The following is a 72,089-nucleotide window of genomic DNA, read 5'->3' as shown; positions in this document are numbered from 1 at the left end:
ATAGGTTCCAGGCTCTGAGCTGGCAGTCAGCACAGAGCCCGACGCGGGGCTCGAATCCACGAACTGCGAGATCATGACCCAAGCGAAAGTCGGACGCTTAACCGACTAAGCCACCCAGCCGCCCCCCCCACCCCGCCCCCAGCCACGTTTTCAAACTCACAATTCTCTCCACTATCTTTTCTTTCTCAGAAAATAAAAGTTTTTAAAATGTAGAGAGCTGTGTCATTTTTTTCTGCTCAGGAAGTTAATATGCATTTTCATTTCCCTAGACTTGGAAAGTTCTTCCCTCAAATATTCACATGACTCATTCTTCACTTCATTTATATAATTCTATCAAATTTGCCTCTCAATCACGCCATATAAAATAGAGGTCATACCATTTCACTATATCATTAGCTAACAAATCATCCACTTTAAAAAAAAATTTTTCCTTTATTGTACTTTTTATTATCTAGCTGACATTTTATTTTCAATCTGTTTATTCACGTGTGCTCTTCCTATGACATTTTCACACTGACTTGTACTTCATGTTTTGCTTTTCTTTGAATAGGAAGTGAACTCTTGGCATGCTTGGCCAATGTCTCATTTCTTTTGTAATTTCCCTTACATAGTTACCTTTATGTTGCCAAACTCCTCATAGGGCTGAATTTGTGTCCCTTGTTCTTTGATTAAATTTGAAAAGTTGTCCACTTAAACTTCCACTTAATACAGCTTCAGTAAATATTTCTTTAATTAGTTCATGGTTTACATCTCTAAGAACCAACAAATACTTGCTGAATTAAAGTGCATTGAATTTTCCCATTATTAATCATGCTATCAAGGCTTTTATTATATTGTATGGTATCAGAGAATAGTCCTATTTCTGATAGTCTTTTTACGTAAAGTTTCAAAATATTATGGGACATATATTCATGTTTATTAGTATAGCAACTATTTTCATTCTTTGTTGATGGCCTGAGAAAACAACTTGGAGAAATGAAGCACTTATACAATATAGAATACGGTAACCACTAGCCCAAGTGGCTGTTGAACACTTGAAATGTGTCTAGTCCTAAATGAGTGGTTCAGTAAGTGTAAAATAAACTAGATTTTGAAAGCTTAGTAAGAAGAAAATAATTTAAAATATCTCATTAATAATTTTATATTGATTCCATGTTAAAATTCCCATATCTTTAGATACATTTGTTTAAATAAAAAATGGTTATATTTTATCTGTTTCTCTTTACTTTTTTAAAATATGGCTACTAAAGATTAAAATTATTTATGAGACTCCCACTTGCAGTATATTTCTTTCAGATAGAATAGGACTAAATGGAGCTGAAACAGGAGGGCAAGTGGAGGATTGGTTAACCTTTTCATAGTGAAATTTGCTAGCATGCTAATTATTTTCACAGCATTTCAAACTCCCTATAATACATAAAAGACATATCTGCTAGTTGTATGGTTACTGGCTCTGTTATTTGGAACTTTCTGGCATATCCTTGGCTACCTGGAATAATTTTACATAGAAACTGTATTCTATCAAGAACTTTGGTAAGAAAATATATATACAGCATTAAAAGTCTCAGCTCGGTCTTTCAAAATGACCCATCAAATTGAATACAATATATTCAATATGGCAATTCAATAATATATATATGTTATATATATATATATATATATATATATATAACAAGAATGAAATATTGCCATTTCCAACAACATAGTTGGAACTAGAGTGCATTATGTTAAGTGAAATAAGTCAAAGAAAAACAAATATCATATAACTTCACTCACATGTCGAATTTAAGAAGCAAAACAGAGGAACATAAGGGAAGGGAAGGAAATAATAAGTTAAAAACAGAGAGGGAGCCAAACCATAAGAGACTCAAATACAGAGAACAAACTGAGGGTTGCTGGAGGAGAAATGGGTCGGGGAATAGGCTAAATGGTTATGGGCATTAAGGAGGGCATTTGTTGAGATGAGTGCTGAGTTTTATATGAAAGTGATGAATAACTAAATTCTACTCCTGAAACCTATGTTACACTATATGTTAACTATCTTGAATTTAAATTTAAAGAAAAAATGACCTATCAACAAACAGTTAAATGTGGATTGTCCAATGCTGAAACTAAAACATTGAATTGGTAGGGTAGATAATTATTGAGTATATTGAGGCTTCTCTCCTCTGTTCAAATCAGTAGACTGGTGTGGTGGATGGTGTTGCAGGAAGAGGAATTATACGTGAGATGAAAAACTTAATAGTTGATTAGATGATGAGTAGAGACATGATATACACATTACAATCAGAGATTATACCATATAAAGAACTTTTAAATGGAACTGTGTACCTAAATTTACATTCAGTGTGCTGCTGCTTTTCTAATAACATCTTACAAAGAGGGAGATATGCTGTAGTTACAGGTTCCAAGGAAAGGCTTTGGAGGCCATGGCTGTCTGATGTGGATGTCACCATGTTATTGCATAAGGACTACGAGTAATGTATAATCTCTCTCTGTGCATGCAGCTCAAAGGATTTATGATAGGATCAATGCTAAACTTAGCTTATGGAATATAAAAGCTTCCCCACTTCTGAATTTCATGGCTATATATAGGAATAATCAACACGATATGGTATAAAAGGTGTTTACAAAGGCTAGATATTCTAGGACTTGTCACCTGTAATATCCTATTAATTCTAGGAATCTTAATTGATGGTTCTGGAAAGATCTTGGTTAGCTTTAATTCTTTGCTCTTAGGGAGGTCAAACTTTTGCTAATTATGTCCTTAGCATATGTGGTATGCTGGCCTTTGGTAAAACTGGACCTTTCTCCTAGAAGCTTGAGAAGAGGGGTTAAACTAACTTGCCTAAGATCCATTTACCCCTTTTGCCTGTAGAACACCATCCCCCAAAGGGGGAAACAGGAAGACAAATTATCTGATTTATTTTCCTCATGGTCTGGAACTTGGTATTAATAACCTAATCATATTTTTCTAGGAGAAAGATATTTATCTCTAAAATGTTCTCAATAGGATGTTCCTGGCCAAGGATAATAGTAAATAGAATCCCACATGGCTTGGATGTTTGAAGAATGTCACATAAGTTATATAGTTCATTGGTATATTGAATGGAGATGCTTCACACTATACATGCTCATATTCTGTGAAAAAACACACGAATATAACTTTAAGACTTAATCTATTCTGGACTAGTAGGTGTATGTCCAGTATGCAATAGTAAGCTCCCTCAATCCAAGGTCTTCATTCTACTTCATCTGAATGTTCTGACTGACTGTATTTTTTAATTAATTTTGTAAAATTTGATACTGGGTAATATGCTTTATTCATGTGAGTCTGATTTTACAACAAAATCCTACATGTTAAGGAAAATTCTTAGAAACTTACTTAGCTAAGATTGATAATAAAGACGGCAAATACTTTTGCAAACTCTTTTTGGTAAGGGAAAAACAAAAATTCATATGCATACCATACCAAACTGTATCAAGTCGGAATTCTATGAGAACCGTATTATGTCATGGCTGAATAATTATGTATTGTACAAGCTTACTGTTAACTTTCCCAAGTGAACGTAGGCACACATCAACTATCTAAAAAAAACTTTTTAAAAATGAACATAGTTCCATGACAGCATAAAGTTTACTGGAAGGAAATATGGTGGACAGCAGTATTTGTAATAGATAATACATAAAAATTTATGAATATTAATATTTAAAATGTCAAGTTCTACTCAAATCTATACTTTCTACTTTGGGCTTTTTTTTTTTTTAAACAAGATGAATACGTATCTTATAGGCTGTTAATAAGCCTTTGGTCATTAATGTTTCAGTTATTGGTTTATGGCTAGTCTTGGCTTCCACTTCTAGTATGTATTTTGGGCTATCAAAGAAAGCAAGTTTTCTGTTTGGACTACTACAATTCAATCTGCTCCCTTTAGTCATTCTACAATACATTGAATTTTGGTGCCATGGAGTATTTGAGATTTCTAAGTGATCAGGCCATATTTCCTTCAAGGACATCACAAGTTGGGCAGCTTTGTCAAGATCAGCTACAATTCAGCTATGAATAGAGGGCCAATAAGCACTTCTGAATTATATGGTTCTAAATATCTTAGCAATGGCTTTTACGTAAGTCTCTTCAATTAAATTTGTAGGTATTATCACATTTAAAAATTGTGGTTTTCAGTATGTGAGTCTGAGGAAAATTGAGACAGAATGATTGGTATGGTATTATACTTACAACTATAATTGTGAGTTTACAGGCTTCAATGGAAAAACATTATAAAGTTGCAGGACTTAGGGTTTAGACAGTAGCATTAAGTCAGAGGGTATTTATATTTATGTCCTCTCATGGCCAATTGTTAATTCTCTTGTGCTGGGCATAAGGTAAAACGGGAAGATGTGAGGACCCCTATAATTCCTCAAAGTACTATCATTGTATTCTATTTGCCGCATTTTTTCATTGAAATACTTTGATTGGGATGGATGTTGTTTTTGTCTACTAATATCCTTCCTTTTTGCATTATTTATAGCCATATTTTTCAATCTCTTGGCTTTACGACAAAGGAAGGGTTGGGCTCTTGTAATTTGGCTCTTTGAACATGGGCAGTTGTTTGATTTTAAGGTGAGGAAATTCTTTTGGGTTTTGGTTTGTCTATGGATTGTATCTGCTTAGATTAAAAGGGCTGCTAAGTCAAATCACCATTTTCATGTTTAACCAATGTCTGATAGAGTTGAGACTCCCTCATTTCTACAACTGGGTTGAAATCCAAATATTCCTTAAAGCTTTAATGTAGGCTGGTTTTGAAATTATCTCATAATTTCATTCATAATTTCTTATCATGCTGTTTATAGTTTTGAATTTTTGTTCAATATCTCATTAAGGATTGATGGCCCTGAATAGAGTCCTCTTCTACCTTATGGCTATTATAAAATCTTTTTATGCATTATGCATCTTAGGCTATTCATGACTTTTAAGTTACATCCTTTGTCTCTATCTGATTATTTCAACAAATAGATCAATTATCAGAATTCTGGCATACCTGGGACATTGGCATCTAATATAATTCTAAACTCTTGCTTCATTTTTTTCTATCTTCTTTGATTTTCAGAAGTTCTTAAATGTAGCTCGGCAACAAACCAGAAGTTAGATTTTATTGTAAATTAAGCAACTCTACCTCCAGGAACTCAAACAATGTTTATTGAATTAAGGACACTATTACAATCATAAAGAAATGATGATTCATTCAGTACATTTTTCTCAGTATGATCTTTGGATGAGCTCTTATATTAAAAAATAAAAGTTTGGGGTTTTTTTTGAGATGAACAAACAAATGTATATACACGAGATCATAAAAGAAGGGAGGAGACCTTTTTTTTTTTTAAGCTTATTTATTTTGAGAGAGAGAGTACAAGCAGTGGAAGGGCAGAGAGAGAGAAGAGACAAAAAGAATTCCAAGCAGGCTCAGCACTGTCAGTGCAGAGCTCAACATAGGGCTTGATCTCATGAACCATGCAATCATGGCCTGAGCCAGTCAAGAGTCGGATGCTTAACTGACTAAACCACCCAGGTGCCCTGAGGACACCTTTAATGAGGATTAATCAAGGATTTAGGGAAACCTTTCAATTACCTAAACAAAATTTATATTAAAGACCTGTTTGCATAGAATATAGCTAATGATTTACAGGTCCCATATCTGCTTGTTCTAGGTTATACGTGGAAAGAAATTTAAAGCATTTGATCAAAGTCCATTCCCTATGAACAAAACACAAAGACTATAGAACAGCTGGTGGTAAAAGACAAGTAGAAAATATGGGAAGTATCACAGAGCAATTTTTTGGTTTAAAAAGAGTCTGGTCTTAAAATTTATTTTGAGTGTGCCTCTGTGACATAATATGAGTATATGTAAAATGAGAAGATGGAGACTGAAAAATATAAAAGAGTAATCTAAGATCATTGAAGTAGTTTATTAGAAACTGAATATATTAGCTGGCTAGGTGAGAGAGCCACCACATCACACAAGAGAAAGTGTAATGAACTCTCTGGGTAAAGAATGAAAGGACAAGATCTAAGTTTATGATGACAAATCCTCAAATACTTCCTTGAGGACTGGTAATTATTCTGCTGTGAAGCCATTGACCAATAACATCTGGAATGAGCTGCATAGTTTTTTGATCATTGTATCTATTTGTCTATCATCTGTATATGTATCAGCCTATGTATGTATACATCTCTGTGTCATGTATCTGTATACCTATGTACTGATTATATATATGTCCAAGTATCTATGTTTGTATGTATCCATCTAACTATGTATCTGACTGTCTCACTTTCCTTAATATTAGCAACAATAAGTATGTAGTGAGAAAGTTCATATGCACATCCCTACGCTCAGAAAAAAAATACATCTATCAAATTCTGATGCCAATATATATTTTCTATCAACAGATACTGCTCATTCAGCACTTAGTTTTGGATGTCTACTATGTATAAGTTGTATTTTCGATACCAAAATTATTAAAAGCTTTTGTGGTCTCCAAAATCATTCCTCTAAGTTGTGAGGTATGTATAAAACACATCATACTGTAAGTGCTTATAATAATTATTCCCCCTATTTGGGTGGGGTATAAGAAAAATCCAGACATCTCTTTTATGTGTTGCTAAAACTCCTTTTAAATTTGAGACCCTGTTTCATATGGAGATGGACCCACTTGGATCCGCTGGAAAATAAGCAGAGGTTCACATAGATTTCAAATTGCTTTCAGGGTCACTTAAGGAGCTTTTGCAATAATTGAATGGGGGCTGGATTTATGCATTTGGAGTCTGTCTGGTATACACATTACATCTCCACTTGAAGTCAGAATCCCACATAGAGTGTTGCAGCTGTATTGGCAGTTAAGCAAAGTGCATATTTCTGTTGAGCAGCATCATTGTGAATCACGGTAAAGGGAAACATTTATCTCTTATAAAACTTCCCACAGATGCACATCTCCCTGAGCTTTGTGAGTCTGTTTCTAACTCACATGCCAGAGACAGAGCTTATTATTGCTTACTGTAATATTGCTTTCAACATAAGAACTCAATTTCCCATACAAGCTGCCAGAGTATTTATTACGTTTATTATATTTGAGCAAAGTACAAATAAAATGATTCTGGGGGGAAATGGAACACGCCCTTGAAATAAACTGACCCATGTTCGCTAAGAAACTTATAATACATGTGATATCTAATGGAGGTATAACAAAGTAGGTTGCCAGTTTTGAAGGGGCAGAGGAAAAGTTTGCAACAGAACTTGAATTAAATTTATCCCTGAAGCTTAGCCTGCTGCTATAATCTTTTCCATTTTATTTCCTAAATCAGTGGAAAGCTTTTTTGAATGTTGTGCAAAAATATACAGATGTATATAACATTACACTGCCGAGACCAAATGGTGATTATATGAAAGCTTTGGTCATCTTCTGAGAGAAGGCACACACACTTGGTTTTGGTCCTGTTCCTTACACTCAGTTAGAATGTGTGAAAAATTAACAAAGCCTAGAAACTGCTGAACATGCTCTTTAGCATTACTTACAAGAATCGAGTGATCTTTATGTAAGGGAATAAGTACTTTGATTCTACAGACTATCCATCTAGTAATATCACATTTAAATATGAGAAAGATAAAGAGTTGCAGGTGTCTTCTGCTGCCCCAGTGAACAGAGATTACTGTAATCTCTCACTACTTTCTTCTAGAGTATCCCAGAGGAGAGAAACACTGCTTCATAAAAAGCAATATGATCATGGTAAAAAATAAAAATGACACAACAGCACTATCATCTCCTCATGTCTATTCCATGGGGGACTAAAAATCATGTTTACAAAACAGTATAAGTTGTTTTCCATGGATTTACAATAGGAACCATGATATTATGCTGTCCAATTCAACATGATTTCTATGTTTGCATACTCAAATAATCATAATTCAATTTTCAGCCAGAAACAACTTTGTTTTTCTGATTATTCCTGACATCCCTTTTCCCCTTTCCCATTAGTGCTATCGCACTTACTTTTGTGTGTCACACTTGCCTATTTGGTTCCTATCACACATAATAAGTCACTTTATTTTCATTTTATTCCAACTGTATCTCAAAGCAAATGTCCACTAATTTGTTTTGAGGATTTCCATGCCCCATTCCCTGAAATGGTGCTCTGACCAAAGAAAAAAGAAGGAGGAAAAGAAACTCAACAAAACAAAATATCCTGAGCATAAAAGCCACAAATGGTGCTGTGTCATTTGAATATATGTATCTGAAAGAATTAGTGCTTGTTAGTATGACCTTTAGCCTACTATTCCCATGCTATCTTTGATTGCCAAACTTTCTGTGCATTAAATAAACATGAAATGGCAACATGCTTGTAGAATTTAAATTCCTGTTCAGTTTCAATGCAAAGTTGCTGTTACTCTTGGCTTCATCCCAGATATGATATAGTAAGCAAAGAAATGTGACGAGACCACCAGCAATCCCTGCCTGTGCTGCAGACCCAAATAAGGTTGAAAATAGAAGGGCAAGAGGGTAATTGACCTTTTGATTGACTCCAGAAAATAAAATATACATGGAATCATTGGCTTAACTTAAGGTTTTCAAGTAGTGATGGAAATGAACCTAGAGAACCTTTAAAGTAAAAAGAGGAAGACGCTTTATTTTTCAGAGTTTCCTGAAAATATTTATTACAGTATTAAAAAAAAAAAAGAAAAACACTTTGTGAGCATACACAGCCTCTGCATGCCCGTGGCACAGAGGTATTCTCAAGTCAGAGTTGCCCTTTTCTTCTGGAAATAATTACCTCTACAGACTACCTCTCCTCGCCCTTCATCCTTTACTGACTTGCTCCCCACTTCCTCCTAAGGTCAGGAGAGATTAATGGGTCTGGTTTACTTTTTTTTAATGTTTATTCCTGATAGAAAGAAATAGAGTCAAAGATGGTGGGGGAGGGGAAGAAGGAGAGAGAAACACTGAATATGAACCAGGCTCCAGGCTCTGAGCTGTAGACACAGAGCCTGATGCGGGTCTCAAACTCAAAAACCAGGAGATGATGACCTGAGCCAAAGGTGGACGCTTAACCGGCCAAGCCACCCAGGCACTCCTGGGTTACTTTTAACCAGCTCTCTGCAGCTTTGCCTGGAAAACTGGAAGTATCTCTCAAAATAGAGCTATTTTGGCTTGTTTCTCAAGCTCAGAATCTGGCAGTAATTTACACTGTAGCTGCTTGCCATCACAAAATTGCTTCCTTTTTATTTGGTCTGAATTTGTTTATAACACTATGTCTCTGAGTACCACCTTTGGAGTGTGTGTGTGTGCTTAAATTACCATTTGATTTACTTTGCTTAGGAATTGACACAGGTTTTAAAAATAGGGAAGAAAAACTGGGAAATAAGGACTGAGAGCTGGAGAGCAGAGGGAGCATGTGGGCATGGGGCTGTGGCTAGGTCCTCAGGACACAGCAACCTTGCCTTACAGCACGGTATGCAAGATGACTACTAATATTTAGGTGCCTGAATGAAAATTTCATAAAAGCATTTCTGTTTTCCTTGTTTATGTGACTCAATTTTCTTAGGAAAATAAAACATTTTATTGGAAACAGTAGTCCATCTAGCCCACACAATAATAAAAATATTTTAGGCTTCTAATAGGCACGTATGGTTTACATCGAACACACACACACACACACACACACACACACATATATATGTATATACTTACACACGCATATATACATATATACCCTCTTCAGTTAGTGATTTAAAGAAGTCTTACAAAAGAAAAAGAATCAAGGTATTTTAGGCCCCCAAGCCTATATTCCTATAAATACCATATAACTAACTGTGTAAATGATAATGGGGTGAAGTCACCATGATAGCTATGAAGAAAACAGCAATACCTATAAACTATGCCAATATAAAAAAAAATTGATAGTGTTAACTGTTTCCTTAGTGTTCATAATCTCTTACACAAAAGTATACTCAAAAGAATATCTGTGTGAGAAATATGTGTGGTCAAGATATTGCTCACAACTGTTCCCAGCCCCAATTTTAAACATAACTGAAATGTAAAAACGATACATATATATGTAAACATATATATACATGTTTATATACATGTATATACATGTTTATATACATATATATGTAACATATACATAAACATATATAGCATAAACATAATATGCTATATTGTTTGCAAACTGATTCCTTATAAATTTGATATTGACTTGAAAGGAATTCATATTATGACTATGTTTTAAAAAAGAGAACAAGTTATAAATAAAAGCAAATTTTTTTTAAAAAAATAGGGAAGAAAAAGACCAAAAAATCATAGCATCTAATTCCAAGCAAATTCCACTTAACGTGGCAGGCACTGCTACCTAACCACACCTAAGTTATCCATAACTTAGGATAATTATGTGGACATAATGAATGCATATAATTTGATGAGTTTGGAGATATTCATACATCTCTGAAAATACCATGACAATCAAGGTAATAAACGTACCCATCACCTCCAAAAGTTTCCCTCTGCGCCTCACTTTGTGTATGTGTTAAGAATACTTAATGTGAGATCAACCCTCTTAATAATTTTAAGTGCTATATAATACTGAATCATTCACCATAAGCATGATGTTGTGAAACAGATCTCTAGAACACATTAAGCTATAAGTAAAACTTTGTACCTATTGAGCAACTACTGATTTCTCCATCTCCCCTACATGTAAATCTAATACATTCTAAATTAACGGTGAAGGGCCTATCTTGGGCCACTGGAGACTTTTCCATATCTCTGTCAGGAAGAGGAGTGAGATTAAAATTGGAAGCAAGAACTGAAACAGCTTTTAGGATACTCACTGTCCAGGTATGCAGTTTTAAACTCCTCTGTATCATCAGAAACTCAGGAGCTATCCAGGGAGCTATTGAGCTAGGACTGACTTGGGATGCTGATGAGTATTTCTGGAGGGGGATGCCGTAAGGTCAATGAGCACTGGAAGGCACTATGAAGTGCTACCTGGGCAGACAAGGAAAGAATTAAGGGACTCTTAACTTTCAATTCAATCATGTAAATTCTCTGAGCCTCAACTCCCTCCTTACACAACATGCTGCTTCTCCTCTTATGAAGACTCAAAGAGAAAATGCATGCAAATGTAGCTAGATCAGAAATCTAGTTAGAGTCACAGAGGCAGAGAAAGTGAAATGGCTAAGATTCTTATCAATCACTTAGAAACTGGCTATTTTATTATTGTATCTACCATTTTTATTGCATTATCTGTGTTAATCACAGTGCTAGACATCTTATATTCACCGTCATGTTCACATATCAACTGACAAAGTGATTGCCTAATGTCCTCATTTTATATAAGAGGACACTAAACTCAAGGAAAGGTAAATGGCTAGTAGAAGTCTCAGGACGCTGGTTTGTGGCATTGAAGTGATTCACCCTCAGGTTTTTGCAACTCTGGACTTTGTTCTCTTACTTCCTTCATGATGCATTAATTTAGAGTCCATCTCTGACAACCAAATGAATGGGGAAAGCAAGCAAGGTAGATGTGAGACATCTGTTACAAGGAAGGAGTCCCTGTATCTGATATGTGGTCTGACTTTTGTGTTATGGATCAATTCCAGATTAGCAGTTCAACTTGAACAAATATGTGAGTGAAGTTTATGTGTAGAGTCGATTATTAGCTGCTATTAGTCAGCATATCATTTTTTTGTACCAATTAAGAGCTTCAGTTTTGGTGATGAGAGCCCATTCTCTTCCACTTACTAGTTATCTGACCCTGGATAATTTAATTTTTCAAGAGCAATAAAAATTATAAAATTAAGACAATGATATTACCTACTTTATAGGATATTTGGAAAATCTGATAATAAAACATATATTAAATACTTATCATTGTGCTTGATACAGTATAGTAAAATGTTAATGGATGCTAAGTGTTATATTAATGTCATTTTCCTCATGCCACAAATAACTTTTTTTAAAAATAGGTTTACCCAGGTATTATTGTTATACAAAAACACTGGACATATTTAATATATATAATTTGACGAGTTTGGAGATATGCATACATCTCTGAAAACACTGTGACAATCAAGGTAATAAATGTACCCATCACCTACCTCTGAAAGGTTTCCTCTGCCCCTCACTTTGTGTATGTGTTAAGAACACTTACAGTGAGATCAACCCTCTTAATAATTTTAAGTGCTATATAATACTGAATCATTCACCATAAGCATGATGTTGTAAAACAGATCTCTAGGACACACTCTTCTATAAGTAAAACTTTGTTACCAGTTGAACAGCTACTGATTTCTCCATCTCGCCTAGCCACTGGCAACCATCATTCTACTCTATTTCTATGAGTCTGACTACTTCGAAAGCCCATGTAAGTAGAATCCTGCAGTACTTGTTCTTCTGTGACTGGTTTATTTCACTTAGCATAATAATCTCTAGGTGTATCCATGTTGTTGCATTCATCATGGCAAAGGTGCTTGAATAGACGTTTCTCCAAAGAAGACATGCAATTAAAATGTACGTGACAAACAGATGCATGAAAAAGTGCTCAGCATCAATAATCATCTGGGAATCAGAATCAAAATCAAGTGAGATATCACCTCACAGCTGTTAGAATGTCTATCATCAAAAGAAAAAAAAAGATAATAAGTGTTGCAAGTATGTGGAGAAATTGGAAACCTATACACTCTAAGTGGAAATGTAAAATGGTACAGCCACCATGGAAAGCAAGGAAGTATATAGCTTCGCAAAATACTAACTAACCATATGATCCAGCAACCCCACCCTAATTGAAATCAGGATCTCTAAGAGATGTTTATACTCTTAAACTCATTGCAGCATTGTTCACATCAGCCAAGGTACGGAAACATCCTAAATGTCATCTACAGATGAATGGATTTTTAAAAAATGTGGTATATACATACAATGGAATATATCCAGTCCTTATAAAGAAGGAAATCCAAATGACTGTTATTGTGTGGTATGGGAAGGGAATTGGAAGAGGTTTCCATCTCTGCCCTGGATTGTTAAGATCGTATGTTGATTCTGTGTAATTCTTCTTTGGTAACTTTTACCCTCAACATGTGCCTGAATATTCTTGTCTTATATTTCATTTGGGAATTCTGAGTAGGTCAAACTTGGAAACAGGTCAACAATGAGTTGAATAGGGTTTCAGGATGAGTAAGTGGTCTCTCTGACTTTATTTCTATCCTGGGTTCTCACTGCTTTTTTATTTCCCTTGATTCAAGATATACAACCCTCTTTTGATAGGGGTTGGAGTGGAAAGAAAGAAGAAATCTAGATCACTATTCCTTCAAATCTAATCACTATTATCACAGGTTCTGAGCCTCTTGAAACTTTAAAGAATCGTCTACAAATAAGATTGAGAAAGAGGAACCTGGTCAAACACTCTTATTTAGTTCACATTTTAAAAGTTGCTTTGGAATCAATAAAAAAAACTGATCATAGTTTCATCCTGAAGAGAGAAGGAGAGGGGGTGAGGTAGGGAGGAAGGGGGATGGGAAGAGAATTATGTGAAGGAAATATTTTTGACTTAATTCCCCAAATGGGAACGGGTGGTGAAGTTATCTGGGAAGAGAGAGGTTAAAATATGATAAGCATTACAAGAATAAAAAAATCAACATTTAAGATTATATTACACAATTTATTTTTTATTCACTAGCACTTGAAATCTTTAGCATATTGTATAGGATTAAAATGATTGAAGCTATACTCACTGAAAAATCTATATCCCTTTTTTCTTTGTTTCTATATTAATCTCCAAAGTAGCAGTGATATTTAAATCAATGATAATAGGTTTTTATTTTAATATTTGGGTCCAGTGAAGTCAATTTCTTTTTAAAAGAATCTTAAATTGTAAGTTCAAATAAGAAAACTTTTGGCTGTTTAGTACCAGTAGAATACATTTTATAATCACATCTGAATTTTGGGAATGACCAGCTAACTCAGAAATTCTTACATTATGTATCCTCCATTGTTTCCTGAAACATGAAGAAATAGGGAACATAGCTTTCTTGCTGCATATTTTTCTTCAAAGTGGCAAAAGGCTTTTTTGCTGCATTATTCTTCTTCAAAGATCAGTGGGAATTGGTGCTGCTCACACACATACATGCATATACGTTCTCAGATAATAAGCCCGTACGTAAAACATCACCGAATCAAAAGAAGCGAAATGAAGTGACATTTAGGCTGTGAAGTCTTAATTTAGACACCACAATGATTAGAGTGTTTTAATATCATAATAACTGATAAATAGACTATGTGTCAAACATTTCATTCCTTTTTAATCAAAACTCCTAGTCTGCTAAATTAATAACCCCCTTGGGGTGCAGCAGCAGATTTCTAATTTAGTTATAGAACATTAATAATGAAAAGTTCTGGGGGCACATTCCTTTATTTATGTTCCTCTTTTTATTTAATTATCAAGGAGGTTTAAAAAGACAAAGCAAGAAGGAGGGTGTTACCTTGACAGTTGCAAGCAATACAGATAAATGCAGAATGATTCAAATTACAGACTTTAAACATTGAAAGAACACTGTGAACTCAGGCATTTAAATCTGTCCACCCACCCCCAAATTAGAAAGCCTTTCAGTAATGTTTCTGTTGTATGCTCAGCCAAGGTCTGCCTGGGTACTTCCAATTCAATTCCATGAACATTTACTATCCATCTGTTTTTCACTGAGTACTGGAGAAGAACGGAAAGGCACAAACACATGAGTAGAAGATCTAGGTGGGAGAGGTATATATAAAAATTAATTACAAAAAACATATAAAAATAATAAATTGAGAATTTATCATTTACCTGAAAACAAATGAGAACAGACAAAAAGTCTTTTTAAAGGAAAAAACATAAATACCAAAAGCAAGAAAAATGTTTTCAAAGGCCCAGAAATTATGGAAAACTCTGAAAGAGTAATTGGTGGGGATTGAGAAGGGCCAGATAACCGAAAACCTGTGTAGAACAGCTCTGTGTTCCAAGCCAGCAGGTGGTGGAGAGAAGACCAGGAAAAGTACCTGTGGCCAATATAAAGGAGGTATCATAAGGAAGTCATTTGGGGTAACTGAGTGGACTGCCCCCACAACTATGCTGCCCGTTGAAGCACATTAGGTAGTGTAACACATTAGGTAGGGAGTCCCTCCCTCTCTCTTACCCTTCAAGATGGAAAATGCATCCTCAATTAGGCATATGGCAAAGGTACATACAATTTCTAACATAAAATCACAAATCACCAGGTCTTTAGGGAAAGCAATCAAAATGAACAAGCAATCAAAATGTAACCAACACCAAATTCTCCATGAGAAATCCAGTCTGGTGGGAACAAGGAAGCAATAATACTAGTAGAGAGAGAATTTAAAACAGGTATAATTGATAGTCTCATAAGGATGACAAAGATGCTGCATCTATGATCCCCAAACAGACTTCTATTTAAAAAGAAAAGCAATTATGAGTTCTTAGAAAATAAATAAATAATAAAAGTGTGTTTTTAATGGCAGAATGGAAAAAGTAAAAGAAAAGAGAGAGGACCCAAATAGATAAAATCACAAATGAAAATGGATTTATTATAATCAATCCCTCTGAAATACAGCAATTATCAAGGAATCCAATGAAAAATTATATGGTAACAAACTGGACAACCTAGAAGAAATGGACAAATCCCTAAACACCCACATACTACCAAAACTCAAATGGAAAGAAATAGAAAATTTGAACAGACCCCTAATTAGTGAAGAAATTGTATCAGTTATCAAAAATCTCCCCACAAATAAGAGTCCTGGACCAGATGGCTTCCCTGGGGAATTCTACCAGACATTTAAAGCAGAGTTAATACCTATCCTTCTCAAGCTGTTCCAAAAAATAGAAATAGATGGTAAACTTCCAGACTTAGCCTATGAAGCCAGCATTCCTGTGATTCCCAAACCAGAGACACCAAGCAAAAAATAGAACTACAGGCCAATATCCCAGAGTGACTTTTTCAAACTAGAATTCTGATTCTTCCTCAATGTGATACAAGGAAAGTAATAGGACATAACATATAAGAGAATCAGGTCTAGAAGAGCTACATAAACTTTATTCAAATATAATTATATATAATGTTTATAATAAAATAAATTAATATAGTTATATTTGCCTCTACACATTTGGAAGCTGGTCAGTCCAGTGAAACTCTATATAAATCTGCTTTTTCTATGATGCTGTTGATTATAGTCAGTGGAGCAAACAGTTGTTAAGAAAAGAAAGATGCTAACTGTGAGAAAAATGATATTAATTAGAACCTGGAAGAACAAGCTGGACCCTATAAAGTTGGATTAGAACCCACATTGGTCACTTACTGCCTTTCAGTGTCTAATTTCTGTGCGTTATTTGAAGGAGACAAGGGCACCTTTCATTCCAGAGACAAACGTTGACCTGGCCCCTGATTTGGAGTAGTGGCAGAAGAGATCTGGAAGGAGTAGGAGAAGTTCTAGGCCTGGCTGCTGTTCCACAGAAAGCCAATAGTGTGTATGCCTGGTGGTAGGTAATGGCTTTCAAGGCATGCAAATCACATAGCTCTTATCTCTCTTAATCCTCTCAGGTCAAATGCCTCATCTGGCCACACTTACCTGAGACTACACAGGGAAGGGAAGAGGTCCACCAATTTGAGAATTAAGTGGGTACAACTGACCTGTAAGAGCATTGTCACTTGGACAGAGAGCAGAGCAAACTTAGGATGCTGATGTATTCAGCTATTCTATTTATTTGAAATCACTCTGTCTCTTTCACGTAAATTGTTTAATCAGTGTCACAATCCTGTTTTACATGACTCAAATTGTATCGAAATTATTCTTATTGTCACTGTTTTTGTCATTGTTGTTAGCATATACCAGAATTCCACACTAGCTGTTTGTTCCAATATTGAATCTTTAAACCCACACCAGCTTTTATTAAAGACTTTTAAATGCTTTGCTCAAGTTATTCAACAAATTGAACAAATTATTTGTTAGAATTCTGTGATTGATTTATATTTTGAATCTTTTACATCCTAAGTCTGATGAGGGAGTGCATTTAGAAATAGTTCGTGGATCCTTTAATTCAGAATATTTGTATGTATGCAGTCCAATCTAGTTTCTTGTTCATTGTGTAGTATGATAATTTTTGTAACATGTTTTTGTATAAAAGCATAAAATATAATATATATGTATTTATACACATTCTTCCAATCTAACAGTATAGCTGTAGCCTACTTATTCACATTGAACCCATGCCAGCCTAAAATGTCAGCTGTTTCTTTTCGTAAGTGAATTCAAACTCATCAATAACCTTTGGTTTAAAAAAAGAACATTTATCAACATATCCTCTACTGATTTATATTTTCTGAAACTCATCTTTGTCCCCTGTTGCAATTGTTTGTTTCTTTATTTTTATCTAAAGATGTCTTCCATCTTCTGACCTGGTCTCCTTTTTCCTTTCTCTATGTGTACATATGATTATTTTAGGCCTGGAGACAAAAATCATTTAGAAGAATGAGTATTGCCTGTTTCTCTCAAAACATAATTACAAACTATAGCCCTAATAAACTGGTTTTATTATTGAATCACAGACATTAAGTCTAAAAGTAACTGAGAATTAAAGGGCACAAAAACTTAAACAGGTTTATTTAATAAACCAGTTCAAAGATATTGTTAAAAAATATCTTCAATTTGATAATCCTGCAACATAAAGTACAATCAAGGAAGACATTTTATATGGATTTCTACATGTCAGAAAGAAGTAATAATGCAAATTGTAGCATGTCAATTAAAATATTACAGACTATGATATTGTTGAGATCATGTTCCTGACCACAATTTCCAGTATGTGTTCGCTCTGTGACTTAGAACAGTGTATGACTTTTCCAATTCTTGATTTCTCCCATCTGTAAGAAGATAACAGAATTTCCATATAACATATAGATTATATTAGAAGTAGTGTAAGATAATAATTAGATAATAACTTTAAAATATAGCATAATATTTTTTCCTTTTTTAAATGTTATTAATTTTTTTATTTCAATTTCAGTGTAGTTAACATAAAGTGTTATGGGGCACCTGGGTGGCTCAGTCGTTTGAGGGACCGCCTTTGGCTTACGTTGTGATCTTTCGGTTCATGGGTTCAAACCCCGCGTCGGACTCTGTGCTGACAGCTAGCTCAGGGCCTGGAGACTATTTCAGATTTGGCATCTCTCTCTCCCAGACACGCCCTTGCTCACACTGTCTGTCTGTCTCTCTCTCAGAAATAAATAAAACATTAAAATTTTTTTTTAAAAAACCCATAGACTGTTATATTAGTTTCAGATGTACAATATAGTGATTCAACAATTATATACATAGTGCTCATAATGATAAGTATACTCATTAAGGGTATTTTTTTTTTAGTTTAGTTTATTTTCAGAGAGAGAAGAGAGAGGGAGAGGGCATGGACAGGGGAGGGGCAGAGAGCGGGAGAGAGAGAAACCCAAGCAGGCTCCATGATAACAGCACAGAGCCCAATGTGGGGCTTGATTTCACCAAGCGTGAGATCATGACCTGAGCTGAAATCAAGAGTTGGACATTTAACCAACTAAGCCACCCAGACGCCCCACTCTCTAAGTTTTAATTGCTGCAATACTGTCACAGTCAACAAAATGGCTTTGCTTTTGTTTATTTCTGCTTAGACTTGCCTTTCCTCTTCCTATTAATAGTATCAAGTACTCTTAATAACTGAGAATGGGTTGAATTCCTGTAGTAGATGAATCATAATATGCTAAAGCAATTTAATAAGTTATTAATTAAATTATTATTTAATCTTTCCACATGTATCCTTTGACTTGAGCCCTCCACTCCAGGAACTTAAGCACTTAAAATCAAAATTAAATCTTTATTTAATGTACAAAACAAAAATTTTAATAAAATAAGATGCATTAATTCCTAATATCCTATTTTCTGTATTTTCCCCATTGCTAGCAAAGGGTATCCTTATAGTCTTAAAATTCTCCCATTCAAGATGCACATGACTAAAGGTAGATGCCATGTAAGCAGCTGTTTTTGATTTTATTCACTGCTCTGGGTCTCTGACACATTTACCATTAATAGTGTGTACCAGGTAGGCTGTATTCTGCTTCTAGTAGGAAAAATATGGCTAATGTTGGCCTGGTTGTATCACTTCAGACTGGTGATGGTTGTACAATAGTTCAAAAGCAACAGGGTACTAAATTGTCTTGTCTTTCCATTCAGGAACGCAAGGGGACTACAGCAGCTTTTAACAAGATGTCCTCACAAGGTGAAGGTATCTTTTTACTTATTTTTATCAGTGAGAAAAACCTTGTCAAGAAACACCAAACATGTTGGCCACAGGGACAATTTGGATTTCAGGGTAATCTTTTCAGAGAGGTGTGTCATCCTCAGTAGTCTCAGTCTTAGTCCTTGGATTAAGCCACAGCCCTTTTATTGTGATTCTTCTGCTTCTTCATCTCTAACAGAACAAGAATTGTTACTTCTGGCCCACCTCTTTTATGGTTGTTTCAACAAAAAATCATTGGTTGCATAATAACTGGCTCATTTAGTCCTAAACCCATTCAAAGGAGCAGAGGACTTTGTAATTGCCAGTTAGCTTTATCTTGTATTAAATAACAAGGATTTAGAATGCTCATGAATTAAAAGTTTACGTGGTGAAGTATTACAGAAAAATAAAAGTTTTAACTCAAATTTATGTATATTCTGTAACAAAATATTCTAAATATCAAAACTAGAATATTTATTATAGTTTTCTTCTAAGGAAAAGAAACCATAACCATAATTTTGTAAACATTCATGGCATTCCAATTCATGATTACCTTCATCCCTCATTTCTTAAAAACCTGGATATCTGTTAATATGTGCTCATAAGTATTAGGATCACCAATTAAGATCAACAGCAGAATGAATTTTTCTTAGTCTCCCTGTGATAGATTATTATGGACGCTTTTGCTAATGTATTAGGAAAAGAAGCAACAATAGCATTTTTTGTATTGTATGACTACATGCCCATAAAATAAAAAATAAACATAAAATGATAAACTGCTAAAACTAATAAAATATGTTTTGGCTGAATACCTATATACAAAGGGATAGATAAATATCAAAACAGCTTTTGATAATGAAAAATATTTATTTGCAAAGGCAGCGATCAACAACTAAAAACTCCTACAAAATAGTTTTGTAAGGTATGAACAGGATCTCATTCTGAAAGACTATAAAGTATTTATTGAGTAACAAAGAAAAATTTTTCTTTAAAAGAAGCAGTAAGTAAACTGAATACTTTGGAAGATTCAATATTGCAATTATATTATTTCATTCTAAAAAAAAACACTTCCAATAAAATTTTCATAACTTTTTATTTTGATTTAATTTCAAACTTTAGAAAAGTTGTGACACAACTACACTTTTATAAGTCCCTTTTTACAGATTCAACCATTATTAACATTTTGCTCCATTTGATTTATTCTGTTTATTTTTTTAAAATATTTTATTTATTTTTGAGAGACGGATAGAGACAGCATGAGCAGGGAGGGCCAGAGAGAGAGGGAGACACAGAATCGGAAGACAGGCTCCAGGCTCTGAGCTGTTAGCACAGAGCCCAACACGGGGCTCAAACCCACGAACTGCGAGATCATGACCTGAGCCGAAGTCAGATGCTTAACAGACTGAGCCACCCAGGAGCCCCTGAACTTTCAATGCATAATATAAGGAGGTACATAATGTTAGTTTGTCCTATTATCAATCATGTTGTTGATCACTGGTTTAATTTGGTGCCTTTAGTGTTCTCTATTTTATAAAGTTACTACTTTCTTCTTTGCAATTAGTGAGTAATTGGTGGAGACTATGTAAACAACATATTCTTCATCGAAGTTTACTTATTTTAGTATCTCAATGATTCCTGTCTGAATCAATTGCAACTCTGATGGTTGCAAAATGGTAATTAATTAACTCTATCTTGGTTTAATTCATTGGAAGTCTATAAAGAAATATTTTTTCCTCTTCCACTATTAACATGTATTTATTTTATTATGCACTAATAGAATCTTATTCTATAACTTTCAATGTATTACTGTCATTATTTACTCTGTGTTCAAACTGATTTGGTCAGTGGAAGCTCCTTTGATACATTACTGTAAGTCCTTCAACAATTATTATTGCCCTGTCTCTGGAATCATTTTTCCACAGAGCCCTGGTTTTTGTTTTTGTTTTGTTTTATTTTATTTTTTTTAGTGGAGGGTGTTATTTAAATAAAAACATCTAGGCACAAGAGATGGTCATTCCTATAGGGATGTCATTGTTTCTATATCCTTTCAGAGAGGGGGGGAAAACTAAGAAAATGTGGTGTGTGTGTGTGTACCTATTTCTATATCTACTTTCGAGTTTAAACTGATACATTCAATTCCAATCTAATACCATAAGGTTTATTCTAGACCTCCTCCTTTTATTTGTAACAACTCCTATTATATTATCTTTAATATATTTACTTATTTCATCATTCCTGGAATACATAGAATACAGACTCAGAATCCCTAATTCAACCCATTTCAGATAATAGTCTGCTAACCCTAGTAACTAAAGTTTCATAAGTTGTTTTAATCATTAGTTTGAAAGTATGTTATAAAAATCCCATGCTTAAAAGTTACTGAATTCATTTTTTAAATGTTTGTTTGTTTAGAGAGAGCATACTAGTCCACATAAGCCAGGGAGGGACAGAGAGAGAGAGAGAGAGACAGGAAGAGAGAATCCCAAGCAGGCTCTGTGCTGTCTCACAGGGAGCTCAATCTCACCAACTGTGAAATAATGACCTGAGCCCAAATCAAGAGACAGATGCTCAACTGACTGAGCTACCCAGGTGTATTAGTTTTCTTTTAAACTACTTCCCTCCTCCTCTTCTTCCTCCTTCTCGTTCTTTTCCTCCTTCTTATTTAGTATGGTTATATTATGCATTTGAAGTAGTTTCAGGTTCTTTTTTCTCTGTCTTCCATTTTAAGTTTTCCATACTCTCGGTTTCTGCTACCTTCCTAGTACAAGTTATGATTCCATTTCCTCTGGATTAATGCAGTAATTCCTGATTGATCTTCATTCTTCAATAAGGCAGTCAAAGTAATCTTCTTTTAGTATCCTTGACTACATCATTCCCTGGCTCTAAACACTCCAAATGGTTTCCTGTATAACTTAGACTAATACAAAGAGTTGACAATCACCTACAAGTTTCTTTTTTTTTTTTTTTTAATATTTTTATTTATTTCTAAGAGAGAGAGAGAGAGACAGCGTGAGCAGGGGAGGGTCAGAGAGAGAAGGAGTCACAGACTGAAACAGGCTCCAGGCTCTGAGCTGACAGTCAGCACAGAGCCCGACGCGGGCCTCGAACCCACAAACCTCGAGATCATGACCTAAGCGAAAGTCGGTCGCTTAACCGACTAAGCCACCCAGGAGCCCCCCACCTACAAGTTTCTATATGAGCTGCCTTCTCTTCTGAAGTCTCCTTTAACTCTATTTGCATACCTACACTGATTCACTGATATTCTTCAAGTATCCCAGGCACTCTCCTGCTTATTTCCCTTGTTTTACCCTGTGTTTAAAATGCTCTTTCCCTAAACCAGAGAGTTAGTTGTTTCCTTATTTTCTTCAAGACTGTTCTTAATGACTTCTTAGTGAGATTTTTTTTAAAAAAATCAACTACCACTTTATTCTTCTCTATAGTTCTTACTGCAAACATGTTACATAGTTTTCTTATTTATTCTCCCTATTTCTGAATCAGAGTGTAAATTTCAGTATGCAGAAGTGTTTGTGCTTTGCTTATTCTGTATCTCAATGCTGGTACTGTGCATGGTACAGTAAATTTTTAATAAATAATGACTGGATGAATTTAATTAATTAGCTGATCTTATCATAGCCTCTCCTAGGACATAAGAAAGGAGACAACATAAACTTGCTTAAAATATTTAATGGAATTGGGGTTTTATCTTGCAAGTTTTCAAAGTATTTTTCCTGAATAAGTTACTTTCTATGGGGCATACACATATGTTGTATTGGGTTAAGGATACTGGAGTTTAATTGTATAAGTCTGGCTATCTATAGGGTAAAAAAAATCTTGCTTACTTCAGGAGGCTATGTAATTTTTCATTTTCCCAAATCTACCAAGAAATCTTTTTGAAAATCTCACTTTCTCTGATATGCTGCAAGTTTTGACTCTGCTCTGGACTTTCCATTCTCTGGAGTTGCATAATATTTTAGAGAAAATAGCACGCAGTGATTGCAAAGAAGCGTTTGTATTCTCTTTGCTCTGGGTGGGCAGGGATTTTTCATTTCATACATCATTACAGCTTTCTCCAATGATTGGGCACCAATTTCATCTCACTCCATTACAACAAGCTACCTGCTCACAAACTCCGCATCCAGGCCAAGCTGAAACAATCTCCACACCACATTGTCTGCAAAACCTTGTAATTTCAATTGTTCATGCTAAAATGTTATGTTATGCATTTCAGTGCAATCTCATCATACTAGCACGTAGGAATAGGCTAATGAACTGTAACAAAACTCAGTTTCAGAAATGTCAAACATAATGAAAAAAGGAAAAAAAAAAATAGAAATACATAGATCCTCAATTGGATTTATACGTTCTTTGTGTTAAGACTTATGTAAGTTTTATACACTCTATTACTGTTTTACTTCAAATACCTAAGTATTTTCGCATTATTCAACTAGTCTATCTGCATTAATACACTGAACCAGCATCAAAAGCTCCTGACTCAATATTCATTCTCAAGTTTGCCACTGTCAATTAGGTTACATTTTCTCCATATACTTGGCCACTAAATTTGAGAGGAATCTCAGATAACTATCTTTATTCATTCATTTTTGTTGTTGCTTTCTGGTATTATGTTTGAGCATTTACTGTATGTAAGTTTCCAAAAACACCATGGTGAATTTAGCAGAAATGATGTCCATCCTCACAGAACATACAACCTAGTGGAGGAAACAGAAATTAATAAACAGTTCTTCAGATTTATAAAGCTAACATATGGGCTATGAAAGCAGAGTTTAGAGACCTGTATAGTATTGCAAACCAAGGTTCCAAGGGGTCAGAAAATTTCCTATATATTATTTCTTTTCTGAGAAAATTAATTGACCCAACTGTGGGGAATAGATGAGGGGGAGTAGACATGAATATGTATTTTAGGGGAGAGCTTCTTATGTGCACACCTCTAGAGGAAGGGGGAAATACTGTGAGTTTAATCAACTACAAGAGAGCAACATGACCCTGATATCAGGAAAAAATGGGAAATGGCAAAACAAGGCTGGAGATGTTGGCACAACCACATTGTGCTGGATTTGGGACTTTATTTTAAGAATCAAATGACTCTACTGAGGAATTTCTAAAATTGGAATAAATTTGTCAGATATTCATTTTAGTATGTTCCTTTTAGCAATAGTGAAGAAAATGGCTTTGCAAAGACCAAAGATAGAAACTACAAAGAGCAGGAGATGCAGCCAATTGAGATGAGGGTGTCTTGATACCAGTAGAAATGGAGAGATGCATATAGACTAAAGAGATGTTCCTAAAGGGAGAATAAACAAGATGTAATAACTGAACATAAAAAGTGAAGGGAATAGATGTGTCAGGAATGATACCTTGATTACTTAAATATTTAATCAATAAACATTGCTTTAGTCCCTATTAAATCTAAGAGATATTCAAAGGCTAGAGCTACAGCAGTGAAAACAAAACAAATGTTTGCCTTCATGTAATTTACATCCTAGGTGTGAGAGATGGGCAATCAAATAATTACTAAGAAAAATATACAGTTGTGCAATGGTGAGAAATGGAGAAAAATAAACTCTGGAAAACTTATGAGGAAGATGAATTTAAAGGTAAGAGGATAGAATTATAATTTTAAGGAAATGAATCAAAGAAAACCACACTGACAAGGTGAAATTTGAGCAAAGATTTAAAAAGACATCAATCTAAAGAATACCAAGAAAGTGACATTTATGCATATATTTGAAAGGGATGAAGAAAGCAAACTTGAAGATAGTTGGAATAATGCAGCACCTGGGTGGCTCAGTTGGTTAAGTGTCTGACTTTTGATTTTGGCTCAGATCATGATCTCATAGGTTGTGAGATGAAGCCCCACATCAGGCTCTGTGCTGACAAAATGGAGCCTGCTTGGGATTCCCTCTCTCCTTCTCTGCCCCTCCCCTGCTTGCACTCTTTCTCAAAATAAATAAATAAACATAAAAAAAAAAAGATAGTTGGAACAAGAGTAGTCACGTCAGATTTATTTTGTTGATTTTTTTCCTTTGTAGAATTTTAAAAATTCATTTTAAGGTCTTTTTCAGCTATCATCTACAATATTGCTGTCTCCTCACACATCTTCGCCTCAGCCTATTCTCCTTATTCTTCTCTTTCTTTTTTGCAAGCACTTATTACCTTCTAATAAACTACATAGTCTCTCAATTAGAAGAGAGTCCTGTAATAAGTTTTTGTCTGTTTTGCCTAGAACATTGCCTAGCATAGAGCATATGTTCTATACATATGTGTTAAGAAGAATAAATGAATGTCCATCTTCAGAAGTATCTCACTTGTATGCATAAACTAGATAAGTTCAATTTTCAAATTACGGTTCAGTGCCAAGGAGTTCAGCATGCTAAATCAATTTTCTGTCTCTTATTTCTTCTTCCGCACAATTGAAGACTGAAAAATTCTTAGATCCTGGATAAGCTCTTCAGTAATCTTGTTTTACAGTATGAATATATGTGTCAATAATGTGTGTACACATTTTTGGACATTTCCTCTTAATTTTCTCCATATAATCAAAGGTTTAGGTGAATTTATACCTCACATACTATAGAAAAATGTGAGTAGATAGCTTTATGGTAATTATTTTGCTTCATCTCTCAACATTATAGCAAAGCAAGAAAGAAAGCAGATGTTGCTTTTGAGCTGAAATGTGCTAGGTGAATAAATTAGCTAAAAATGCCAAAGGATTGAAATATGTTGAAAGATACTTAGTCTGTCTTGCTAAAGGGAAAGATAATAAATGACTGTGGCTTTTTCTTCTATATTTTTATAACACTTTCTGTAAAACAAATAATGCATTGCTGATACAGCTATTGCCAAAATGGTATTAAAGTAGTGCCATTTTTGCCAATTTTTCTTTCTAACTAATGAAATCTTATTTTCTACAACTCATTTATAAAACCCATTAAGTGATTTAAAATCTTTTTTATTGAATAGAGTTTTTTTTGGACTTAAATATATGCCCTTGGTACTGTGTTTGTGTTCGGACATTAAAAAATATTGCAGAACTAAAGAGTGGCAATATGAACTATATATATATATATATATATATATATATATGTATATGTATATATAATATATGTATATATAATATATGTATAATATATATAATATATATAATGTGTATATATATTATATATACACACATATATAAAATATATACTGATATATGTGTGATATATACACACATATGTATAAATATATATACATATATATGTATATATCAATAATAATGTAATGATAGTATAGAGATGTCCTACTCTCAACTTGATTTTATTATAGGACTCATGTTCACCAAACTGTCTCATCATGCTTTATCATGAGCAAAATTAACATAAATTAATACTAAAATGTATGCCTTTAGTGCTCTTAGAAGGCCTGTGACATTAATAGGCATCACTATGACATGTTTATAACAAATCCACCTCTCTGATAGAGGTCAGGGAATGTAGTGCATGTTGGAAAAAAATGTGTTGATGTCATTTGCTTAGAGCAGAAACTTGACAGGATTTTGCTCTTTAACATGTAAACCTTTCTGTATTTGTGTGTGCCCTTTTACACCTACCAACTACTTTGCTGACTAGGTCAATTATTTTAATATTTGTCTGTAGCATAAATGAAAAAAAGAACTTAAAAAATTCAGCACCTACTATTTTCTTGAAAAGTATATTCTAACTTTAAGCTTGAACGGTGAATATTCCAGTATACTAAACATATGATTTAGAAGAAGATGTATTAAATAACACCACACAGATATAAAGCCAAACTTTAACAAACTTTATTTGTATATACTTAAAATATTTTAATTAGTACCATTTTAGTTCAAAGAGAAATCTAACTTAATGGCCGTTATGATTCTTGACATTTAAAATATTCTGGTCTATTTTTCTGGTTATATTTTACAAAAGACTTTCTGCAGATGTTTCAGTATATTTTTTATTATAAGCCAATTTGGTTGATAGGTCAAAATAGAGAAAGTTAAAAATTAGCAGTTGAAGTTAATTTCCTTTATTTGAATACTCTTGTGCTTCAGTTCTATGACTGTTTTCTTTTTTAGAGAGCAAAAGACAGACTACGCTGGTGTGTGTAGGGGTGGAGGGGCAGAAGCGCAAAGATTGTGTGTGTGTGTGCATGTGCACACGTGTTGGGGGGTGAGAAAGAGACATACCAAAGCTGGCCCTGTGCTCAGTGGGGAACCCACTCTGAGGCTTGATCTCATGACTGTAAAATCATGACCTGAGCCAAAATCAAGAGTTGGCCACCTAAAAAACTGAGCTACCCAGGTGCCCCCACTTTATTTTTCATTATTTAAATATTTTTATGATGGAATCTCTATGCTTATTAAATTCATTTCTTGTTTTGACATTTTACTCAACATTCTACAAATTTTCTTTATCTTCAATGTCTTCTATTAAATTTTTCATTTTCCATGCGTTTATCATTTTAAAAATGTCTTTCTAGTTCTTTCATTTCAGTTTTTCTTTTTGATTTATTGAAGCAGTATTTTGTTAATGTTTATTTATTTTCCAGAGAGACAGAGAGAGACAGAGACAGAGACAGAGAGAGACAGTGAGAGAGAATGAGTGGGGGAAGGGGAGAGAGAGACGGAGACCCAGAACACAAAGCAGGCTCCAGGCTCTGGGCTGTCAGCACAGAACCCAACATGGGGGCTCAAACTTACAAACTGTCAAATCATGACCTGAGCCAAAGTCCAGTGCTTAATTGACTGAGCCACCTAGGCACTCTGAAGCAATGTTTTTATATTGTCCAACATTGCTGGTTACTTTTAAATGTCCTTATGTTCCATGAATTATCTCTTTCCTCTGGTATAGTCATTTTTTTAGTGTAATGTTTCCCTTCTGTGCAATTGTTTTTTTTTTAAATATGTATTTACCACTAGTTTTCTCTTTTTTAAATATTTGTGAATAGTTTGATGTCTGTAAGGATTTACTTTTTTATACTTGTTTTCTCAAACTGATTATAAGCTTTAAAGTATTAGCATATCTACTGACACTTTTTATTTTAGAATTAGTGGTCAAAATATTGGCATGCAAACTGAACTTCTTATCACATATGACAGTAAATGAAGAGTTTTTATTTGGTGCATCAACCCCGACATTTAAACTTTAGTTACTCACTGGCAACTTTCTTCTGGACTCAGTGGATTTACTCTCATTTTAAGTATAATAGTAAATGTCTCCAATGACAAGTTTTCTCTAGCTGAGGATTATGAGTAGACTGAATAACCATTGATGATCATTAAATTAAAAACCTAGAGTAAGGGAGCCTGGGTGTCTCAGTTGGTTAGGGGCACAGCTTCAGTTCCGGTCATGATCTTTCAGTTCATGGGTTTGAGACACTCTTCTGGCTCTGCGTTAATATTTCAGAGCCTGGAGTCTGCTTCGGATTCTTTCTCCCGATCTCTCTGCCACCTCCCCCCCCCCCACTCTCTCTGTCTCAAAAATAAACAAACATTAAAAGTTTTTAAAAAGAGCTAGAGAAGTGTGTGTGTGTGTGTGTGTGTGTGTGTGTGTGTGTGTGTGTGTGTTCCACTCTTGCTTTTTATAGAGTTTGGAATGCCTGCAGAGTTCCATCTGGTAGAAAACTCCAAATTTCATTATATCTTTGCCTTGAACTGTACGTATTTTGCTTATATCTTTCTCTACATCACCAATCTCTTGTACTCCATATGTTCTCTGTATTCCAAAATTTTGTCAAAAATTTTAATGGGTACACTCCTTGTTTTTTATTGAGTTAACTTTATTTAGCACATATATTTACATTTAAATAGGAAGATAGGGGAGGTTAATCTGTCCACTGAATCTACAATCTTGTTTCAGAAACTATACACTTTCCCCTTCTTATTTTTTATTTTGCTATTAATTTCCTACGTCTTTTCATAATTTAAACAAATACTTGGCTTCCCATAGTTAGCTCTCTCCTGTCTTAAGAGATTTTTTTACTAATGTCACAAAATAAATCAGATTTCTTTATCATATATAGTTTGGTTCTGTGTAAGAGTGTGGACAGTGAAATAGAACTGGCTAAATTCCTATCATAACTGTAGCAGTCCTAACTGTGTTACCTTAAGCAGCTTAGTTAACCTTTTTGTGCATCAGTTATTTAAACTATAATATGGATAAAATATGTGCCCTCTCATTAGAAAGTATGGTACTGAGAAGGTTAAATGAGCTAATAATATATGTAAAGCCCTTAGTGTAGCTCCAGGTACTAAGAACCCAAGAATGTTATACTGCCATTATTAAAATTTATCTTTCATATCAGAGCTCCCCTTACCTGCATCTAAATCCTTACTTTGCTTTCACTTTATATGTCTTATTTCTCCCTTAATTCTATTCAGCAACAAAATTCTATTCAGTCTTGGTTAAGAATAGACAAAAAAATCAGAAAACCAATTTAAAAAAAATGGCAAACAGACTGCAATATTACTTATTTCTTATAAATCCTGTACTCTTTTTTAATTAAAATTACTTTCATAGAATAGCTAAATGCTATAGATTTAGTAAATCTAACAACTTTTCATCTGTCTCAAACTCATTAAAGAGACTGCCATTGTTTATTCTAGGAGAGTTAAAAATATTCAAGAAAATTGAGCTCTTTCAAATATTTACAGAGAAAGGTTTTGTAATTATATAATACTTGGGAATGAGGAAACTTGTGAATAAAAATTAAGATTTAAAAAAAAGAGATTTGATTGCAGATTTTACATGAATAAAGGACAGTAAAATAAAACTGGTGACCAATAGATTACTTGCATTGACTTTGATTTTGATTTAACAAAATGTATCTTGAGCTTTTGAAAGGAGAATTTGTTTTGGAACATTTTGAGTCTTAGGTAAACCGATGATACAGGTTAGAGGCTCATGTATATACAGGTAGCTTTTTTAAAAATTGTGTTTTACAAAAAGAATATATGTGTTAAAAGTGGCATTGCCCTTTATGGTGGAAACAAATTTGTAAATAACCAGTATGTTAAATGAATGAATGAATGAATGAGAGAGAGAGAGAAAGAGAAATTTTACCACTTATTTAAGGAAATCAAAGTGCTTATAGGAGTTGCATCATAAAATAAATTTCAACTGTAATCTTTAAATAGTACTTGTCATAAGGTAAATGTCTTCCATGCAGTAAATTAAAAAAATGGCTTTCTTTAGCCATTTATCTCTATCAACTTTCCATCAAAAATAATAATTGTGGTTTTCAAAATTCTAAGCCCAGTAGCTATAAGATGATAAGAAATTCATACTGATCTTCATGATACTATCTAGTAGAATGGACAGGAAAAGAGAAAATTACTCATATTACGTGAAAAATAAAAGATAGCAAATAAATATATCTTAATAAGTACAGTGAGAAGAGACTCAAAATCAAAGTTAAAGGAAATAAGATTTCACCTTTTCTATACATCTTCTATTTCAAATATTTGAGTAACATAGATAATTCTGAAAATTAAACATATCCTGAAAAGCATCTTTCAAATTAAAGAGAACAATATAAAAATGCTGGGTACATTTACAGTAATATAATAGAAACCATTCTTTTTAGACTCTGAATGCTTTATCACACTTAATTATACATATGATAAAAGTAAATTATATACCATAGGATGGACAATGCTAGAGAATGATATAAGTCTGATAATATAGATATGATCTCCCCTGAATTTCCTTGTTATATCAACTCTGTTCCAATGGAGTAAATGGATTAATCAAACATAACACATTATTTGTAATTATTTGTAATGACCTTTGGGTCATTTAACAAATTATCAAGTTGTAATTTTTATATTTTCTTTTAATTTATTTTAAATAGGAAAAAATATTTCAGTGACCACTGAAATATTATTTCTCAAACTTCATTCAAACATACCAAAAAAGAAAGAAATTAAACTTTGTATATTTGAAAAATGACCAAACATTCCTAAGAGAGCATTGTAAGAATAATATAACAACCAAAGAATAAGATGTGAAGATGTGAAACAAATTTTCTGTAAAATCTAAAACATTCATACAAAAAGTCCTTGTTAAACAGGTAATTTTGAAACACAAAATACTGTTTTACACTACAAGAGGGCATATATCTGGAAATTAGAGTTCACTTAAACTAATTGCCTTGGAGTTAAGTTTTAAAGAATACTGACATAATAGCAACTCAAACTAATGACATTCTAATCTCAAAGACAAAAATCCCACTTTGTGAAATTACAGATAGCTGATGAACTTAAAGGTATTATATGAAGAAAATTGTGATGAGCCCTGGGTGTTGTATGTAAGTAATGGATCACTGAATTCTACTCCTGAAACCAATATTGCACTGTATGTTAACCAAAAAAGATTCAAATTTTAAAAAAGATATTATGTGAAGAGAATTTTATATGATTATGTACAGAATGGATAAAACAATACAAATAAGTAATTTGTAATCTCAGTCACTCCAACAAATAGAGTTGTTTTGTCCACATTTAATTGAGTGAGAGGATTGGAGGATAAGAAAAAGGTGTGGCTGTGCTCATTTCCTCTTCTTTGAGTCTGGTCCTTTTAACAGAGGCACTTTAAAAAATTATGTTTGGATATAATACAGGAAAATAGTGTCAAAAAATGAAGCCAAATCTCAATAATCTGTTTTTTTATGATCACTCTGGTTTAGGTTTAAATTGTTTGAATACCAACAAACTCATAAGAACACTTTACCAATTATAAATGGGTATTATGATTGTTCACATTTGTCCTGAAATATATTAATTTGTGTCATAGGCCTCTTTTAGTTCAGGCAGCAGATTAAACAAACAAAAACAATACAACTCAATCTGGCAAAGACGTTTTTGGATGAATTTGCCAATTATGTCTGGAAATGTTCTATTATTTTCTATTTTAAATAGGCAAAAAGTCCAGAAACCACAAAAGAACATGTTAACAGAAAATAGTTATTTGCTCCTTAGAAGAGGAAAAGTTTTGTGACTGGTTCTTGAATACATATTTTTATTAAAGTAATAGGTCAAATAATTATTAATTTTTTTGTGATATAAACTGTTGATTTATTTCTTCCATGGTTATATCAATAGGGCAATAAAATATTTAATTCAGTTAGAACTCATAGTATGATATTTTATCCTTTTTTACTCAAATTGGGGGTTTTGGGGCTAATTTTTTATCATAGTTTGACATTAAAGGTCATTAAGCATGTGTATTATAATACACCACATTGTCAATGACAAACCATTTGGGGTAAAAAAAACTTTTGAGTGAGATATGTATATTATTATATTTGATTATATATTAATATTTCAACAAAATAAGAGATTCAATCCTTATTCCTTTTAACAATTAGTGTAATTCCTTTTATATACCCTATTCACCTTTGCTTTCCATACTTCAGGCATCATTAGGTCAAGTCTCATTTCTTTTAAATTAATGGAGAAACTGATAAATTAAAAGCCTGGCAATTTAGGGATGCCGGGGTGGCTCAGTCAGTTGAGCATCTGATTCTTGATGTTGACTCAAGTCATGATCTCGCAGTCATGGGATCAGGCCCTGCTCCACGCTCAGGGATTCTCTCTCTCTCTCTCTCTCTCAACAAATAAATAAACTAAAAAAAGAAAAGAAAAGAAACAGAAAAAAGAGAATCTAAAATTTAATGCAATCTCCCCACCTCAAAGGCCAAATAAATACCTATGTCAACCCTTATGTGAAACTTAATTTCAATGTTCAATAGTCACATCATGTTCTGTGCTATTAGAATTGTCCACTTTTTTGTGGCAGAAGAACTATTTTCATTTATCAAGGAAGTTAGTTCTGTTAAGAACAAAATAGTGATTTTAAATCTTAAGGTAAAATTTTAAGTGACTTCTTTTGGAAATATCTATTCATTTATAATCTCTAGTTTTTATTACTATTTTAATTTTTAGGGATGCGAGACTCCTGAGTTACATGGGAATATTTCCTGTATTACCTCTTCCTCTTTTTTCCATTAGTGCTAGATAATCCTTTTCATTGCTTCATATCCCTCAGTTTGTCGTGCATGTCTTTCTTTCTAAACTATAAATTCCTCAGGGGTAGACTTGAATATTAGTCATTACACTATTTACTATAGTTAAGAAAGTTTTATTGTAACTGTTTTTATATATTGCAATAGTCTAAATATCTTCCTTCCTTCCTTCCTTCCTTCCTTCCTTCCTTCCTTCCTTCCTTCCTTCCTTCCTTTCTTTCTTTCTTTCTTTCTTTCTTTCTTTCTTTCTTTCTTTTTTTCTTTCTTTCTTTCTTTCTTTCTTTCAATATTTTTACTTATTTCTAGGAGAGAGAGAGAGAGACAGCGTGAGCAGGGGAGGGTCAGAGAGAGAGGGAGATACAGACTCTGAAACAGGCTCCAGGCTCTGAGCTGGCAGTCAGCATAGAGCCCGACGCGAGGCTCGAACCCACGAATCGCGACATCATGACCTAAGGGAAAGTCGGACGCTTAGCCGACTAAGCCACCCACGCACCCCTAAATATCTTTCTTTAATGAAAGTATATAAATCCTGTTGTTAATTCCCGACTACATTGAAAGTAAAGTAGAATTATTTTGCTAGTTTTAAGGGTGTAATTTTTAGCAGTGGTATATTTAATGCATGGTTTTTTTTTCTTTCTGCGTATGTGTTTATATATGTGTTTCAGTCTAGAAAGAAAAAAAATTTTTTTAAATAATTTTGTGGCTTGGTTGTGTCTAACGCATTTTATTGAAGTCTTTTGGAAAATGTATACGAAGGGTCGCCTGGGTGGTTCAGTTGGTTGAGAGTCCGAGTTCGGCTCAGGTCATGATCTCACAGTTCGCGGGTTCGAGCCCCGCGTTGAGCTCTGTGCTGACAGCTCAGAGCCTGGAGCCTGCTTCAGATTCTGTGTCTTCCTCTCTCTCTGATCCCCCACCGCCACCCCGCTAATGCTGTCCCTCTCTCTCTCTCTCTCTCTCAGAAATAAATAAAACTTAAAAAAAATTTAAATGTATACGAATTATAGAAATTCTGATTCATTAAATATTTGGCTGGTCTCCAAAGCAAAGTAATATTAGGATAAATCCACTGGATTTAAATAAATGTCAATATCTTTTGAAATTCTATTTAGTCAAGTAAAGTTTCTGGTTATCATGTGACCTTCCAAGGGGAATATATTCTAATGCCTTGTCATTCTAATGACTAGGATTTATTTATTTGAGGAGTATCATGAAAATATCATTGAACTTCTCCTAGTTGATTACTTTAAAATCCATGAAAAATTGATAACAACATGTACACACGATATTTACTTGCACATACCTAGATTTAAAAATCTTATATTTCTCTCTTTGAAAGTGAAAGTTTGATTTAATATATAAATCTCATATGTGGACCTAAAGTTTCCATCAGACATCATAGGGTCCCTGGTAAACAATTTGAATATAGATTGCATGCAATCTAAATGGTTTTCAGATGAAGAATATCAGAAATACAACAAGTTATAGTATCTTGATGACATATTTTTCATAAACTTATCAATTAGAATATAAACCTTTTGTATTTAAATGATTAGTAAATAATTATTAGAATGCAAATCATTTAGTATATACTTACTATCCCATCCACAGACTGTTTTTATAGTTTATTGTCAAGTTGTTTTCCACATAACACCCAGTGCTCATCCAAACAAGTGCCCTCCATGCCCAACACTCCCTTTCCCCCTCACCCCCACCCCCATCAAACCTCAGTTCTCAATATTTAAGAGTCTCTTATGATTTTCCTCCCTCCCTCTCCTTAACTATTTTTTCCCCATCCCCTCACCTATGGTTCTCTGTTAAGTTTCTCCTGTTCCACATATGAGTGAAAACATATGATATCTGTTCTTCTTGCCTGACTTATTTTGCTTGACATATCACCCTGAATTCCATCCATGTTGCTACAAATGGCCAGATTTCATTCTTTTTCATTGTTATGTAGTATTCCATTGTATAGATAAACCACATCTTCTTGATCCATTCATCAGTTGATGGACATTTAGACTCTTTCCATATTTTGCCTATTGTTGAAAGTGCTGCCATCAACATTGGGGTACATGTGCTCTAATGCATCAGGACTCCTGAATCCCTTGGGTAAATTCCTAGCAGTGCTATTGCTGGGTCATAGGGGAGTTCTATTGTTAATATTTGGAGGAACTTCAACACTATTTTCCAGAGGGGCTGCACCAGTTTACATTCCCACCAACAGTGTAGGGGGGTGCCTGTTTCTCCACACCCTCTTCAGCATCTGGAGTCTCCTGATTTATTCATTTTAGCCACTCTGACCAGCATGAGGTGATATCTCAGTGTGGTTTCGATTTGTATTTCCCTGATGATGAGTGACACTGAGCATCGTTTCATGTGTCTGTTGGCCATCTGGATGTCCTCTGGGGAAGTGTCTGTTCATGTCTTCTGCCCATTTCTTCACTGGATTATTTGTTTTTCAGGTTGGAGTTTGGTGAGTTTCTTATAGATTTTGAATACTAGCCCGTTATCTGATATGTCATTTGCAACTATCTTTTCCCATTTCCTCGGTTGCCTATTAGTTTTATTGATTGTTTCCTTTGCCATGCAGAAGCTTTTTATCTTGATGAGGTCCCAATTCCCTTGCCTTTGGAGAGGGCAGTTTCTTTTGAGTAAGAAATTGCTGCGGTTGAGGTCAATGAGGTTGCTTCCTGCTTTCTCCTCTAGGGTTTTGATGTTTTCCTGTCTCACGTTCAGGTCGTTTATCCATTTTGAGTTTGTTTTTGTGTATGGTGTGAGAAAATGATCTAATTTCATTCTCCTGCATATTGCTGTCCAGTTCTCCCAGCACCATCTGTTAAAGAGGTTGTCTTTTTTCCATTGGACATCCTTTCCTGTTTTGTCAAAGATTAATTGGCCATAATTTGTGAGTCCAATTCTGAGTTCTTTATTCTATTCCATTGGTCTATGTGTCTGTTTTTGTGCCAATACCATACTGTCTTGATGATGACAGCTTTGTGGTAGAGGCTAAAGTCTGCAATAGTGATGCCTCCCATTTTGGTTTTCTTCTTCAATATTACTTTGGCTATTTGGGGACTTTTTTGGTTCCATACAAATTTTAGGATAGTTTGTTCTAGCTTTGAGAAGAATGCTGGTGCAATTTGGTTGAGATTGCATTGAATGTATAGATTGCTTTGGGTAGTAATGACATTTTAACAATATTTATTCTTCTGATCCATGAGCATGGAATGTTTTTCCATCTCTTTATATCTTCTTCTATTTCCTTCATAAGTTTTCTATAGTTTTCATCATACAGATCTCCTATATCTTTGGTTAGTTTTATTCCTAGGTATTTTATGGTGTTTGGTGCCATTTTGAATGGGATTAGTTTCTTGATTTTCTGTTGCTTCATTAATAGTGTATAAAAATGCAACTGATTTCAATATGCTCATTTTGTACCTTGCGACTTTGCTGAATTCATGGATCAGTTCTAGTAGGCTTCTGGTGGAGTCTGTCAGTTTTTCCTTATAGAGTATCATCATGTCATCTGTGAATAGTGAAAATTTGATTTCATCTTTGCCAATTCGGATGCCTTTTTTTTTCCTTTTGTTGTCTGTTTGCTGATGCTAGGACTTCAAGCACTATGTTAAACAACAGTGGTGAGAGTGGACATCCCTGTCGTGTTTCTGATCTCAGGGGGAAAGCTCTCAGTTTTTCCCCATTGAGGATGATGTTAGCTGAGAGCTTCTCATAGATGGCTTTTATGATGTTTAAGTAAGTTCCTTCTATCCCGACTTTCTAGAGGGTCTTTATTAAGAAGAGATGTTGTATTTTGTCAAATGCTTTTTCTGCATCTATCAACAGGATCATATGGTTTTTATCTCTTCTTTTGTTAATGTGATGTGTCACACTGATTGATTTGCAAATATTGAACCTGCCCTGTAACCCAGAAATGAATCCTACTTGATCATGGTGGATAATTCTTTTTATGTGCTGTTGCATTTGATTTCCTAGTATCTTGTTGAGGATTTCTCATCCGTATTCATCAAGGATATTGGCCTGTAGTTTTTTTTTTTTTTTTTTTTTTTTTTTTTTTTTTTTTTTTTTTTTTTTTTTTTTTTTTTTTTTTTTGTTTTTTTCTTTTTTTTTTTTTTTTTTTTTTTTTTTTTTTTTTTTTGCTGGGTCTCTGTTGGCTTGGGAAAGTGATGCTGACTTTGTAGAATGAGTCCGGAAGTTTTCCTTCGATTTCTGTTTTTTGGAATAGCTTGAGAAGAATGGGTATTAACTCTGACCTAAATGTCTGGTAGAATTCTCCAGGGAAGCCATCTGGCCCAGGGCTCTTATTTCTGGGAGATTTTTGATAACTGATTCAATTTCTTCACTAGTTATGGGTCTATTTAGATTTTCTGTTTCTTCCAATTTAAATTTTGATAGTGTGTGTGATTTTAGGAATTTGTCCATTTCTTCTACGTTGTCCAGTTTGTTGGTATATAATTTTTCATAGTATTCCCTGATAATTGCTTGTATTACTGTGGGATTAGTTGTAATTAATCCATTTTCATTCATGATTTTGTCTATTTGAGTGCTCTATCTTTTCTTTTTGAAAAGCCTGGCTACAGTTTTATCAATTTGTTTATTTTTTCAAAAAAACAACTCTTGGTTTCATTGATCTGTTCAACTGTTTTTTTTTTGGATTCTATGTTGTTTATTTCTGCCCTGATCTTTATTATTTTTCTTCTCCTACTGAGTTTGGGGTGCTTGTGCTCTCCTTCTAGTTCCTTTAGGTGCATTGTTAGATTTTGTACTTGCACTTTTTCAAATTTCTTGAAATACAAGAAATTGCCTGGAGTGCAATGTGCTTTCCTCTTAGGACTGCCTTTGCCGATTCCCATAGAGTTTGAATTGTTGTATTTTCATTTTTTTTTTTTTGTTTCCATATATTTTTTAATTTCTTCTCTAATTGTCAGATTGGCCCATTCATTCTTTAGTAGGGTGTTCTTTAACCTCCATGTTTTTGGAGTTTTTCCAGACTTCTTCCTGTGGTTTATTTCAAGTTCCATAGCATTGTGATCTGAAAGTGTGCATGGTATGATCTCGATTTTTTTTTTTTATATTATCAAGGGCTACTTTATGACCCAGTATGTGATTTATCTTGGAGAATGTGCCATGTGCACATGAGAAGAAAGTGAATTCCATAGCCTTAGGATATAGAGTTCTAAATATGTCTGTCAAATCCATCTGGTCCAATGTGTCGTTCAGGTCCATTTTTTTTTAGTGATTTACTGTCTAGTTGATCTGTCTACTGATACAAGTTTAATATTAACACCCCCTGCAACTAGCACATTGTTATCAATAAGATCGTTCTGTTTGTGATTAATTGTTTTAATTACTTGGGTGCTGCCAAATTCGGTCCATAGACATTTATATTTGTTAGCTCTTCCTGATGAATGGACCCTGTAATTATATAATGCCCTTCTTCATCTCTTGTAACTGCCTTAACTTTAAGTCCAGTTTGTCCAAAATAAGTACAGCTACTCCAGCTTTCCTTTGACTTCCAATAGTATGATAGATCCCCATCCTGTGACTTTCAATCTGAAGGTGTCCTTACATCTAAAATGAGTCTCTTGTAGACAGCAAATAGATGGGTCTTATTATTTTTTTTATCCATTCTGATACCTATGTCTTTTGATTGGAGCATTTAGTCCATTTACATTTAGTGTTATTATTGAAAAATATGGATTTTGAGTAGTATCTGTAGATTTCATGCTTGTAGTGTTGTCTCTGGTAATTTGTGTTCCTTGCAACTTTTCCCTCACAGAGTCCCTCTTAGGATTTATTGTAGGTCTGGTTTAGTGGTGATGGATTCTGTCAATTTATGTTTGTTTGGGAAAACCTTTATATCGACTTCTATTCTGAATGACAGGCTTGCTGGATAGAGGATTCTTGGCTGTATATTTTTTCTATTCATCACATTGAAGATTTCCTGCCATTCCTTTCTGGCCTGCCAAGTTTCAGTAGATAGGTCTGCAACTACCCTGATATGTCTCCCTTTGTATGTTAGGGCCCTTTTATCCCTAGCTGCTTTCAGAATTCTCTATATTTTGCCAGCTTCACTATGATGTGTCATGCAGAAGATCAATTCAATATGTCTTGGGGAGTTCTCTGTGCCTCTTGGATTTCAATATCTGTTTCCTTCTGCAAATTGTGGACGTTCTCAGCTGTAATTTGTTCAAGTAACCCCTTCAGCCTGTTTCTCTCTCTTCTTCTTATAGAATTTCTATGATACAGATATTATGTCATTTGATTGAATCACTCAGCTCTTGAATTCTCCTTTCATGCTCCTGGATCAAATTATCTGTCTTTTTCTAGGCTTCCTCTTTTTCTATAATTGTGTCTTCTAATTCACCTATTCTCCTCTCTGCCTCTTCAATCTCTGTAGTGGCCACCTTCATTTTATTATGTGCCTCATTTATAGCATTTTTTAATCATCACAACTATCTTTAAGATCCATAATCTTTGTATCAATAACGTCTCTGGTGTCTTCCATGCCCTTTTCAAGCCTAGCGATTAATTTTATGACTATTGTTCTAAATTCTTGGTCAGTTATATTGCTTATATCTGTTTTGACTGATTCTTTAGCTGTAATTTCTTCCTGGAATTTCTCTTGAGGAAATCTCTTCATTTTTGTCATTTTGACTGGCTTTCTGTCACTTCTAAGTTTTAAAAGCTTGATATATGCTCTGCACCTGTGAGTACTGCTATATTAAAGGAGGCTCATAGACTGTGCTGTTCATTCAGGAAGTGTTATTTTAATGGTGTCCCTTGATCTCTCTTGTTGAGACTTTGGTTATTTTATTTCCCTACTCATAGTGATATTTGGGACTCTCCACCTGTGTACTTTGGTTTGTTTTTTGAGGTATCCCTATAAGGTTGTCTTCTGAGTAGTCTTTGTCTCTTTTCCTCCCAGACTCTTGTAGTTCAGAGTCCTTTGTCTTCACCCCTTCTCTTTTTGAGAGATGCAGGTGGGAGGTACAGAACTCCCTATTTCTTTGCCATTTTTCCTCCTTTCTCATCCACAGACTCTTAAGTTGTATTCTAATTCTCATGCTAGAGTCCTTATAACTATATAATAAAATCCCCAGTATTCAGAGTAAGTCAATTTGTGGACACACTTCAGGGAAGAGTTCTCATTGATTTCAAGGGCAAAAAATTTAGTTGTAATAAAGCTTTCATAGTAATAGGTTATCTATACAAGTAGATTTAAGAAATGTCTATCATCCTGAATTTCAAAAACTAAATTCTGTCCTTGAATGGACATATGCAAACTCTATTGTTTTTGGGCCATTAACGGACTGTTTTTTAAGACGGTTTGATACTTCTGTCATTACCATCTGGAAAATAGGATGTTTAAATGAAATAAGCACAGTTACCTTAATTGCATTTTTGTTAATAACAAAGATCTGTATGTTCCTATTTAAGTTTGAAAAACGATTTTTGTTATGTAGGCCTCAAATGGTTTATCTTTTTTGGAGCTTTTTCAAACATTATCTAAATTTTCTTGAGTAACACATAATTATTTTAGAGTCAATTTTGTGGTAGGTTTACCTAGATGAGTCACTGAAAGAAAAATGTGAAGATACAGAATTTCTGACATTTTGTTAGCAACAGTTTCTAAATTTAGAAATGTTTTAATGGAAATTGATAATATCAAGTGTTTTCAAATAATGGGACTCTCTCCATAGTGAACTGATGTTTTTAAAATTTTTGCTTAAACTTTTAGGCAGACATGTCATCCTCTTTACCCTCTTTGTTCTTTTCAGCCACATACTGCTAGATAAAATTATGTATGACCAAAATGGCATGATGGGTGTCATAAGCCCACAGTCTGTAAAATCTCTAACAAGAAGATAGGAAATAGGATAAATAAAGTGCTATCCATGATATCACTTTTACTCTGAAGCTATAGGCAAGATTGTGGTGTTAAACTTCTTTCTCCTTCCCTCATAAGAGGTACAAGCTTTAATAGTGGTTGTCTGAATGCTATAAACCTAAGAATTGGTAACCTTGAAGTTCTTCCTCCTATGTGTTTAATTTTAATAGTATTGTTCCTTCTATATCAGTAGATATTCCTCTTGGTAAGTTTAATTATACATATAGTAAGATAGATTTCCAAATAATTTACACTCAAATTTGGGATTTCACAATCAGAGAGAGCTAGTGGGGAAGAGAGAAGTCACTGTCTGAATAAAATACTCAGGTCTATTATATTTTCTGGAAATACCCCGTCTGTCTCCCTTATCAGAAACAATTCAGAGAGCCCTATGACTTACATCTGCAGGGAAGAAAACACTGTACCTAAGATAAGACATACTGAATAAAGAAATGCCACATGAACTGAATCAACCTAGTTTAAATTTTTATTTAAAAAACTGAGAATGTAATGGTCTTGATTTTAGCAAGAAAAGTTGATTTACACAGAGTAAATACAGAAATAGCTAGTCGGTTGCTAAATAACTTTGTGGATTACTATATGATGCAAGTGATAATAACTCCCAATTGTGCAAGGTTGAAGTGACTTCTTACTTGGATCAATCTCCTCTCAATAGGAAAAGCCTTACATTGCCTTTCAATAATAATGAAAGCAACAAGTACCTATGCAAAAAGTACACAGATATACAAAGCCAAGTTCATATATACATCTTCCTCAGACATGTAGCTCTTTTCTTAAGTGAATGTTTAGTACTTCTGTGGCCATGCTGTGGACAGCTAAGTGGTAGTAAAATGTGGAGGAGCAGGAGGCTTGACACTTTGTATCTCTAAACACAATGGGTCTTTCCTCACAAGTTAATTTTAATATCTATGGGTAGTTTGCCATGAATTGAAAGGTTTTGCATCAATACACACAATTAGATTTATATGCAAATCTTGGAGTTCTTCTGGAATACAAAGAGACGTACTTTGAGATAAGGGAAAAGAAGAGGAATAAGAAATGAAACTCCTAAAACCTGTTATTATTTAACTGGGAAGTGGCTGTGATTTTTTTTCTCTCTTCAGCTTTTAGCATGAGTGTGTACAAATCAGTATTCACTCTTCCTCCACACTCAATATAATAGATAAGTGGAAAAAAATCCCCAGGAAAACTGGAAAAGTGCAATTTGGAGATTACTTCCAAAAGCCGGTTAAGGTTTAAATTACGACTTCTGATTAGTGATGATCTTGTTGCTATCTGGGTGCTTCATCTCTGTTTCTTTCCAAATATCTCTGCCTCCATTGGAGGAAAAAGCTTAAGAGGATTTCTGCAATCCCATGACTCCCTCATATGTAGGCTGTCCATCATTTTCGGAAGTGGGTATGCTTGAAAACAAAGATAACAAATTGTTTCAGGCCCTTCTCTAGCCCTATTCTGGTGGCCCTACTTTTCTTTGTCACAAAGTAATCTTGGACTGTGATAGATTCTAGAAGGGCAGTATTTTCCATAGTACTGGATAATCTTAAGCCTCTGCAGTCCCTTCCTGTATCTTCTTGTGTGTACAGAAAAAGAAAGGGAAGGAAATGTTGCATTTTTTTGAGGCCTTTGCACTCTGTGTTGTGATGGGTAACTATAAACACTTAAAGAGAGAACTTCAAGGGTGCTTGGGTTTGCTTTTACTTATTTATTCAATGAGGCTTACATTTCTATATTTTTGTAAATGACTTTATGTGATATGAATCACAACCTTCACGTACATATAAATACTCAACTTTATAAATAAGTCCAATAACATTTTAAGAAAGTGGGAAAAAGCAAATTTAGTACATGATAATTCATTGAAAGAAGAGAAAGGAAACAAATGTGCTCTATATTATCTCCAATCACAGGGAAGGAAAGATAAATTAGCCACACATACAGATCAATAGAATGCCCATGAACACTACTGTTAAATCTTATATAAATTACTAACTGAAGGATCTGAAATACAATTAATTGCCTGTTGTAGACTCATAGGAGTGATAGATGCTTGGTCATCTGAGATTATATCTTCTTCAGGCATACAAACTACATGAGGTAATGATGCCATGAAGGCTCCCAACATAATCAGTCACTTTCAAAATGGACAGAAACAGCAAAGGAAAAGGGGACTCAAAGTTAAATAGTGACCTCCCAAATTGTGTTTTTATAAGGATTTTATAATTAGAAATTATCAACTACATGAACAGTAATATGCTATGGAAATAAGAAAGAGCAACTCTGAATATAATTTAAAGCTAAATCTTTTAAATATTTTTTATGGCTGAGTAAAATGTTTGATATCTCATAAATGTCAACTATATCATCTCCCCCCTCTAATATCTGCATTTCATCATTCTTTTATGGTACTCTTACCTTTTCTAAATGTAAAGTCTAGATTCATCTGATGAAAATCAGCCTCAAAGTTGATGATATAATATTATTTTTCTAGTTTTAGATTTAGTATCTACTATGAAACTTAACTATGTTTCTGAATTGAAGAATCCAGAAGATTGACCTTTTCAATATGAACAGTGCTAGAAATTTAAATAAGGTTTTGGATGCTTTTATTCAACACATTTCTTAAACTCCCTAACATGTAAAGCAGTTTGTTTTCTGTGCTACGAAAATATAAAGATGAATTAGTCAAGGACTATGCCTTTAAGGGCTTTCCAGTTTAGTAGGAAAGACAAAACAATTCATAAAACTTATTAAAAAGTTTGAGTTCTAATATATGAGCTTCAGAATTCAGAGATATATCATAATTATTAATGATTTTTCTGTCTTGTTCTCGATAAAAATAGCATGGATCAAAATGGTAGATGAAAACCAATTAGGAGGCCTGAATGAAAAATGCCTGTATCTGAAAAATGAATATGTATAAAAGCAGGCAATACAAATATTTTAAAGAAACATGTCTCCTTCCAATAGAGATTGGAGCAGAATATTAGAGATAATCAGATTCAATTCTCTAATTTTGAAGAAAGGAAAATTGATAGTGAGGTGATTGATTTATTCATGGATTAATAGTTAAGCCAGGCCTAGAATCAAGATTATAGACTCTAGTCCAATGTTCTGTGCATTAGGAAAATGCAATCTTTATATACAAAACACTGCACATTCGATTATAAGATAAGTATGTGAAAAGTGGAAAAAAGTAAAGAAAAATCCAAAACTATGTCAAAGAGTATTCACAAAGACACCATTGTATTTTACATATTAAAAAAAATTTTTTTTAGCATTTATTCAGTTTTTGAGAGGCAGAGAATGAGTGGGGAGGGGCAGAGAGAGAGGGAGACACAGAATCTGAAACAGGCTCTGAGCCGTCAGCATAGAGCCTGATGTAGGGCTCAAACTCGCAAACTGTGAGATCATGACCTGAGCTGAAGTCGGAGGCTTAACCGACTGAGCCACCCAGGGCCCCTATTGTATTTTAAAATAGTGTTTTCTGTGACCTAAAGTGGTTTGTGAACAGGAACAGAAAGGTATACATTTATCTGATATTTATTTTCATTGAAAAAGGGATGAGAGAAGTTATAAAAATTGAGAATACAAGGTAGAGAAAAGAATTGTAAAATATTTTTAATTTAAAAAATTTTCTAATGTTTTATTTATTTCTGATAGAGAGAGAGGCAGCATGAGCAGGGGGTGGTCAGAGAGGGAGAGGGAGATACAGAATCTGAAGGAGGCTCCAGGCTCTGAGCTAGCTGTCAGCACAGAGCCCGATTCAGGCCAGAACACACAAACCATGAGATCATGACCTGAGCCTAAGTCAGACGCTAATGACTGAGCCATAAGAATTGTAAAATATTTTTTAAAAAGAGTGGTTAGGTTAGGTTACAGGATAGGTAACAGTTAGATGGATTTTGTAAATCGAAAATGAAGGGGTGCATATGGGGCTCAGTTGGTAGAGCGTCTGACTTCAGCTCTGGTCATGATCTCATGGCTCAGAGGTTCAAGCCCCACACCGAACTCTGTGCTGATCGTTCAGAGCCTGGAGCCTGCTTTGGGTTCTGTGTCTTCCTCTCTCTCTGCCCCTCTCCCACTTGTTCTCTCTCTCTCAAAAGTAAATAAAAACATTAAAAAAATGTTTAAAAGAGAGAAAAACATTAACCATGTCTTCTATTCCCTATAATAGTATTTTGTAATATATAGTTATTCACGTAATACTTGCTATATTTATTTACCTGTATTTATTGATATACTTTATGAACTGATATTTTATTTAGCTTTTTAATTGAGGTATAATAATTAATATTAATGTGATATTAGTTCCAGATGTACAACATATTGATTCAACAATGCTATACATTACTCATTACTCACTGTAGTACGTATAATTGCCAACTGTAACACAGTATAATATTATTACAATATTATTGACTATATTCCCTAGGATGCACTTTTCATCTCTGTGATTTATTTATTTTATAATAGGAATTGTATCTCTAAATCCTCTTTATCTATTTCATCCCTCCCACATACACCTCCCCTCTGGAAGCTACTAGTTTGTTCTCTGTCTTTAAGGGTCTATTTTGTTTTTCTTTGTTGATTTTGTTTTTTAGATTCCACACACAAATTAAATCATACAGTATTTTTCTTTCTTTTATTTCCCCTAACAAAATACCCTTTAGGTCCATTTGTACTGTTGCAAACACAATCTTTTTTATGACTAATGTTCCATTGTGTGTGTGTGTGTGTGTGTGTGTGTGTGTGTGTGTGTGTGTGTTATTAGGGCTTCTTTTGTGGCCTAAGGTGATCTATTATGGAGCAAGTTTCATGTGCACTTGAAAAGATTGTGGGTTTTGTTTGTTTGTTTGTTTGTTTTAGCTGGAATGTTCTGTATATATCTGTGAAGTCCATGTGGTCTAATGTGTCATTCAAAGCCACCATTTTCTTATTATTTTCTGTCTGGATGATCTATTCATTGATGTTAAGTAGGGCATTAATACCTACTTCTATTATACATTACTATTAATTTCTCCCTTTATGTTAACATTTGCTTTATGTATTTAGGTGCTTTTATGTTGGGTGCATAGATATTTATGATCATTATATTTTCTTGGATTGATCTGTTTATCATTATGTAGTGCCTTTCTTTGTCTCTTGCTACAGTCTTTGCTTTAAAGTCTGTTTCATCTCATATAAGTGTTGCTACCTCAGCTTTTATTTTGTTTCCATTTGCATAGTATATGTTTTCTAGTCCCTCACTTTCAGTTTGTATATATGTTTAGGTCTGATGTAAGTCTCTGGTAGACATGGGGTGCCTGGGTGGCTCAGTCGGTTAAGCATCTGACTTCAGCTCAGGTCATGATCTCATGGTTCGTGGGTTCGAGCCCCGCATCAGGCTTTGTGCTGACTTCCAGCTCAGAGCCTGGAGCCTGTTTCAGATTCTGTATCTCCCTCTCTCTCTGACCCTCCCTAGCTTACTCTGTCTTACTCTCTGTCTCTTTCTTTCTCTCTCTCTCTCTCAGAAATAAAGTATTTAAAAAACTAAGTCTCTGGTAGACAGCATATAGATAGTTTTGTTTTGTATTTGCTTTTAATCCATTCAGTCACCCTGTGTCTTTTGTCTGGAGCATTTAGCCCATTTACATTTAAAGCAATCATTGATATATATTTACTGCCATTTTCTTACTTGTTTTCCAGTTGATTTTGTAAGTCTTCTCCCCTCTTTCTCATTTTCTTGCTCTTTTCCCTTGTGGTTTGATGTCTTTGTTTAGTGTTAATGCTTGGATTTCTTTTTCTTTAAATTTTTTTAAATGTTTGTTTATTTTTGAGTGAGAGAGAGAGCAAGTGAGCAGGAGAGGGGCAGATAGAGAGACACCCAGAATTGGATGCAGACTCCAGGCTCTAAGCTGTCAGCAAAGAGTTCGACCCTGGGGCTCGAACTCAAGAGCTGCGAGATCATGAGCTAAGCTGAAGTCCAATGCTTTACCAACTGAACCACCCAGGCACCCTGGATTATCTTTTATATTTTTTGTATCTATTATAGTTTTGGCTTATGGTTAATGTTAGGTTCATATATAATACCTTATATGTATAGCAGTCTATTTTAAGTTAAAAAATGCTTAATTTCAAACATATTCTAAAAACACTATATTTTAACTCTGCCCTCCATGTTTTATGTTTAAAGTGTCCTATTTTATATATTTTTATTTTATATATCTGTTAGAAGATGAGGGAGCGATAGTAAAGTATCTCCCAAACTGAGAAGTTACTTTGAGACTGGAAAACAAAGCGGCCCACTCCACACAGTTTACACAGTTTTATTCAGAGTAACTCACTGACAGGATCTGGTAAAGGACAATCAATGGCAGGTGTATAGGTATTCTCTGCAAAATCCAGTCCTTAGTCCACAGATTATATAGAGTGAGAGGACAGCCAGAAGGACACTGCAATGAGATCAAAGGGTTTATATGTACCTCAGACAGCTTGAATACACCTAATGGACAGCAAGACTTTAATTCGATCTTGTGGCTTAACCTATGCATCAGGAAGGGTAAAGACTATGTTAATTCTAACAATTTTTTTAATGATTTTTATTTATTTCTGAGAGAAAGAGACAGTGTGAGCATGGGAGGGTGAGAGAGAGAGTGAGACACAGAATCTGAAACAGGCTCCAGGCTCTGAGCTGTCAACACAGAGCCCGACGCGGAGCTCGAACACACAAATCGTGAGATCATGACCTGAGCTGAAGTCGGATGGTTAACTGACTGAGCCACCCAGGCACCCCAAATTCTAAAAAATTAATGGAAGGTCAAAATAAGCCTCTCCCCTTCCCAGACTTGGTGGGGATTTCCAAGGTTTATGTATTAATCGCCTAAGGACTAGAACATATAGCATCAAATATGAACAAGATGGAGAACGAAAGATGGAGTCAATATAGTTGGCACCCTTACGTGTATCTCTTGGCTAATTTTGTAGATAAATTGCTTTTATTACTTTTGTGTTTTAACCTCCATACTGGCTTTCTAAGTGATTAATCTACTACTTTTATTATATGCTTGTTTTTACATGTGAAATTTTTTCCTTTCATCATTTTCTTCAAGGTATAGCCTTTTTTTTCCACTTAAAGAATTCCCTTTACCATTTCTTGTAAGGCTAATTTAGTGAAGATGAACTCCTTTAAATTTTATTTATCTGGAAAACTCTTTAACTCTCCTTGTATTCTTGTTGGAAAACAAGAAGCTGGAGGCACTGTGAGAATGTCCTGAAGGAAAGAGATAGAGCAGCAAGGAATTGAAAGCAGTTACATTCCCAGGCGGAAAGCTGCTGGGACTGCTTGTTCACTCCAGAAGGACATCATACTGGCGCCAGGCCAGGGATTAGAATGTTTTTTCTGGTGTCAGAAGTACTCATGACCCAGTATGGTATACCCTACAGGTGCATGAGCTGTCAAGATGCCAAATACTATGTTGTAGGTGCTTGCTGTTCTCAGACAAATAGCAAAATAAAAGAGGCTTGAGACAGGAGACCAATGCTCTGGCTCCTGGAGAGTTTTAGCCCCTGCTTTGTAATTATCTCATCACTGCACCTTTAGGACCTCTCTTTCATATTCTGAATAATAATCTTGCTGAGTATTCTTAGTTCTAAAGTTTTTCCTTTCAGCATATTGAATACATCATACATCATGTCACTACCCTCTAGCCTGAAAAGTTTCTGCTGAAGAATCAGCTGATAGCCTTGAGAGGTTCCCTTTGCATGTCTTGTTTTCTTTTCTCTTGCTGCTTCTAAATCTTGCCCTTTTTAAAATTACTTTTTGCCATTTTAATTATTATATATCTTGGTGTGGACCTCCTTGGGTTCATATTGTTAGGGACCCACTGTGCTTCTAGGACCCGAATATCTGTTTCTTTCCCCAAACTAGGGATGTTTTCAGCTGTTGGTTCTTCAAACAATTTTTCTGCTCCCTTCTCTCTCTCTTCTCATTCTGGTATCTCTACAATGTGAATGTTATCACACTTGATGATGCAGAGTTTCCTTAACCTGTTCTCATTTATTATTATTATTATTCAGCTTGGTTGCTTTCTGGCATCCTGTCTTCCAGATCACTGATACATTCTTCTGCATCCTCTAATCTGCTGTTCATTCCCACTAGTATATTTTTTAAAATCAATTGTTGTACATTTATTATTACTTATTTTTGAGAGACAAAGAGAAACAGAGCATGAGCAGGGGAGGGGCAGAATAAAATGAGACACAGAACCTGATGCAAGCTCCAGGTTCTGAGCTATCAACACAGAGCCCAAGGTGGGGCTCAAACCCACAAACCATGAGACGATGACCTGAGCCAAAGTCAGACCCTTAACTGACTAAGACACCCAGTTGCCCTGCCCAGTAGTTAATTTTTAATTTCAATTATTATTATTATATTTTTGAACTCTGATTTTTCAAAATATTTTATGTCTTTGTTGAAGTTATCATGAAGTTCATCCACTGTTTTCTCAAGTCCAGTGAGTATCATATGACCATTAATTTTGAGTTCTTTATCAGGTTTATTGCTTATTTTAGTTTTATTTCGATCTTTTACTGTGATTATGTTTTTTTCTTTCAATTGTGACATATTTCTCTGTCTCCTCATTTTGTCCAATTCTCTGTGTGTATGTGTGTGTGTTTTCCAATGTATTAGGTAAATCAGCCATGTTTCCTGGTCTTAAAAGTAGTGGCCTCCTGTAAAAGAGGTCTGAAGTGCACTGAGGCACAATCCCCTGGTCAGCAGAACTAGGTGCTCCAGGGGTGTCTCCTGTGTGGGCTGCATGCACCCTACTTTTGTGGCTGAGTCACATTTACCATCCACCCAGCCAGTTGCAATGGCCTGCTTTGCCTGCAATGGGCTCAGTTGACAAGATTTGGTCCCTGTGCTGTTGAGAGGCCTGTTTGAGATGCTACAGGGTTGTAAGTAGGCAAAGTTGGCAGTCAGCATAACTGTCTGCAGTAAGCCTCTCTGCCACGGTGTCAGGTGTGTACTGAACAGCAAAGATTGCTCCCTGCATGACCAACTGAGAAGCTTTTGTTGGTGGGGGTTGTCTGCAGTCAAAAGAATAACGGTAGTTCGCTCATCTATTACAGTTGCTGGCACACCATATGTCATGACTTGTTCTCTGCACAGCCAGTTTAGAGGCTTGACTGCTAGACCTGCAGACACACTGGTTCTCTCTCCTTTTCCACAAGACAGGAGTTACTTTGGAGTGACACCAGTCCCTGCCAGGGTTGTTTGCATGGTATGGATGGGCAGAAACTGCACTGGAGGGAAGCCAACTGAGATGGGTGGGTTGGATGAGGCAGGTCTTCAGGGGAACACAGGAGTAAGGCATGTGGTGCTAGCAAGATAGGTAGAAGGTATTTGGGCTGGCTCCTGCAAATGTCCAGGTATCTAATATGGGGAAGATAGAGAAAGGGTGCTTGCTAGCAGTTTTGTTCCTGAAGAAATCTCTTGAAGATCCTTGCCCCTTCAGAACATATTTTGAGATTAGTAAATAAACCTCCTTCACATGTATCTTACATCATTTTCAAATTGCTGATTCTGTGCTGTGTCTTGGGTAGAATTATTTAGAATGTTGGCTCTTTAAGGGCAGGACTTTAGTTTCCTATTGCCTCATGGCTCTCCCAGAGTTAAGATCACCCAAAGGCCCACTAGTTTCCAAAGAAAGGTGCTATGGAGACTAATCCCCAGTGCCTGGGCTGCCTAGGGTAGAATCTGACCATCTCACATCTATGCTTGTGGATCCCTCCAGGCTGTGGTTAGTCTCACTGAGGATTAGGTTCCCAACCACATTTTAACCCTTCCACCCTTTTCTTTTCTTTGTGGCATCCTTTCTAGGATTAAATGTGGAGGGCCCACTATATTACTGTTTAGGTCATTTTCAGAGTTGCTCATATAGATATAGATACAGCTATTACTTAGTGTATCTCTGGAACCAAGTGAGCTCAGGATATTCCTACTTTGCCATCTTCTTTGAAATATTGATTAAAATATTTTAATTATTAGGACCTAATGAAAAACCTTTAACACTTGCCATGAATAGGTCACAAGCAAGGATAATAACATGGTTAAGTTAAAAAAAATTCAAGTAAATTAAATACAGATAACATTTTTATTGTGTCCATATCAATAATTTCTATTCACATATATATGTTAAAAAGTACATTAATCTATCTTGGATAGGCTTGGGTAGTAATCCTTAAATTGATATGAAAATTTGTCTTTTTATTTTTTTAATTTAAATTCCAGTTAATATTCAGTGTGGTTAGTTTCATTTGTACAATATAGTGATTCAACACCTCCATATTACACCTATTGCTCATGACAGCAAGTGACCTTGTTAGGTATTAACACTTCCTTAAATTTGTGGTAGAATTTGCCTGGGCAGCCGTTTAGCCCTGGACTTTTGTTTGTTATGAGTTTTTTGATTACTGATTCAATTTCTTGGTTATTGGATTGTTCAAGTTTTCTATTTCTTCCTGTTTTAGTTTTTGTAGTTCATATGTTTCTAGGAATTTATCATTTCTTCTAGGTTATACAATTAGTTAGCATATAATTTTTCATAATATTCTCTTATGATTGTATTTCTAATGGTGTTAGTTGTTATTTATCTTCTCTCATTTGTGTTTTTTACTTATTTGGGTCCTTTCTTTTCTTTTTGGTAAATCTGGCTAGATGTGTATCAATTTTATTAAATTTTTCAAAGAGCCAGCTCCTGGTTGTCTTGATCTTTTATTTTTGTAGTTTCCATATCATTAATTCTGCTCTAATATTTATTTCCTTCCTTCTGTTGGCTTTAGGGTTTTGTTTGTTTGTTTGTTCTTTTTTAAACTCCTATAGGTAGAAAATTAGGATGCTTACTTGATATTTTCTTTGCTTCTCAAGGTAGGCCTGCATTGCAATCTGTTTCCCTCTGAGGACTGCTTTTTATTGCATCTCAAACATTTTGGATCACTGTGTTTTTGCTTCTGTTTACTTTTCTATTTCTTCTTTGAGTTCATGGTTGACCCATTTACCTAGTAGCATGCTATTAAACTCCATGTATTTGTGGTCTTTCCAATTTTTTCTTGTGGTTGGCTTCTAGTTTTATAGTGTTGTATGTATGGTATGATTTCAAACTATGAAAGGTGTATGGTATGATTTCAATCTTTTTGTATTTGTTGAGGCCTTATTTGTGACCTAATATGTGACCTATTCTGGAGAATGTTTCATGTACACTTGAAAAGAATGTTTCATAAGTCCATATGATCCACTGTGTCAATCGAAACCATTGTTTCCTTGTTGATTTTCTGTTTAGATCATCTGTCTATGGTAAGTGGCACGTTAAATTCCTGTACTATTACTGTATTATAACCATTTATTTCCTTTATGTTTATCATTAATTGTTTTATACATTTGAGGACTTCCAGGTTGGGGCATAATTATTTATAATTCTTCTTCTTGATTGATTGTTCTGTTTATGATTGATTATATAATGCCCTTTGTCTCTTTTTATAATCTTTGTTTTAAAGTCCAGTTTGATATAAGTATTGCTACTCGAAGTTTCCTTTGATGTCACTTTGCATAATAAATGAACTCACTTTCAATCTAAAAGTGTCTTTCGATCTAAAATGGATTTCTTGTAGGCAGCATATAGAGGAGTCTTTTTTTTTTTTTTTTTTTTTTTTTTTTTTTTTTTTTAATGTTTTTTATTTATTTCTCTAGGAGAGAGAGAGAGAGACAGCGTGAGCAGGGGAGGGTCAGAGAGAGGGAGACACAGACTCTGAAACAGGCTCCAGGCTCTGGGCTGGCAGTCAGCACAGAGCCCGATGCGGGGCTCGAACCCACGAACCGCGAGGTCATGACCTAAGCAAAAGTTGGTCGACCAACTGACTAAGCCACCCAGACGCCCCAGAGGAGTCTTTTTTTAATTACTTCTGATACCCCATGCTTTTAATTGGCATGATTTTTCCATTATATTCAAACTAATTATTAATATGTATATATTATCATTTTATTGCTTGTTTTGTCATTGCTTCTGAGAATTTTCTCTGATCCTTTCTTGCCTTTGTCACTTTTGGTCTCTCCTTTACACTCAAACAGTCCCCTTTAATATTTCTTGTAGGGCTAGTTTAGTGGTCATGAACTCCGATAGTTTTTGTATATCTGGGAAACAATCTCTCCTTCTATTCTGAATGATGGTCTTGCTGGATAGAGTATTTTTGTCTACCGATTTTTACCTTTCAGTACTTTGAATACATCATGCCACTCTCTTCTGATCTGCCAAATTATGATAGAGAAATCTCTGGCTAGTTTTATGGGCTTTCCCTTGTAAATTAAGGACTTCTTTTTCTTGCTGCTTTTAAGGTATTTCTTTATTTCTATATTTTGCAAATGCAATTACAATACGTCTGAGCATTGGCCTACTTTTGTTGATTTTGAATGGCATTCTCTATGCCTTCTGGATCTGGATGTTTGTTTTCTTCCCCAAATTAGGGAAGTTTTCTGCTATTATTTCTTGAAATAAATTTTCTTCCCCCTCTTCTTTATTCTCCTTTAATATAAATGCTATTATGTTTCATGGTCACTGAGTTCCCTAAGTCTATTTTTGTGTTGCATAACTCTTACTCTCTTTGTTCAGCTTCACTATTGTCCATTATTTTGTCTTCTAGGTCACAAATTCATTCCTCTGCTACTTCCCACCCACTGTTCATTGAATCAGTCCTGTTTCCAATCTCTTTTACTATATTCTTCATTTCTGATACTTTTTTACTCTTTTAACTCTGTGGTAAGGGTCTCAGTGATGTTTTATATTCTTTTCTCAAGCCCAGTGAGTGTCCTTATGATTTAAGTTATCCACCAGGGATGTTATTTATATCTGTTTCATATAGATTTGTTGATGTTGCTTTTCCTTATTCTTTCATTTGTAATAAATTCCTCCATCCTGGCATTTTGTCTAAATCTCTGACCTGTTCTCTGTGTTAGAAAAGCCAGTTATATCTCCTGCTCTTGAAAGTAATGGCCTTATGAAAAAGGCCATGTAGTGCCCATGTCCTAGAGCTTCAAGGAGAGTCTCCACTTTGTGCTACACATGGTCTGCTATTGTGTTGTGTCTGCTCTTTCCTTCAGAACAGTCCTCTGCAGAGGGTCTCCTTGCCTGCTGGGAGAGTGTTTGGTCCTTGGCCTGAATGTGGTGAGTTTTTAATTACATGTGCTCTGGTTTGCTTGTGAAATGAAAGCTGACACCCATCCACCAGAACTGAGGTCTTGCAGAACCCTCTGGTCAGGAGAGGTGGTTTGGGCAGGGGTCTGTGCTTGTCTTCTGGGGGGTGGGGCCTCCTGTGCTGGGACTTATGCAAGCTTGACTGAGAAGGCACTGACACCAGAGTGCAAGGGATAGGCTTTGTGTAAGCAAGGTAGGCAGTCCGTGTTGGCACTGCACTGTTGCCGTCAGGTGGCTCTATTTATACTGTTGGTCTGAGGAGGGAAACAGCACCAGCCAGGTCCTTTTTTTCTGGAGAGGTGTCTCTCTGAATGCTGCCTCTCAAGGACAGCCCTCAGCAGAGGGTCTGACCTCCTCCTTCCCTCTCCCTCCCCCAGTATGCCTCAGGTGTTCTTTGATTGCTGTTTCTACACTATCTGCCCCTGGGTTATTTGCCTGCCTCCTTCCAGGAGCACTGCAGTGTCCTTTAGGCTTTATCGGAGGTTTTTCCCCTGAGCGGAGGTTTTTCTGTTTCGGACTCTCTGTTTTTCCCCTCACTCCCTGCAGAGGGGGATCGCCTCCAACCCTGGAGTCTCCGATCCCTGCCTGAATTTATCTTCCCCAGTTCGCACTCACGTTAGAAGCCTTTCTCTGTGGATTCTGGGTCCTTTTTCCTCCCAATCTCTCAGGTTTTGTAAGGTTTCCAATGGCTTCAGATCTTTTCCATGTGAGGTATGGGCGCGAAGGCAAGTACGGAGCTCCTTACTTCTCCGCCACCTTGCCCCTCCCCCTCAGGCTTTATCTCAACCAAGCCTATAAGACCCACTGGTTCCAAGAACTCTTTAAATTCAGACCATCTCATTTTCTAAGCCAATGGCTTTGGGGAAATGTTTTCCTTCTATGTTCCCATGTTCTCCTCTCTCTCCTGACCTTCCATGAGACCACAGCTCCTTCCCTTCCACAGCACCCATGATCTGTTTTTCCCCTACACCATGTCTCTGCACTTTCTATTTTCTTCAATGTGGCCCCTTCTCTCCCTTTAATTGTACAATTTGTTCTGTCAGTCTTCAAGCCAATTTCTTGGGTGTTTAGGATGATTTGGTAGTTAGCTACTTGTGTTTGTGAGACAAGATGGGCTAGGGTCCTCCTGTTCAGCCACCATCTTCCTTTCTTCTTCTTCTTCTTCTTTTTTTTTTTTTTAAAGTTTATTTATTTCTAGGAGACCGAGAGAGAGACAGCATGAGCAGGGGTCAGAAGAGAGGGAGTCACAGACTGAAACAGGCTCCAGGCTCCGAGCTGGCAGTCAGCACAGAGCCTGACGCGGGGCTCGAACCCGCGAACCGCGAGATCATGACCTAAGCGAAAGTCGGACGCTTAACCGACTAAGCCACCCAGGCACCCCCATCTTCCTTTCTACTTTGTCTCTCTTCCTCTTCCTCCTCCTCAATCTCCTCCTCCTCCTCTTCCTTTCTTACTCTTTTTCTTTCTCCTTCTCCTCCTTTTCCTTCTTCTCTTCCATCTGAAAACATGTTTACTTTCCTTTTATTTTTTTATTTAAACATTTTTTAAATGTTGTATTTATTTTTGAGAGAAAGATAGACACAGCGTGAGCAGGGGAGTGTCAGAGAGAGGGGGGGTACTGAATCCCACGACAGCCTCCAGGCTCTGAGCTAGCTGTCAGCACAGAACCCGACGTGGGGCTTGAACCCATGAACTGTGAGATCATGACCTGAGCCAAAGTTGGATGCTTAACCGACTGAGCCACCCAGGCTCCCCTTCCTTTCATTTTTTTTTTAAATTAAAAACTACATTTTCAGATCACTGGAATTTTATACGTAGTTGCAATTAATAATTTAGAGATCACTTTTATCCTTTACCCAGTTTCCCTGAATTGTAATATCATACAAAACTTTAGTACATTATCACAAGCTATATATTAACATTTGTATATAGTAAAAATATAGAAAAACTACATCAACACAAAAATTATCCTTTGTGTTGCCATGAATCTTGAGAATTTTTTATATTCTTCAGTTACAATTGTGCTCATGTATATTATATATGTGTTAATACATAAATAATATTCTTATTAATCAGTTGAGTCTCACTAAATGTATTATTCTGAAATTTGCTTTTTCATTTATTTATCTCAGTTTATTTTATTTTCTTCAAATTTTATTTAAATTCTAGTTAGTTAATATATAGTGTAATATTGGTTTCAGGAGTGGAATTTAGAGATTCATCACTTACATACAACACTTAGTGCTCATCGTAACAAGCCCCTCCTTAGTATCGATCATCCAATTAGCCCATTCTTCATACACCTCCCTCCCTCAACCCTCAGATTATTCTCTGTCATTAAGAGTCTTATGGTTTGGTCCCCTCTCTCTCTTTTTTCCCCTTCCCTTTCCTTCCTTGATGTGAGGAAAATTCTATGATATCTGTCTTTCCCTGACTGACTTCTTTTGCTTAGCATAATACACTCTAGCTTCATTCATATCATAGCAAATGCCAAAATTTCATTATTTTATGGCTGAATAATATTCCATTCCACATCTTTATCCACACTAAAATGAATGGATATTTGTACTCTTTCCATAGTATTGCTATTGTTGATAATGATGCTATAAACATTGGGGTACGTGTGCCCTTCAAATCTGTATTTTTGTATCATTTTGATGAATGTCTAGTAATGCAATTGCTGGGTTGTAGGGTAGTTCTATTTTTAACTTTTTGAGGAACCTCCATGCTGCTTTCCAGGGATGATGCACCTGTGTGCATTCCCATCAACAATGTAAAGGGTTCCCCTATCTTTGCATCCTCACCAACACTTGTTGTTTCCTGTGTTGTTAATTTTTTAAATTAATTTAAGAAATAATGTGAAAAGCTCCAAAATGTTTTTTTGAAATATGTGAAATAATTTGTCTGAATAGCATTTTCTAAAATAAAGGAATGAGGTCTTTTATATAAATTGCCACTTATCACGTTTGTGAAAATAAAGTGTTTCTTTGCAATACTTTCAATATTTTCTGAAAATACTAAAGAAGAATCCATAGGTTGCTCAGACAAGAACCATTTTACATTATTGCTTTGTTAGGGATAATTAATAAATGAATTTCTCATCCACCCTACTTATATTTTGGCCTATGCCAAAATATATTTTGATCATTTGACCAAATAAAATTTGGTCATTTAATGAGAGTTAAACAACCCTGCATGTTTGTTACAATTATTATGACCTTTAAAGCTGAGGAAATTGAGGTTCAAAGGGTGAGATAAAAAAGTAGATTATTTTCCCTTGAACCCTGAACTTTGGACCCTCATGGGAGGTGGTCTGGAACCAGAGTTTGAATTTCCTCTGCTGTGATCACAGAGCATTGGCTCTGGGTTCCCCACACAGAATCTCAGCCTTTGCCTAGGCTGCCTCTGCCAGGAGATCCAGAAATGTTTCTTGCTCCTATTTTGAGGATTGCAGCATCTGCTTGCTCCGTCCCACCCATCTTGGTGGCCTTGGAAATGACATGGTGGGGAGTATGAACAAGTATGAGTGGGAGAAAAAGAGATTAGGATGCTAACTAAAGCTCAGAGATAAAAGGAAAACCAAAAAAACAAAACAAAACAAAACACTAGCCTAGGCTCCTACTCTCTCTCTTCTTTCCTTCCTTCCATTTCTTTTTCCTTCTAACTTTTCCCCATTGTTTCCTTAAACTCACACAGTGTAGATCTTTCAGTCATTGATCTGTACTTCAGTCTTCATAGTACTAGTTGTACATATCAAACTCTATAGAATTAATGTCATTAACACGTATATCTTTAGAGAGACACTACAACTTAGTGAAAACTAAGAATTTAGATGAATTCTTCTTCTACATTTACTTGCTGTATCAACTTGGGGATCCTGAATAAAACCTTTGTACCTCTATTCCTTCATATGAGTACTTAATTCACATTATTTTTGTGATAATTAAGTGAGATAAAGTTTGCAGCACTTGGGTGGCTCAGTCAGTTAAGCATCTGATTCTTGATTTGGGCTCAGGGTCATGATCTCATGGTTTGTGAGTTCCAGCCTTGCATCTGGCTCTATGCTGACAGCGTGGAACCTACTTGGGATTATCTCTGTCTCCCTCTCTTTCTGCTCTTCTCCCACTCATATGTGCTTTCTCTCTCTCTCTCTCTCAAAATAAATAAACTTAGAAATTATATGAGATAATGTTCATTGAGCACTTGGTATCAAAGTTAGTACACAGAAAATATTAAAAAAATGTAAAGTATTATAGTTTCTTCATATGCATATGTATATACACACACACATACAATATAGCAGACAGTGGAATAGATTGTGCTTCTTAAAGTTTTCTTATATTTTCATGCCTGTAATCTGCTTAATAAAGGTTTTTTTATGGCTCTAGTGTAATGGACTACTAGAATCAATTTTGAAGTGTGATAAAATGACCAGATTGCCTTTTCTAGTGGAATCTATGTCCTTCTATTATGGCACTGATTTCTCAAGAAAATTATCCATTTGAATATCTAATTCATTACCCAAATTGTCCTGCTATGTTATTCCCCAATGCATCCAATGGCAATGATTCTTTCTTGGTGACAAAACACATAGTTGAGATAAACTGAACAATGACATGAATATTTCATGAAAACTGACAGTACATTTACTAGCTGATATTATTCAAAATGAAAGACTATAAACATTTTAATGAAATTGATGGTTTACATATAGATAAATACGTTTAAAAAGAAAGGATATTTTCTTTGGTAACCACAGCTATGGAATAGCTCCCCATATTTATTTATTTATTTATTTATTTTTTAATTTTTTTATTGTTTTATTTATTTCTAGGAGAGAGAGAGAGACAGCGTGAGCAGGGGAGGGTCAGAGAGAGAGGGAGTCACAGACTGAAACAGGCTCCAGGCTCTGAGCTGGCAGTCAGCACAGAGCTCGACGCGGGGCTCGAACCCACGAGCTGCGAGATCACGACCTAAGCGAAAGTCGGACGCTTAACCGACTAAGCCACCCAGGTGCCCCTAGCTCCCCATATTTAAATATGAGTTTACTTGCTTATTAATCTGAGATCTCTTTGTTCTTTTTTTTTGTCAAGTTCCATTATGCTTTCTTATGTTTCATTTTTCCAAAAGCATTCCACCTTTTTATTCCTAAGACTTGGTAGTTGACTCAGTGTTCATTAATTTGACAAACCTTTCTTAAGCACTTTTCCTAAACATTTCTATGAACAAGATTCAGACTGGGCATGAGGGAAATAAATTAGTAAAACATAGCTCTTATTTTTGATAGACTGATAGACTAGTAAGGTGAGTCATCTATATGAATAAGTTAGTGTAATAATATACTTAAAATATAAGATAAAATTATATGCAGAAGAGAAGAAAATACTAAGAATTATTCTTAGTGTACCTCTGCTAAAAATAGGTGATTGATGCATTCTCCTGAATAGGGTTTATTAAGTTAGGTTCCAGTAACAAAGAGCCCCTCTATCTCAATAGCCTTCATGAACAAAGGTTATTTTCTCTAGTATTATTATTCTTTGCAGGGTGTCTACAGATCTTTAATACAACATAAATATGAAGTAGAAGACCCTACTGGGACATACTGCCTCCATGTTGAGTAGGGAGGGCATGGTATAATCATGTAATGGCTTTAAATTAGGAACTAACACATATCCCTCCCACTCATATTTCGTTGGTCAAAGCAAGTCAACTACTTTATGTTGATAGATCAAAAAGCATAATCCTAAGTAAAGGAAACCAGTAGAGAGAGACCAGCCAGAATGGGACAGTAAATGTTTTGAACAAGAAGCATGTAGACATGCTCGTGGCTCCAACCAAGGAGAAAAAAAGCAGTTAAGACTATATAGTAAAAGTGTTTTACTTTTATTAAAAAGCCTTATTTTTATTTAATTAAATGACTATTATTTTTTTTACAGCATAGGCATTTATCCACAAACATAGTAAAAGCACCATTGGCCAGAAATGTTTTTTAAATAGTTTCTATGTGAGGATAGTTGAAAACTCTTGTGGAAAAATAATTTCCTGTTTCCACTTTCAATCCATCCTGAAAATAAATACTTAGAAATTGAGATTGGCCACAAGGAGAGACAGTTTAGCAGGATCCCATATCAAAATATCAAAATAATAAGCATCTGAAGATGCTTCTAGCTTTACTCTGAGAGCTTCAACCAAAATATATTTTAAGAATGATTTGTTTGTAAATTAGTATCTTATCTGAATTTATTAATTTGTTCTCTCAGTAAACTCATATTTTAAAAATATTATAATATCTTGTATTTGTTCAATCAGTCTGAATGGAGACTGTAAATTTATATTTGTAAATGAAGCGCATTTTCTTCTTTTTCTGTTTCTAATTTTACCTTTGAAATAATTTTATCTAATATGTGAAGTTCTCATTCTGTTTACTCAGGGTGATTAATGTCTCTTTTCATATTTAAAAATAAGAATATTTGATTCCCGTGTGAAGACTGAACAGTCAACTATATTTTAAACACATAAAAGGCAAAACTTTTAGATGTTAAAAATACATGTGCGTTGTTCTATTAGTCTCAATATGTATAGACTTTTATGCTGTTATAGTCTTTATATAGACTTATATGCTTTTCCTTTGATTTTAGTACACTTTGTCTCTCCTGTTACTTCAATAGTTAGTATAATTTAGAATGAAAATGAACACATTCTTTGAGATCATTTCACAGAAACTATCTACATTCAATGTTTGAGGGTAAATCCAGGGAATTTTCATATCTTAGAATTTCTGGTCAAAGACTTTGTCTAGGGATTTTTGCTGGTTATAGAATTTATTTTAAAATATGACAAATAAATTGACAAACACTGATGTGCTATCAATGGAAGTACAGAGCAGGGATGTTTAACCAAAGGAAATGGGACAGAGGAGGGATGAACATCAGATGTATAAGAAGATACCAGAATTAATGAAGATGTCAGAAAATGGGGGTTTCAGCAAAGGAATCTGTATGTGCAATAGTGTGATGACAAGTTGGCACACTTCTGGCGGTGCAAGAGGCTGAAGTGATTAGAGACCCATCAAGTGAGAGCTTTGTCACAAAGCTCAGGAACTGGGGTTTTTATTTCGAGGCTGAAGACAAGTCACAGGGGTTTCAGGTATGGGGTTAATTTTTGGAAATATTATTCTGGCAACAATGTTGAAAAGGCTCCGACATGGGATAGGGAGACTGCTAAAAGAGTTCTACAATAATCTGGGCTGAGATCTGAATAGTTAGACCTAAAGCATTGGTAGTGGAGAGAGGATGAGTCAGAGAAAAGAAAGTTAATAAAAACTCTGTGTAGCAGAAATAGTCACTTAGAAGATCATACTTAGAAAGCAAAGACTTGTGTGTCATAGAACATGAAATATGCAAAATATGCCCATAATTATGAGAACTCACAATATGTTTGAAACATGAAACAAATAGCCCTGCTAGTTAAAGTCATTTCAACTGACCTTCAGGAGGAAATGGTTTTCAAATCACCACTTGGAATATTAAAAGCTAAGCAGTCAATATAACAGTAAATTAACTTTAAAAAAATCTGTTGAGAAAGGATTAGATCAATATTATTCATTCGTGGATATTCTTACATGTTTATTTCAGTGATGTGCCAACATTTTGGATTGTGCATGCTATTATTAGGGACAAAACTTTTAATTTTGTATCCCAATATATGTATGTTAACTCCAAAACATTGTATGCATATAGCACCAAACTAACAGAATGTTTATATCAAAAATGCATTAAAAATAGAAAGTAAGGTGAAGCATATATCATATAAAATATTTAATTATGTTTTATTGATAGAAAATGTTAGGTTTCACTAAAATTAATAGTAATATTCTTTTGAGAGCAAATGATTCTTTACTTCAGGATTTTTGAAACTTTGAGTTTGCCAACTTAGGGTAATTTTGCAAAGTTTAGTTATTTTTTAATAACATTTTAATGACACATAGATTAAGAAGGAGAAAAACTTGTAAAAATTCACACTTAAAAATGTAAAAGAAACATCATTACTGCACTTATTAAGCCATGATAATTTTTAAATCTTATTTTCCAATTATATATATATTTTTATTGGATCACAGATAGAAAATTTCCATTTCTCTGATCCTAGAGAGTTATTCCAAACAAAAATATTTCACTTTTATATTTTTACAAATAAGCCCATGGACATTTTTAATTTAACTCTTTAGTTTCTAACTATTGTTTCAGTGTTTTGAAACTATCAGATATATGTGGCACATGTCATTTATAGAAACAAAATTACCTAAAGATGGAAACATTTGCAAGAATCTCTATTAAAATTATTCTTTCCATAGGAAAAATTTCCTTTGAACAATAGTGACTTTCTCCCTTAATATTAAAATTCCACCTTTTGAATTGGCAGACTAACTGTCATTATTCTTTTTGAATATATCTGCTTGGCAGCAAACTACTGGCTTATTAAGAAAAGGTCAGCAAATTTGAAACTTGTCTCTGTAAAATGAGTGGAAAAATGAAAAAAATGACTGACTCCTCTTTAAACTCAACCCCATTATATCATAAATTATTATAGAATTTACTACTTAAAGATATAGTTTCCAAGAAAATGAATCCTATTATGGATATCTTATAGCATAAAACTTCAATATAATGTTATTTCCTGCTAGTGAAAGAATAATGAATCCACCTTTATCAACCCTTTATAATTACATGGTCTTCCTTTAGGAATCCTGCCATACTGTAAGTGATCAATGACTGTCAGGTATATGGACCTAGTGAAGGCCCCATTGGCACTCCATTCAATGACTGTTAGTAAAGCATAATTTCTTTCTTGGATTTGGTCAAATAAATATAAGTTGGCATTCCATTACTTATTTTTCCTATTTAATCATATTTCCACAGAAGGAGATTTCAAATCAAAGATCAGATAGCATCAAGTTACAAACTAAAATACCCCATAATTCTGTTCTGCTAGTGATATGGGGGTGATACAGAAACATATCTGGCTCTATCAGAAACTACAGTTAAACAAACATGGGTTTTGTAAAATATTGTGTGTTCCCTGTATCCCTTTGGCCATCTGGGGAAGATTATGTACCCCTTCTTCAAATAATGTTTTCAAATGAAAATAATAAATTGCATCCAATTATAAAGGAGACTGGTACACTAATATTTAGTTACTAAATATGTAAAGCCAATATTAAGAGAGAGTAAATAATAAAACTGCATCATTTAGTGTCTTAAATAACAAGATCTAGGAGTGATTTCAATCATGACTGAAATTTCATAATAAATGCAATATATTTTATTGTATTTAAAAAAAATTAAATGTTTATTTTTGAGAGCGAGATAGACAGAATACAGTCAGGGGAGGGGCAGAGAGAGGGGGAGACACAGAATCTGAAGCAGGCTCCAAACTCTGAGTAAGACAGAGCCCGACACAGGGCTCGAACTCACTAACCATATCATGACCTGAGCCAAAGTTGGATGCTTAATTGACTGAGCCACTGAGATGCCTTATAAATGCAAACTTATTTTAAAGTCTTACATAAACTATAATAACTAAATGAATACATCTAGTTTATATTGTGTATAAATTATCAGGTAATAGTAAACAGGCATAACTCAATGATAATGTGATTTCAGTTCCAGACCACTGTAATAAAGTGAATATTATAATACAATGAATATTGTAGTAAAATGAGTCAAATTAATTTTTTGGTTTCTAGGTCACATGAAAGTTATGTTTATACTAGACCACAATCTATTAGGTGTGCAAAATCATTACATCTAAAAAACCAATATGGATATCTTAATTGAAAAATAATCTAACACTGAAAATTTCTAAGCTTTATCTGACTTTTCAGCAAGTCATAATGTTTTGCTGGAGTGGGGTCTTGCCTCAGTGTTAACAGCTACTGACTGATGAGAATAGTGGTGGCTGAAGTTGAGGTAGATGTGGCAATTTTTTAAAAATAGGACAAGAGTGAAGATTGCTGCATGGATTGACTTTCCATTCATAAACAATTTCTCTGTAGCATGTGATGCTGTTTGACAACATTTTACGTACAGTGGAAATTTTTTCAAAATTGGAGACAATCCTCTCACACCCTGCCACTACTTTATCAACTAAGTTTATGTAATATTCTAAATCCTTTATTGTCATTTCAACAATCATCACAGTATCTTCACCAGGAGTGAATCCCATCTCAAGAAACCACTTTCTTTGCTCATCCGTAAGAAACAACTCCTCATCAGTGAAAGCTTTATCATGAGTTTTCAGTAATTCAGTCATATCTACAGGCTTCATTCTTAACTCTAGTTATCTTGTTATTTCCAATACAACTGCAGTTATTTCTTACACTCAGGTATTGAACCCCTCAAGTCGTCCCTGAGGGTTGGAATGAACTTTACCCAGAAGTGAAATTATGGAGTTGTGCAGTATTTATACTTTTTGTTGTTGTTGTTGTTGTTTTGTTTTTGAGGAACCTCTATAGTGTTTTCCATAGTGGCCACACCAGTTTAGATTCTCACTAGCAGTGCAAAGGGGTTCCCTTTTTCCCATATTCTTGCCAACATTTGTTATTTCTTGTCTTTTGATAATAGCCATTCTGATAAGAGTGAGTTAATATCTCATTGTGGTTTTGATTTGCCTTTCCCCTAATTGTTAGTGATATAAGCAATTTTTCACATGTCTAATGTCCATCTATATGCCTTCTTTGAATATCTTTTTAGGTCCTCTGCCCATTTTTTTAAAGGATTATTTGTTTTCTTGGTGTTGAGTTGTACGAGTTCTTTGTATATTTTGGATATTAATCCCTTATTGGATATGTTATTTGCAAATATTTTTTTCTCATTCAGTGACTGCTTTTTAATTTAGTGAGGGTTTTCTTTGCTGCCAAAATCTTTTTATCTTGGAATCATTCTAATGATTTTGTTTTGTTTTGTTTGTTTTTGCTCTTTGTTTTCATAGGTTTTTTTTGGCCTATGCCTGAGGAGACAGATCCAGAAAAATATTTCTAAGGCTTATATCCAAGAGATTACTGCCAAATTTTCTATCATTTTCAAGATTTTAGATTTTAGATTTGGGTCCTTAATCCATCTTGAATTTATTTTGTGTATGTCATAAGAAAGTGGTTCAGTTTATTCTTTTGCACATAGCTGTGCAATTCTCCCAACACCATGTTGAAGAGGCATCTTTTCCTACATTTTATATTCTTGTCTCCTTTGTCATAGCTTAATTGATCATACAAACATGGGTTGATTTCTGGAATCTCTATTCCATTCCAATGATCTATGTGTCTGTTTCTGTGTCAGTACCATACTATTTTGTTTACTGCACCTTTGTGGTGTAGTTTAAAATCCAGGCTTCTGATATCTCCAGCTCTGATCGTTCTCACAAATCACTTTGACAATTTTGAGTCTTTGTGTTTCCATACAAATTTTAGAATATTTATTCTAGTTCTTAAACAAATGATATTGGTATTTTGAAAGGGATTATACTGAATTTGTAGATTGCCTTGGGTAGTACAGCATTTTAATATTAATTCTTACAATCTATGATTATGGTATATCTTTGCATTTATTCATGTCATCTTCAGTTTCTTTCAACATTGTCTTATTTTCAGAGTACAGACTTCACCCCTTGAGTAAATTTATTCCTAGGTATTTTTAAAATGTAATTCCTCTTACTTCTATTTGCATAGACTACCTTTTTCCATCACTTCAGTTTCAGGTATGTGTCTTTAGGTATGAAGTGAGTCTCTTGTAGGCAGCATACAGATGGGTTGTTTTTTTCATCCATTCAGTCATCCTGTAGCTTTTGATTATAACATTTAGTCAATTTACATTTAAAGTAATTATTGTTATATACACATTTATTGCCATTGTTATTTTTTCTAGTACTTCTCAGTTCCTTTTTTCTCTTGCTCTTAACCCTTGTGATTTAATGACTGTAGTGTTATGCTTGGATTTCTTTCGCTTTTTCTGTGTATTTATTATAGTTTTTTGGTTGCAATGAAGTTCCCAAGTATATCCCAAGTATTTAATAGTCTATATTAAATTGATGGTCATTTAAATTTGAGCACATTCTAAAAGCAATAAATTTTTATTTTCTTGTTTCCACATTTTATGTGTATAATATTTTATGTATTTTTATTTTGTGAGTTTATTGAGCATTGTTTAAATATAATGGATTTTGCAATTTTTCTTTTAACCTTCAGACAAACTTTATAAGTAATTGATCTACTGCCTTTACTATATTTATTTTTATACTAGGAAACTTTTGCTTTCATGATTGTCTTCTACTTTTGTTCCCCCCCACCCCCGCCCACCCAGTATTAAAAGAGTCCCTTTAACATTTCTTATAAGACTTGTTTTGTGGTGATGAATGCCTTTAACTTTTGTTTGTCCGGAAAACTATTTTTCCTTCAATTCTGAATGTTAACCTTGCCAGGTCGATTATTATTGCAGTTTTCCTTTTTCTTTCTTTTCTTTCCTTTTCTTCCCTTTTCTTTCTTTCTTCCTTCCTTCTCTTCTCTTTTCTCTTCTTCCTTTCCTTTCCTTTCCTTTCCGTTCCGTTCCGTTCCGTTCCATTCTATACATCATGTTACTAGCTTCTGGCCTGCAAAGTTTCTACTGAAAAATCACTTGATACTTTTCTGGGAGTTCCCTTGCATATAATTGCTTTTCTCTTGCTCCTTTAAGGTTCTGTTTTTAATTTTTAACATTTTAATTATTGTGTGTCTTGGTGTGGACTCCTTGAGTTCATTTTGTTTGGGGCTTTCTGTGCTTTCCTGAACCTGGATGTGTGTTTCCTTCCACAAGTTAGGGAATTTTCAGTTATTTCTTCAAATAACTTTTCTGCCTTTTTCTCTCTTCTCCTTCTGGGATCCTTATAATGCAAATGTTAGTATACCCGATGTTGACTCGGGTGTCCTTAATGCTATCCTCATTAAATTTTTGTTTTGTTTCTTAGCTTGGTTTCTTTCCACTACCTTATCTCAAGATTTCTTATCTGTTCTTCCAAATTCTTCATTCTGCTGTTGATTCCCTCTGGTGTATTTTTCATTTCAGTTACTGTATTCTTTAACTCATTTCTTAAAATATATTTTCTGTCTTTTTTTTTTCTTAAATAGTTTATTGTCAAGTTGGTTTATATGTAACACCCAGTCCTCACCCCCACAAGTGCCTTCCTCCATGCCCATCATCTCCCTTCCCCTCAATCCCACCCCCATCAGCCCTCAGTTTGTTCTCAGAAATTTTCTGTCTTTTTGTTGAGGTTCTCACTGAGTTCATCTATTCATCTATGAAGTTCAGTGACCATTTTATGACCATTATTTTAAGTTCTTTATCAGGTAGATTGCTTATCTCCATTGCATTTAGGTTTTTTTTTCCCCCTGATGTTTCTTATTCTTTTAATTGGAGCATGTTCCTGTTTCCTCATTACATTTGACTTTCTGTGTTTATTCCCTTGAACTAGGCAAAACAACTACCTTTCTACAGCTTGAAGGAGTGGCCGTGTATAGGAACATTTCCTATGTGTACTGCAAGTGCCTGACTGCTTAGGCTGGTTGGCTGGAGCTGTAACAGGCATGAGCTGTGGGTTCCAAGGGATTCTGCACCATGGCTACCCTGGAGAGATGGTTGGAGCTGCAGTAGGCATGGATGAGGTATCCCAGAGCGCTCTGCACCAGTGCTGCCCTGATGAGATGGCTGGAACTAAAGCAGGCATAAGTCACAGGTGTCCTAGGTGTTTCTTGCCTAGGCTGCCTTCATGAGACAGATGGAGCTATAGTTGCCATGGCAGGGGTGTCTCAATGTGCTGTGCCATTGTAGCCTTTTTAGGATGGTTGGACGTGGGACAGGCACAGGCTCAGAGCCATCTTGTTGAGGATAGCTGAAACTGGTGTGGGCTCTGGTCCATGGCTATCTAAGGTGATAGGCTGCCTAAAGTATCCAGATCTTGTTCCTGTCTGTGCTATCAAGGTGGAAAGGGATATAAACAATGGTGCTGTCTAGTACCTCCAACCACAATGAGTTCCAACAGTTTCCTATCATTTAGTGGATATTCTAGGCTTAGAAAATATGTTTCTTATAGTCTAGTTTCCCTTCAAGCCACTGTTTTTTTTTTTCTGTGTCTTGGGTTGGTCAAATTTTCATGCGGGCCCCTCCCACTCAGGTCATGTGCTATCCCTCCCTACTCAGCTTGCTGCATCAAGTGTGGGATTCCTGTCATTACTGTGTCTTTGTTTTTCCTGTTATTTTCTATGTGATCCCTCTATCCTTTGTTGCATAGAAGCTGTTCAAACCACCCTCGATTTTTCTTCAGAAGAAATCACTTTCTATATATGTATAGATTCAGTACATCTATGTAAGGAGGTGAGTTCAGAGTTATCCTGTGCCACCATTTTGGAGCCATCTATAATTTAGCATTATTCTTAAGGGCCCTAGAATTTATGTAATGGTAAATGAGCAATGGCTTTTAACTTAAAATTACCACCTTCATTAGCTTCTAACAAAATAATTAGCCTGTCCTTTGAAGCTTTGAAGCCAGGCATGACTTCTCCTCTCTAACTTTGAAAGTCCTAGATGGAATTTCTTCAAATATAAGGTTGTTTTGTTTATATTAAATATTTGTTAGCCAGCTTCATTCATTATCACAGCTGGATCTTCTGGATAACTTGCTGCAGCTTCTGTATATCAGCACTTGCAGGCTTACCTTAGACTTTTATGGTATGGAGGTGGCTTCTTTCCTTAAACCTCATGAGCTAACCTTTGCTAGCTTCCAACTTTTCTTCTGAAGTTTCCTCACCTTTCTCAGCCTTCAAAGAATTAAATAATTAGGTCTCTTCTCTGGATTAGGCTTTGGTTGAAGAGGATGTTGTGGTTGGTTTTATCTCTTATCCAGACCATTCAAATTTTCTCCATATTAGCAATAAGACTGTTTCACTTTCTTATCATTTGTGTGTCCATTGGAGTAGGATTTTTTATTTTTTACTTTTGGAGAACTTCTTTTATATTCAGAACTTGACTGTTTTATGCAAGAGGACTAGCTTTTGGCCTATCTTGGGTTTCAACATGTCTTCCTCCTAAGCTTAGTCATTTCTAGTTTTTTGTTTAAAGTGAGAAATGTGACTCTTCCTTTCACTTGAACACTTGGAGGCCATTATAGGGTTATTCATTGGCCTAATTTCAATATTATTGTTTCTCCAGGAATAGGGCAGACTGAAAAGAGGGAATGAGATGGGGAAATGGCTGGCCTATGGAGCAGTCAGAACACACATTTATTAAGTTCACCATTGTATATGGCTGTGGTTCATAGTTGTCCAATACAATAGTAACATCAAATAACACTGACCATAGATCACCATAACAAATATAATTATTTAAAAGTTTAAAATACTGTTAGAATTACCAAAATGTGACACAGGGGGTACCAAGTGAGCAAGTGTTTTTGGAAAGAAAACTAAGGCTGATAGAATTGTTTGATGCATGGTGCCAAAATTTTCAATTTTGCAAAATACAGCATCTGTGAAGTTAATAAGGCAAAATGCAGTAAAATGATGTTTATAGTCATATCTATATTCATAATGCAAGAGGAAATTAATTTTCAGTTAAAAATTGTTTAAAATATAGATGTAGCTAATATTTACTCATCCTAATTCCTGCATTACATGATTTCTGTCCATAATTCCAGGTTAAACCTCTTGTGGGAAAAGTTGGTTAGCGGAAAATATCAAATAAACAATATAAACAATATTCTGGGCTCAGTGGCAAGTAGCTATGTTACAATAATTTGATAAAAGAGGTTACATAGAATAAGTAAGTTAATAAGTAGGCAAAAGTTCTTTTTTCAAATTAAGAAGACATTATGCTGACTTCTCCTTTCCCTACTTTAATAGCCTTTTCCAACAATCAGTTGGTTTGTGTCTATAGTTCAAATTGTCTATATATGCTCATGGTGAACATATGGGTAAATAGTACATAGAAAAACATTTTTTAAAACTATTTTCCTTCTCTTGGTTCTTCCATCCTTTTTATTCTCCATAGCATCCCACTTTTAACTAAAGTAATGGGAATTTCTGTATGAGTTGTCTTCAGGAAAAGAATATAAAAAGTTTGCAAGTACCAAGCATTTAGGTTGCAAGTACCAAGCATTTAGGGATTCAAAGGTAACTCAGAATACAACCAAAATATATGGGAGAAATGACATTTTAACAATGAAAGACTGTTCTATTCCAGATTAAAAAAATAATCCCCTGCTTCTAGAACAGATGTGAGATGAAAAATAAACGAGATCAGAACCCAATTTGAAAAAGAGGCTCTGCCTGTTGCTTTCTGGGAAGATAGTAAATTCTCAGAAAAGAAAATTCTATGTAGGTTATTCAAGGCAGACAGAGCTTGAAGATCATCAAGTCCTGATATGTCGTAAAAGTAACTCTTAATGTGTGGCAAAGAAATAAGTAGGAGATTACTAGACAGAATAATCTTTGCTTTCTTAAGGTATGCCAGTGGTAATTTGAGTGGATGAATGAGACTATGAATGTCTCAACAGGTAGCCAAGAACCAGTTGGGTCCCATACCCTCCTATGCAAAGCAGATAATACCTGGATTCTACCTCATATCTCTGCCAGTTTCCCACAGGATTATATACTTAAAAGAGAATGTCAAAAGAAAGCAAAGCCAAATCCTCCAATGTAGAAATCTTTGGATTCTTAGGCTGGAACATTGTGGTCAAATCCTGAATCTTATCACAGTGTATCTGAATATGTAACAAGACAGGAGTCTACAGAGAATGGGAGTTGTCTGAGCCACAATGACTGTACTTACTTGGAAACATCAGCTTATCAGTATCCAGGAAGGTGAGCAATTAATTAATTATTGCTTCCTTTTGTCTAGTTGATGTGAACAGAGAAGAGTGATCCAGAAGACAAGAGAGAAAAAGTCAAGTGTCTTTTCTCTTACTAATACACAGAGGGAGTAAGGCCTAGAATTCATATTTCCATCTATAGTTTTTAGGAATCTATGAATTAATACCTGACCTTATCTGTGTGTAGCTTTGCAGAATATAGTAGGTTTGAGTTTCTGAGTTCCCTACCATTTATTCATAGTTTATCACTATTTGTCTAAAAAAATCTTTAAAGTATTAGGTATGTAAAGGTACTAAATTCAAGCAAAAATGCATGATAAATATTTATTTGAAGGTTGCTATTATGATTACAGATCTGGAAAAAGTAGTTATTGGAGTGGAGAGAGAGAAAACACTTAAGACCTTATTCGGTGCAATAATCAGAAAGAAAAGAATATGAAAGAGTAGATAAGAAGTTATCAGAAATCTTAAATCATGTTTTATTTCTAACCTATTTAAATGCTTGTTGTTGTTGTTGTTGTTGTTGTTGTTGCTTTTTATCTTCTTAAGGGGATTTTCCTTGTTGAAAATATGTTGCACTATTCTTTGGATTTCTAAACCATTGCCGAAGTCAGATGACAACACATTTGCAGTCCTGGCACCCCAATCCTCTGCTGTCAGGATT

The sequence above is a fragment of the Hyaena hyaena genome, unplaced genomic scaffold (genome assembly GCF_003009895.1).
Source record: "Hyaena hyaena isolate Hyena2069 unplaced genomic scaffold, ASM300989v1 scaffold_825, whole genome shotgun sequence".
Taxonomy (NCBI): Eukaryota; Metazoa; Chordata; class Mammalia; order Carnivora; family Hyaenidae; genus Hyaena; species Hyaena hyaena.
This window is presented reverse-complemented; position numbering follows the sequence as displayed.